Genomic DNA, 70,956 nt, shown 5'->3' on the forward strand with positions numbered 1-70,956 from the left:
CCAGCATCACGTAGGGATACAACATTCGGAGATGATTAGTGGGTTGAGCACTTGTATGTAACTCAGGGATAAGGATAACATAATGTCGTGATCGAAAGTTAAACATCGTTCAAATCCACTGCACATAATCAACTAAATATACAAATACATATATATCACATGTCGGGAAAGAGAACAAGGCTTAACAAGCACTTTAAAACCTTAGCCTGGATTACGTAGCTCAACCATCATAACATAAAAAGACACCCATGAGCTATATAGGCCCATCTCTTCCCTAGCTGGAAGGGCCCTAGTGCGTGTAGCCTTACGAACCATAGGATATACATATGCACCACGGGGGACTCAAACCACCCGACACACTAAGGTGAATTAAGCACCTAATCACATGATACAATATGAGGGACTCGAACCTCTCATTCATATAATAAAGGGGACTCAAAACACCCAGTCATTTAGAACCCCACATCGGCAATCGCAGTTTCTAGTACTGGTCCCTCGGGACCTCCACTTTCATGACTTAGCCAATTCTCTTTTAAGCCCCATTAAAATATTTATCACACATTCCCATTAATTGAACCACATTACACATTAAGGCATACATTGTTGGTATCGTAATACCAACTATACTTGCAAGGCGACAACAACATGCCAAACTAATTATCATCACTTGGGGAAATCATAGCCCCCTTGGTTTAATTATACATTAGCTTAGGAAATTACATCACCTCATAAGGTTCAATTCAAAATCGTTATGCTTCATTAACTTTTCACATTATGCAATAGTTCAAGAGTAGTTCAATGTGCATAACTTTTTATATTCAAAACCAATTTCACAATAGGGGTTGAGGTCATTACCAATTCAATTGTCAAAATTCACAAATTGTGGGAAATCACAATCCCCTAGTTTATTCACCATACCCATGCACCCTACAATTCAAAACCCTTAATAAAGCATGAACAATCATATGTAAATCACGAGAAACATTGTTTAGATACAAATATTCAAAACCCTTCAACCCATATTCCAAAACCAATACAAAACCACATGAATTTTAATTTAAAACCCATGATTTAACAAAATAATAATGGGGGAAGAGTAACATTCCCGAGATGCAAGTTTTATGTAGAGAATTTAAACCTTGAGCCTTTGGATATCCAACTTCTTGGAAACCCTAAGTATCTTGCTTGAGGGTATTTATAGAGAATAAAGAGAGTCTTTGATGTGTTAAAGTATGGAAAGAATTCCCTAAAGGTGTTTTATGGATGTGGGGTCTAAGTGGTTAAAGTGTGAAATGTCCAAAGTGCCCTTAACTTAAAAGCTAAAAAAAGTGTCGCTAGTGACTACGGGTCACACGGCGACTCGTAACAATACCTTACAACTCGTCACCATGTGTCATATCCAAGATAGTGTCAGGTGTAACCTATACTACTGACCCTGCGTCTTAAATCATACGACTCGTATCGTGAGCCCTTACAACTCATAGTAAGCCACTCGTACTCAGAGCAGAAAACTTAGCCATACACACTGGTTAGGCTATGATTTGGGTCCAATGACTCATCATGGGTCTTTACGACTCGTGACCACAAGTCATAATCAGGACAGCAACTCAAGCACCATTCACTGGACACCTTACGACTAGGGTCATGTCATGATCTGAGACTATCCCCTAGTCGTAACATGGTGCTTGGAACCACAAGTGATCCCAAACTAACCAATGAATTGGTGCATTTCTTTAGTAACTGATTTAAATTGTAGATAAAATCTTAATTTGTTGAGCAAAAACATAATCATGAGAAAATCTTGAATAAATATGATACTGTACTTGTTTACAACACGATAAATCTAAAGACAGAACTTGAATTACACATAATAACTCTAACTGACTATATATGAAGACCTCTACTATACTGACTATAGACAGCTGGGACATGCCTCCAACTACCACGATAAATACATATGGATAATAAAATACAATATGTGAACTGCACGGACTGGAGTTCTCAAAATAAAAGAACTCATCACTTGCTGGTTGAATGCTAAGAACTATCTAACCCTGATGTGTGGACTATATTTGGTACCTACATTATGAAAGAATGTAGCCACAAATGCATAGATGTGATCAGTACTTTAGAATGTACTGAGTATATAAGGCATATACTAAATCATGGAAATACTGAATGTATGCTTTAAAAACTGAGGACATGAGTTATTTGCTGAAATTTTCATTTAAATTATGGTTGTACATGAAAACAGTAAGGCATAGTGAAATTTTTATAAATCATGAGCTAAAAATATTTCTGTAAATTAGGAAGAAATATAAATCATGAATGCCTCATGTACATCTCAAGTTAAAACTGAATAGGTTACAAAATCACACTGAGGATCATGTATTAATGCTGATCATGAAAGCATGAACATGTAAAACGAATGCAAGACCAAGTAAAGAATTTACTGAAATAATTTATAAAACTGACTGACTAAATAGGGGATAATCCGAATACTTGGTCATGCACATCTGAACTGATATATCATGAGTACTGAACTGGACTAAAACTGTGGGAGCTATATGTAACCGACATGCCCCAATCTGAATACAATAGTGAAATCATGGTTTGACTGACTTGTAACTTGAAAATAAAGACATGTATAAACAAATAGGTATCGAGTGTTCATAACCTTCTAGCACTGAATAATCACAAAATATGATAACAATGCTTAAAACAGGGGTATAAGATCATAGTTCAAAGACCCAAAACATAAGACATTTCAATAAATGAGTGAGAAATATGAATTTGAACAGGGATGTATTAAACTTGAGAGAACAATATATTCACATGGTTTAATTCATAACTTGATGATTTATCATAAAATCAATTGAATATAACATGGATTATTGAAATTCAAAACATGAAATAACCTAAATCACATGGAAACACATGTTGACATGTCTTGAATTCAAATTACTAAGAAAAGCAAGGATTAAGTTCATAGTTAACATAGATAATTTCATAAAAGAGGAAACTTCATACTTTAATCAAAAGGGGATTTTTGGGCTCAAAGGGTGGAAGAAACCCATTGATAAATACCCTATATACCTAGATGTAGAAGCCTTGGATAAATTTCTTGGGATTGAACTTGAACTTGAAGAACCCTAGTTTGCTTTGGGGAGAAAGGAATCACCTTTTTTTGCCCTATGATAAATGATTTCTGAGTTATGATAGGTTATGGTACTATTTTTATGCTTGATAAATGTTGTTTGGAGGGTGAAACTACGTAGTTTTGAGGTTAAAAGAGTGGAAAAAGACCAAAAAATTCCTAGAAATCGTCTGGAAATGGCTTAGAAGCAATCCCGATGACTTTGGTCATGGCTCATAAGGTCTGGCTAGGAGTCATGACTTGAGTCATAATCATAAACCCATTTTCATCCTTTACTGCCCAGATTACGCCTCATTCCTAACGACCTATAATGAGATATTACGAGTCGTCGTCTGGGCAGCTTTGATAGTGCTTCAGTATTTTGACCATAACTTTTCGCCCCGATATCGGATTAAGGCAAAATTAGTATTGTTGGAAAGATAATTCAATTATATATTTATTGGTGGGTCTTGAGCTCAACAATTCTTGGTATAAAAAAATTTATACTCATTTGAAGTTGACAATAGTTATATACTTCACAACAATTTAATCGCTAAGGGATGTTTTGACTTGTCCAAAAGCTAGAAGCTATTTGAGGACTTAACATATATGTGAGTCACTAATAAAACCACCAAAATTTAAGGCTTGATTATTGGATCCCTTACTGGTCAGGTTATGGGTCCACATAATAATTCATAATGTCAGACTACGAGTCGTGTGCTGGACTCATAACCACTAGAACTGATTCTTAGTTGAGCACTGCTGTGAATATGATTAGTCATAACAACTCATAAGGTCTGATTATGGGTCATCACATAAGTGGTAACTATTGGAAGCTAATTGACACTTAAAGGGAAAATTGCATAACTTCTTGCCATGATATTAGATCGAGGTGAGATTTGCGACATTGGAAAGCTAACTTCATAGGATATCTTTTGCGAGATTTAGAACATGAAATCTTGGGGTATTACATCAACCCAATATCGAATTAAGGAAAAATTAGTATCGTTGAAAAACTAATTTAATTATCTATCTGTTGGTGGGTCTTGAGCTAAAAAATTCTTAGTATACCAAAATTTATGCTTATTTAAAGTTGGCTATAGTTATATACATCAAAATAATTAAATCGCTAAGGGAAGTATTGACTTTTCCAAGAGCTAGGATTTATTTGAGGAATTAATATATATCTAAGTCACTAATAAAAATACCAAAACATGAGGCTTGATTCTTGGATTCGCTACTAGTCAGGCTACGGGTCCACACAAAGATTCGTAATATTTAACTACGAGTAGTGTGTTGGACTCGTAACCAGTGAAATGGATTCTTGGATGAACACTATTGTGACTAAGATTACTCATAATGACTCATAAGGTTTTATTATGGGTCATCACGTGAGTCGTAACCACCACCAGCTGATTGACACTTAAGAAAAAAATTGCATAACTTCTTGCTACGATATCAGATCGAGGCGAGACTTACGGCGTTGGAAAGCTAACTTCATGGGATATCTTTTGAGAGACATAGAACATGAAATCTAGGAGTATTAAAGGTCATATTACCCATCAATACATCCTACAACTCGTAGGGTGAGTCATAGTCAAGACAATGAGGATAAAATTTCAGAAAGTCTCGGAGATCAACACCTGAGGTATTTCAAATTTGGGATTAAGAGATCAACATATAAAGTATAATTCCTTAAAAGGAAAATTTTGTTCATGGGAAAGAATAATGAATCTATGCAAATGGTAATTGATAATAGACAAATGATTTGGAGCTTTGTGAGGAGTTAATATATATTTCTTTTTTCCGTGATTTGCATGATTTATGCCTTCGGTTACATGGTATTATATGTTATTCTAAAATAGACGTGTGATATAGATTCGTTATCAAAAGAATAAAATGATTGATGAAAAAGAAGAATAGTCTGAAGACTTGTATCGAATTCTTGAGGATATTATATTCAAATTCTTGTTATTATATTCATTAAGAGATATGAGAATAGTTTGTTGATAGAAGTATGTGCAGATGTTGAAAAGAGTTTTATGAAGATTGCGCTAATATTATTAAATACATGAATTGGAAAAAAAATATGTAAACAAGGTTGTCTTTGAGAGGATGTGAAAAAAATGGAGATCATTATAGACTTTATGGTTGGTCCACAAATTCATTTTGAAAGTTGTGGTTGTAGCTTGGATGATCTTGATTGCCTTTGTGATTTTGAGCACCTGATTTAAGTTGTGTTGATTTATATTACACTAACCTATGTGGAGATATATTTTAGAGATAGTGCAATGTCACGAGATCATTGTATTATCATGTGTACGAGAGCAAGAGTGCATGAAAAAGTTAAATAGGGATGTAAGAATGTGTTCTAGCTCCGTCATACATGAGAATATTACGCATGAATAATTGAATCTGCTCCAATATCGTTGTACATGAGAGTGTTAAGTAGGGGGTGTTAGGATGTATTATAGTACCATCGTACGTATGATTGGTCTGTAGAGTTATAAAAGTGTATTCCAATTCTATTTTTACGTGAGAGTATTGACGAGTCCAAAGTGCATAAATTTTTTGTTGCTCGTACTCTATCAAATTTTAGTATAGTTTAAGATATCATCCCACAGAGATTGGAACCATTTAGACTACAAATTTGTATTATCTTGATTACTATTTGAGAGAATTAAATCGATGAAAGATGAGTTTTGAATTATAAATTACTTAAAATAAAATAAACCACTTAAAAAATATTGTATATATATATATTTGAAAAAGGTTGGGAATCGATGAATTCACTTGATAATATTATTATAATATAATTTCAGTCTCCACATGGATTTCTCTAAACAATAATTGTTTATTATTAAAAAAATTATATTTTACTCACTAAGAAATAGATATTTAATTAGCATTCCATGAGGTTTTTTCAATTAAATAATTTAAGACTAGTGATAGTTAAATCAAAATATATTTTTGCCTGAATTATGCCAAAAGGTGTAAAGACCCCTTGCGAGTAATCTTTAAATCAATAAACTTATTTGAAACAATCTCTCCGTGAGGATACAAACTAAAAGAAATAAGATAAAAACCCCTCAAATCAATAATCTTATTTGAATCAATCCCTCCGCGAGGATACGAGTTGAAACAAATAAGATAGAGATTATTTAAATCTACAAATTTGCTTTAGTCAATCCCTCTATGAGGATAAGAACCGATAGAAGCAAGATTAAAGATTTGGAATAATAAATAACTAGAAATTATTCTCACTCTACTGTCTCACTCATTAGTTATTATATATTAATTTTGTTCCATAAGGATAACAAAATGAATATAAGAATAACATAGAGATAAAATAGATAGATGTGATAATAATAATTAGATAAAGGTTATTATCCCAGCATAATATGAAGATATAAATTAACTGTGCCAAAGAATGTATTAAACTGAGTTAATATTATAAATATATCAAGTTTCATCAACTATTCCAACAAAAAAAAAATTACCCCATTGTGGAGAAATTAAAAAAGAATAAAAATATTGTTCTACAAAAAGAAAAAGAAAGAAATAAAAAGTAAACAAGACTAATTCTTATATCTTGCTTATGTTCTTGGATGATTAATCATCAAAGAAATGCCTCTATTTATAGAAAATTATAATGTTGCACCCACAAATACATTCTTTGAAATGGTGGTTGTAACCGTTAACTTGTATCTTCTTCTTAATTTTTTCACTTGACGGATGTGTGTTTTGAGGTGATGATCATCCCATGAGCTTTTCAACTTCTTTCAAAAAGTTCCACGGTTGTGAATATGAAATTATGGTTGCACCCGTAAAATTTTTTTATTTCTTTAATAATTTATTTCTTCTCTTGTATTTTACTTCCTGTAGAACTTGTCAGAAAATATACACTAATATGATATATTTATTTATATTTATTTAAAATAATTAATATTTAATATATAAAAAATTATAAATAAATATATCCATCAAGTATTATGTAGGAATACTTGGGTGTAGTCTAATACTACCATATGTTAGTATGGAGAATGTGTTCCACTATAGGATTGTGATTGTAACACTCATATGTGTTAAAGGAGAGAATAAGAGAGTATAAGTATCCAATATCAACACTAGCCAATTGAATATAACATACTAAGAGGTTTGTGGGTAGCTACTTTGACAAGAGTTGTACCTCATATTTGTTAATAACTTGGTATGTAAATTTTGTCTTTGAGGCTTTACACGAATGTTGATTCATTTGTTAGTTGGTGGTTTTAACTTTATGAGTCATAATTATTGGGTCCAGAGTCCCAATAAGATTTGAAAAAAATGAAATGATACTAAAATGACTTCGAACTGCTTAAAATGAATAAAAGTTCTATGATGATAAGGGAGCTAATGATATAGAGATCTTGAAAGGTGAAAATACTTCTTTTGGCCTCGTGAAGGAAGTAATGGAATTAGATATACTATTTATTCTTTTAAAAACAGGATGAACTACATTTAAATATATTGGTCTGGATGAAAATTTCATCGAATCAGTTTGATATCATATAGACTTGCTTTACCTCTGAGATGTTTGATATTCATTTAATTTTCAATTCATGTGTATGATTAGATGATATATTTGTAATAATAACCATAAATTTTATCTTGAGAAACTAGAAATAGATGAAAATTTTAAGCTTACGAGAATGATTCAATATCAGTTGGTAATATACCGGTGTGATTGTAACACCCTCAAATTTTGTGTATTTAATTTTTGGTCTTTCCATGCCTGAAATAAAATATTTTTACTTAAAACATGATCGGGGATGTTAAAAGGGTAACTTGTAAGAATTTCATAATTTTCGGACGAGGTTCGGGGGAGTTTTGGGACATGGAGGCAGTAAGCCTCCATGATAGCCCTGTGTCGCAAAGGTTGGTGTCCGCAATAGCCCCTGCGTCGCGGAGGCTGTATTTTCCTATGTATTTAATTAAATTCCAAGGGGGACTTTTTGGTATTTTGCACTTTAAACCCATTCCCCACGACTTAAAATATCCCCTGATCATTATAATCCCTTTTTACAATCCCTAAGCAATCTTTCCACAACAAGAAAGGAGAAAACTACCTAGGGATGAGAATTTTAGTATTCAAGGGTCAAATTTATCTACATTTTTATCGTTATTGAGATATGTAGGACTATCCTAACTTTCATGGGCATAAAGTTATAGGTTTAATAAAGCATTAATGATATATATAAAGTGGGTTTTGGAAGTTGGTTGTTAAGCATGCATTATGAATCCCCTTTTTATGAAAGTATGCTTTTATTTTGGGATTTTTCTATGAACTTGAATTATCTTCATGTATTTATATATATGAATCCTGAGAAATTGTTATGAGAGCATGATTTACGAAAATTCCCTTTTTATTATATAATCCATTATCTTAACACGTTGGGAGTTGTTTAGATGAATAGTTAAAAGATGAAAATTCAAGTGTTTTTACTAGTTTATAAATACTTTTGGGTTGTAATGAAGAAATTGCATGTGTTTTGTGAAAGAATCGACCACCACATGTTAAAGTATCAAAAAGAGGGTGTTTTGCATAAATTTCATTGGTTATTGAACGAAGAACTCTCATGTGATGTTTAAATCTGTTGGGTGGTCATTTACAAGTTATTAAATGAAAAGACTCTGGCATGATATGACATGATATAATATGGCTTATATGGCTTGCAAGTCTTGGTATGATGATATCAAGTTAGATAAATACCATAGCAGATTCAGAAAAAATAGACTATATACTTTTTAGATTTCAAATCATGATTTCAGAAGATACATTTTTTAAAAGGATAAAAATGGGCTCTAAGGGAGGTAGATGGTTAACCGAAGAAGGCATGAGTTCTGACAACTCATTGCCCAAAATCGTGTTTTGGCGATGCGGGATTGATCGTGTCCAAAAATATAGATGATCATTGTATACTTGTTTTACGCAATTGTATACTCAGACCAGACACTCCTATCCTTGTGGAAAACTCGGATAAGGGGCTTGCCCGACGAGTTAATATAGATCCCCTATAGCCTATGGAATAACAAATTTGTAGGGAGTACCACCTATCTCATAATTAAAACCAAGAGTTGAGTCAATGTTTTACAAAAATGGTTGAAACCTTTCATATTATGCCCATGTGTTTTTGTTTGCTTTATGTTAGCTTGTTTTATGAAATTCTCTCACTTATATTATTCAAATTATATGATATATTTTGGATTGTTCTACATACCAATACTCTCCAAGTATTGACCTCCTATATTTCAGATTCTGAGGCACAGTCCCACGGTCCCGTCAACCAGTAGATTATTTTCAGATATTCAGAGTTGGTGAGCCTCTCTTAGTTCAGAAAGAATCTTTTCCATGTGTTGTTTTCTGTTCAATTTTATGGTCTGGTCGGGGGTCTTGTCCCGATTTTGACACACTAGTACACTCGGTTCAGTAATGGCTTTGTGGACTGTTTTCGATTGGATTTGGGGGTTTCTTATGGCTTAATGTTTTGAAGTTTTAGGTTTGGTTTTGGGACTACCATGTTTTCAATTTATTTCCGCACTTCTATTTCATATGAATTATGCTTATGATTACATGCTCATGGGTCTCTTGAGACTTGTTGGTTCGGGATACCTATCGCGGCCAAGGCCTCTGCTCGGGTTTTGGAAAGCTTGGTATCAGAGTACGGTTTAGGGTCCCAGGGTGTTTACGAAGCCATGTCGAGTAGAGTCCTTTTATGGGTGTGTAGCACTCCACACTTATAAGGAGGAAGCTATGGGGCTTAGGAACGTTTCTCATTTCTTCATGTTCTAGTTCATGCTATAGAGTCTAAATTTTTCCTAATTCATGACTTCCTATATTTCAAATCATGCCTCCCCATAGATCCAATGAGAAGAACACCCCAGCCAGGGCCTTTATCTCTGTTAGGATAAATGCTGATGATGTCTGCCCAACTCATGGGATGTAGACCCGTTATAGAGCCCGTACCCTAGAATTCACTACTCCTTCAGGAGTTCCTCCAGTCCAGACTATCCCACCTCGGTCTTTTCGATCCGGTGTTGACCATACCCAGTCCCTACAAAGAGAGGTCTCAAATGCTGAGCTCCGTTAGTCCATCCATATGATTGCTTAGTTGGTGGCTTCTCAATCCCATAGATATGAAGATGTGATTTCTGTACCCGACTCTTCTAAAATCACTCGAGTTGGCCAGTTTATGAGTTTGAACCTACCCACTTTTATGGGTAACAAGGTTGAAGAGGTCCCCCAAGGGTTCATAGATGAGATAGAGAGAATATTTAGAGTTATTCATGCTAGTGTTACTGAGAGGTAGAGTTTGAATCCTATCAGCTGAAGGATGTAGCTAACCAGTGGTTTGAGGAATGGGAAGAATTGAGGGGAGAGAATGTTACACCTGCTGTATGGTATGAGTTCTCAAAGGCCTTTCTGGATAACTTCTTTCCTTAGGAATTAAGGGAGGCCAAGGCCAAGGAATTTATTAATCTGAAACAATAAAAAATAAGTGTAAAAAAGATGCATTAAAGTTCACCAGTTGTCCCGCTATGCTCCGGAGTTGTATGAAAAAGTTTGCATTCGGTCTCATAAATGATTTGGTATTAGAATGTAAGGGAAAAATACTGAACAAGGACATAGATAAATCCAGGTTAACAGTGTATATGTAGTAGGTAGAAGAGGAGAAGAAGAGTCAGGCTGTGGTAGAAGAAAAAAAAGGTAGGCTAAGAGGGCTAAGTCGGCAGATCATAATGTTCGTCAGCAATAAGGTGGAAAGTGGGGCAGGTAGTGGTCCATGAAGAAATTTTAGAGCAAAGAACATTCTTCAGCTAGTGCACTTACACCCAAACCTTCTGGTAAGCAAAGGTTTCATCCTAGTGGCGAGCCGCGAAATTAAGACAATCAGACTCAGGGAAGCGTGACCCAGCCTCCTAGATTTCTACAATAAATATGGGAAGAATCACCCAGGAAAGTGTCAGTTTGGAACCTTAGTGTGTTATGGTTGTGTCCAGGCTATCCACTTCCTCAAGGAATGCCCCTCTACAAAGGGGACTTTCAAGGGTGCAAAGACTTAAGAAAATTCATTGGCCCATCCGGCGAAGGACACTACTTCTGGTACAAGTGGTGGTCATAACCTTTTATATGCCTTATCTAATCGTCAGGACTCAAAGGCTTCACCAGATGTGGTTACTGGTATATTATAAAATATTTTTCTCATGATGTGTATGTGTTGCTTGATCTGGGGTCTACCTTGTCATAAGTGACCCCTTATATGGAAGTCAGTTTTGGTTTTGAACCCAAAAATATCTCTAAAACCTTCTCTATTTCTACTCTTGTTGGTGACTCTATTATGGCTAGGAGAGTTTATAGGAATTGTGTGGTGTCTGTTCTCCATTGAGATACTATGGCTGGTCTTGTTGAACTTAATATGGTTAATTTTGATGCTATTTTGGGAATGGATTGGCTCCATTCATGTTATGACACGTTAGATTGTAGAACCAAAAAGGTCACCTTCTCTTTTCCTAATGAGCCAGTAATAGAGTCGGAGAGGCATTCTCTTGCACCTAGAGGGAATTTCATATCTTATCTTAGACCCTGTAAACTCATATCCAAAGGTTGTTTGTATCTTCTTGTTCAGGTCAAAGATTCTAGCATTGAAAGTCCTTCCCTCCAGTCGGTTCCTGTAATTAATGAATTCGCAGAAGTCTTTCCTGATGATCTTCCTGGGATACCCCCAGATAGAGAGATAGATTTTGGAATTGACCTGTTGTCGGATACTCGACCTATTTCTATTCTGCCATACAGAAGGGTTCCTGCTGAATTGAAAGAGTTAAAAGAGCAGTTAAAAGACCTTTTTGACAAATACTTTATTCGTCCTAGTGTCTCTCCCTGGGGTGCTCCGGTGCTCCTCGTGTGTACGAAAGACGGCTTCCTCCGTATGCACATAGATTACTATGAGCTGAACAAAGTCACCATTAAAAATAAGTACCATCTACCCAGAATCAATGATCTCTTTGACCAACTCCAGGGTGCTATATGTTTCTCCAAAATAGACCTTCATTTAGGGTATCATCATTTGAATGTTAGGGAGGCTGATATTCCTAAAATAGCTCTCATAACATGATATGGTCATTATAAATTCCTGGTCATGTCCTTTGGACTGACTAATGCCCCCGCAGATTAATGGATCCCATGAATAGGGTGTTTCATTAGTTTCTAGACTTGTTCGTCATAGTTTTCATTAGTGATATCCTGATCTACTCTAAGAGTGAGGAGAAACACGCCAATCACCTCCAAATCATCCACCAGACTCTTAAAGACCATAAGTTATATGCCACATTTTCCAAGTGCGAATTCTAGCTTAGTGCTACAGTTTTTCTAGGGAATATTATTTCTAGTGAGGGAATTAAGGTTGACCCCCAAAAGGCTGAGGCAGTGAGAAAATATCCCAGAACCACGACTCCAACTGACATTCGAAGGTTCTTGGGTTTGGCGGGGTACTACTAGAGATTCGTAGAGAGTTTTTCATCCATAGTTGCTCTACTTACCAGATTGATGCAGAAGAAGGTAAAATTTGTGTGGTCTGACTCTTGTGAGAATAGCTTTGATAGATTGAAATACAACCTGACTACTGCGCCTGTTTTGACTCTTCCTGAGAGCACATAGGGTTTTGTTGTGTACTGTGATACGTCTTGGGTAGGACTTGGATATGTACTTATCCAGCAGGATAAGGTAGTGGCTTATGCATCTAGACAGTTGAAGGTGCATGAGAGAAACTATACCACCCACTATTTAGAATTAACGGTTGTGGTGTTTGCACTTAAAATTTGGCGTCATTATCATTATGGGGTATATGTTGACATCTTTATTGATCATAAAAGTTTGTAGTACGTATTCATGCAGAAAGAACTGAATCTCAGGCAGATGCGATAAATTGGAATTTTTGAAGGATTACAACATGAGCCTACACCATCATCTAGGTAAGGGTAATGTGGTTGCTGATGCCCTTAACAGGTTGTCCATGGGTAGTCTTTCCCATGTGGAGCAAGGAAAGAGGAATTTGGTGAAGGATATTCATCGGCTTGATAATTTAGGAGTTTGACTCCTAGATTTTGAGGATGGAGGGGTGTTTGTACAAGAGGTAACTAAATTATCCCTATGTGCAGAAGTTAAAGAAAAAACATACTAGGGACCCCATTCTAATGCAGATCAAAGAAGATGACGGCCAATAAAAAGTGATGTCCTTTGAAATTAGGGGAGATGATATTTTGAGATACCAAGGGCGGTTGTGTCTGCCAAATATAGATGGACTACGAGAAAGGATACTTGATGAAGCTCACATCTCCAGGTATGTTGTCCACCCTAGCTCCACTAAAATGCATCATGATCTTAAGGAGATAGATTGGTGGAATAACATGAAGAGAAATATTGCTAACTTTGTGGCTAAGTGTTTAAACTGTCAACAAGTTAAGATGGAGCATTTGAGTCCAGGTGGAACTTCTCATGATATAGCTTTGCCTTTTAGGAAATGGGAGATGATCAATATGGACTTTATCACAGGACTTTCAAGATCTCAAAACCAATACGACTCTATTTGGGTAATTGTGGACAGGATGACCAAGTCAGCTCACTTTCTGCCTGTAAGAACTAATTATTCAGGAGACGATTATGCTAAGCTGTACAATCAGGAAATAGTTCATTTGCATGGGGCTCTAGTATCCATCATATCTGACAGAGGTACGGAGTTCTCATCCCAGTTTTCGCGGTCATTTTAGAGAGTCTTAGGTACTCAAGTAAACCTTAGCACCTCTTTCCACACTCAAATAGATAGGCAAGTGGAGTGTACCATTCAGACCTTAGGAGATATGTTAAGGGCTTGCGTAATTGACTTTAAGGATAGTTGGGTGGATCACTTGCCGTTGATAGAATCGCCTATAATAGTAGCTACCACACTAGCATCCTAATTGCTCTTTTTGAGGTTTTTTATGGGAGAATGTGTAGGTCTATGATTAGTTGGTATAAGGTTGGTGAAACCCGTTTGTTTATGCCTGACCTTTTTCTTAAGGTGATGGAGAAATTAAAATTCATTAGAGAGCAACTTAAGATAGCCCAAAGCCGTCAGAAGTCCTACACAAATATTACAAGAAGAGAGTTAGAGTTTGGGGTTGATGACTGCGTATTCCTAAAGGTCTCCCCTGTGAAGGGATCCATGAGATTCAGGAATAAAGGAAAGATCATCCCGCGATACATAGGTCCCTATTGGATTACAAAGAGGATTGGTGGAGTTGCAAATGAATTAGATTTTCCCGTGAGCTTAGCTTCTGTTCATTTGGTATTTTATGTATCAATTCTTAAGAAATTTATTGGATATTATTCGCTTGTGTTGCCTATTGATGAGATTGGTGTGAAGGATTATTTATGATACAAAGAAGAACCCATATCTATACTAGATCAAAAAGTTCAAAAGTTGAGGAGTAAAGAGATAGCTTCAGTTAAAGTATTGTAAAAGAATCATACAGTTGAGAAAGCTACTTGGGAGTGGGAGAATGACATATGTATAAGATATCCAGCCTTTTTTGAACCCACGGATGATGATATGGAAGGTATTGATCTTATCTTACTATTTTCATTCCATGTAACGCATAAAATCATGCTTTACATATTTTGAACCATCATTCAGGGACGAATGAACCCAAGAGGGGATAACATAACGCCCTCAAAATTTGCGCATTTTATTTTTGGTCTTTCTGTTCTTGAAATATAAATTTTTGACTTAAAACATGTTCGGGGATGTTAAAAGGTTAACCCAAAAGAATTTTGGAATTTTGGAATGAGGTTTGGGGGATTTTCGATAGCCCCTGCGCCGCAAAGGCTGTGTTTTCCTGCGTATTTAATTAAAGTACAAGGGGGAATTTTTGGTATTTCCCCTTAAAACCCACTCCCCACAACTTAAAACATCCCCTAATCATTATAATCCCTTTATACAATCCCTAAGCAATCTTTCCACAACAAGAAAGGAGAAAACTATCTAGGGCTGAGAATTTTGGTATTCAAGGGTCAAATTTCTCTACATTTTCATCGTTATTGAGGTATGTGGGACTATCCTAACTTTCATGGTCATAACTTTACAGTTTTAATAAAACTTTAATGATATATATAAAGTGGGTTTTCGAAGTTGGTTATTGAGCATGCATGATGAATCCCCTTTTTTATGAAAGTATGTTTTTTTCTTGGGGGTTTTCCATGAACTTGAATTATCTTCATGTGTTTATATGTATGAATCCTGAGAAATTGTTACGAGAGCACAATTTACGAAAATTCCCTTCTTATTATGTAATCCATTGTTTTAACACGTTGGGAGTTGTTTATATGAATAGTTAAAAGCTGAAAATTCAAGTGTTTTTACTAGTTTATAAATGCGCTTAGGTTGTAATGAAGAAATTGTATGTGTTTTGTGAAAAAATTGACCACCACATGTTAAAGTATCGAAAAGAGGTTGTTTTGCATAAATTTCATCGGTTATTGAACTAAGAACTCTCATGTGATATTTAAATCTATTGGGTGGTCATATACATGTTGTTGAATAAAAAGACTATGGCATGATATGACATGATATAATATGAATTATATGCTTGCAAGTCTTAGTATGATGATACCAAATTAGATAAATGGCATGGCAGATTCAGAACAAATAGACTACAGACTTTTCAGATTTCAAATCATGATTTCAGAAAATGCATATTTTAAAAAACTAAAAATAGGCTCTAAGGGAGGTAGATGGTTACCCGAAGAAGGAACGAGTTCATACAACTCATTGCCTAAACCATGTTTTGCCGATGCTGGATTGATCGTTTCCAAAAATATGGATGATCATTGTATTCTTGTTTTGCGCAATTGTATACTCAGACCAGACACTCCCATCCTTGCGGAAAACTTGGATATGAGGCTTAGCTAGTGAGTTAATACGAATCCCATATAGCCCATGGGATAATAGACTTGTAGAGTCTACCACCTATCTCAGAATTAAAACCAAGAGTTGAGTCAATGTTTTACAAGAATGGTTGACACTTTTCATATTATGCCTATGTGTTTTTGTATGCTTTATGTTAACTTGTTTTATGAAATTCTCTCGCTTATATTACTCAAATATTATGATATACTTTAGCTTGTTCTACATACCAATACTCTCCAAGTATTGACCCCCTATATTTTAGGTTCTGAGGCATAGTTCTATGGTCCCATCAACCAATAGATTATTTCTAGATATTCAGAGTTGGTGAGCCTCCCATACTTCAGAAGGTATCGTTTCCATGTGTTGTTTCCTTTTCAGTTTTATGATCCGGTCGAGGGCCTTGTCCATATTTACTAGTACGCTTAATTCAGTAGAGGATTTGTAAACTGTTTTAGATTGGATTTGGGTTTTCTTTAGCTTGATGTTATGAAGTTTTACATTTGGTTTTGGGACTACCATGTTTTCAGTTTATTTTTGCACTTCCATTTCATATGAATTATGCTTATGATTACATACTCAGGGTCAATTGGGCCTTGATGGTTCGGGATGCCCATTGTCGTCAGGGCCTCGACTCGAGTTGTGATAGTGACAATTGAGTTTAATAATTTATTTTTAAGTTAAAGTATGATTCACAAACCATGTTGATTGAGGCTTTAAGTGATATTTAGGCTATCCACTAGATGAGTACCTTGAACACTAGAAAATAATTAGAACAAAGAATACTTAAATGTAGTTTGAAGGAGTTAATAACTCTTCTCGGATCAGAGAATTTAATGACATAAATAAACGTAGTTGGTTATGTGCTCTTAAAGGTTTCTTCCATCGTTAAAAATATAATAAAACTTGTTAAAATAAGTTCAAAATAAAGTTGGTACATGTTTGGTACGATTTGTTGTTATGTTTAAGAGGTTGCTATAGTTATGGAGGTACACGATTTATCTTGTGACTATGTTTGAAAAATATTCTTAATTCGATGAAGATTATATGTATTAGAACAGTTCATATGAACAAGAATAAGATCCTTGAGAAAGTTCTATACATCAATGATAGAATTTCAAGCTTGTAGCTAAGGTTGAGTGTATATTCTTCAGTTAAAAGTGTTTTAGAGGTATTAGCTATAAAGAGATTGACCAAGCAATCACAACATAAAATATTTATGAAAAGTTTCTACCATCACTCGATTTTTCTAATATAATTTAAGTAGGAGAAAATATAATAACCCAATTTATTTTAATAAAGGGTTAATTGATCATTTTAACCAATTATAATTAATAATTAAGAGAATTAAAAGAGTGGACAATCCTATTGTATGAATTTGATTGGTCACATTTTAATGACAAAGGGATAGAAAATTAGGGCAATTGTTTCTTTTACTATATTTTCTTTCTACTGGAATCAACATTGCTTTGACTTTTGCGAGCAGTCATAGAAAACTAGAAAAGAAACGTGAATTGCTTTATCTCCTTAACACATAGTATGTTAGAATGTAAATTATTTTTAATGAGCTTTATAGATGAGTGATTAACAAATCAAAACTTTCTTTGAATAACTTCTAGTTTAGCTTTTTACTGGTTTAGTTGTTATGTTTGTTTGTTAAAGTAGGAGGAGCAATGATGACTCAATAGTAAGAAGTCGTATGATTTAACAGTTGTAATGATTGGGGTGATTATTATTAAAGCAATGATTAGGGTATTAAATTATTAATTATTAGTACCATGTTAATTGGATGAATAGGCAATTGGGCCTTGATGTTCTTCTTGGAGATCATGGAAACTACTAGTGGACACCATGATAAGTCAATGAAAATTATTTTAGCTAGGCATTATGAACAATTCTTTAATATTTATTCCCACCCTCTATAGTGGTGTAGTTAGAGGAATTCATTGAACAATTCTTTAATATTTATTCCCACCCTCTATAGTGGTGTAGTTAGAGGAATTCATTGAAGTAGTACTTTGATAGTGGTTTCATTAATTGATATTTGATCCCGACTAGCATAATTGATATTTTTTGCATAGATTAAAGCTATCTGAGGTTGTTTGGTTGGTGTTCTACTTGTTGCAAGGTTGGAAAACTTGATATTAGTAAGGTAATGAGGATTTAAGCTTTGATGCTTGCTTTTCAGACCTGCTTTATATAAAATAAATTTTTCTGCCTAGCCTATGTGTTGGGACAAGTATGTTCTTGGTAGAATCGCTGGTCTTTGACTAGCCGTGAATATATATTTTGTAAAGTATACTGAGAATTATTTAATGGTAATATGTGAGGTGACATTGGGGAGTTGAATATCTTTTCTTCACTGTCGTGATATGGTTATTAATTAGGGGCATACATAGTTGTCGTGATATGTTAGGGGCATTGTGTATGCTGCCGTAATATGTTAGGGGCCTTGAACATGCTATCATAGTATACTTTGGGGGCATTGTGTATGCTTCTGTAGCCTTGTCGGGATGCTAGGCCGATCACCTTCATTGTCATTTATGGCAAGCCGTGAGAATGGATTGAGTTGAGATACATAGTGACTTTTTAAACATTTGTTGGACCTTATTGAGCATTATATTATAAGATATATGTTGTGCATATCATTTATTTGTTCTTTGTGATTTGTATTTTCTAGCACTTGTTCCAGGGGTATTAAAGTAGCGAGTCGAAGATCTTACTGGATTATATTTATATATAGCTCACTCCTTACTTACATGTGTATGAAGATAATGTTGTGGAGGCTGAGATTAGAGGCTGACAAGTTCGTTGTGTAGATTCTGTTGCTGAGGTAAGCCTTCACATTATTCGTGGAGGTATTATTTCCACTCTATTTTTATCATTTATTTTTTCTTTGGTTTGCATGTCCGCCAACAAGCAGACATGTAGACGAAGAGTTGTGCGGTTGTTCTCCTCTCTTTCCCTCTTATTAGACAATATTAGTGACATGTCACCCATGGTGAGCACGGACCTAATATTTATATTTTTTGTCTCAATTTATGTGACACAATTTATTTTTAAATTTCTTCAAAAAAGAATGTCATATTTTTAGAAACTATTTGTTTTTATAATTTTTATTTTATTTTTGTAATGAAATATTTTATGACCACGCAAAATCTAAGGTTTATTTATTCCATGAATTTCAAAAGCATTTTTTTTTAACTCAATGCTTAATCAAATGGTGTCACATAAATTTAAAAGAAAAAATACTTTTTAAAAAATTAAAATTTAATTCTCTTGTTTACTTATTTTATGCTTCATTTATTTGTACGTAATAAAAATTGAAATTTTGATCATTCAAATCTTAGCTCGTAACTATGTATTAATTTTTTATTTGAATCATCATTTAGATCTCGGTAAGTATACTACTCTCATACTTTCTTTTTCTCACAGATATTACTATTGCAAAGTACTTCATCCAATCATTTTGTATTTATCATTTTGTATTTATTTTATCCTTGTTATTAAATATTATTTATTTTTCAGTACTTGAATGACTTATAATAACTAACTAGAAGTGATATAATAAAATTACTATAAAAAGTACTTGTGAAAATTTTTTAGTGTGTCTCATATAAATCATCAAGTTAATTTAAAACATCAAGAGTTAACTTTTCATTTTATGTATATTTTACCTCTTTTATGAAATATTATCAATTTTTAATACTTAGATGACTTACAATAATTAATTAGGGGTGATATAACAAAAAATCACGATTGAAGCAGCGAAGCAGACATGTCTTAAATAACTTATAATAACTAAGTAGAAGTGATATAGTAAAATTACTATAAAGATATTTGTGAAATTTATTTAAAGGGTCCTATTTAAGATGTCAAGTTAATTTAAATTTTAAAACATCTAGAGTTAGTTTATCATTTTATGTCTATTTTATTTTTTTTATAAAATATTATTAATTTTTTAATATTTAGATGACTTATATAATTAATTAGGGGTGATATGATAAAATCACAGTTAAAGCAGCTAAATCAAATATGTCATAAATGTCTATTTTACCTTTTTCATTAAATATTATTAATTTTTTTGATATGTAAATGATTGATAATAATTAATTAGGAGTGATATAGTAAAATCATGATTGAAGTAGCTGAAACAGACATATCAGCCATGAGCTGCTGCTTCAGCAGCTTCATCCGCACTTTTATAGAAGTGGTATAGTAAAATTAGTATAAAAAATATTTGTGAATTTTTTTTAAATGGGTCACATATAAGATGTCAAGTTAATTTAGAAACATCAAAAGTAAATTTATCATTTTATCTCTATTTTATAATCTCTATTTTATCTTCTTATTAAATATTATTAATTTTTCAATACTTAGATGACTTATATTAATTAATTAATTAAGGATGATATAGTAAATTACAATTGAATCAGCTGAAATAGACATGTCATAAATATTTATTTTATCTTTTTCATTAAATAATATTAATTTTTTAGTACGTAAATGATAGATAATAATTAGGGGTGATTTAGTAAAATTACGATTGAAGCAGCTGAAGCAGACATGTCGACCATGAGATCCTGCTTCAACAGCTTCATCCACACTTATATATTTTTTTATTAAATATTATTAATTTTTTGATATGTAAATAATTGATAATAATTAGTTAGTAGTGATATAGTAAAATTATGATTAAAACAACTGAAGCGGACATGCCTGTTATTAGCCAACTGCTTCAGCAGCTTCATCCATACTTTTATAGAAGTGATATAGTAAAATTACTATAAAACATATTTGTGAATTTTTTTTACGTGGATCCCATATAAGATGCCAAGTTAATTTAAAACATCAAAGTTAATTTATCATTTTATGTCTATTTTACCTTTATTAAATATTATTAATTTTTTAATACTTAGATAACTTATAATAATTAATTAGAGGTGATATAGTAAAATCACGATTGAAGCAGTTAAAACAGACATGTCATAAATATCTATTTTACCTTTTTAATAGAATAATATTAATTTTTAATACGTAAATTATTGATGATAATTAATTAAGGCTGATAAAGTAAAATCACGATTAAAGTAGCTAAAGCAGACATATCGACCATGAGCTGCCTGCTTCAGCAGCTTCATCCGCACTTATATTTTAGTACTAGATATCGAGGGGCAACAAGCCCAATATATGTTTATTTTTTAGTCTCCATTTATGTGACACAAATAGAATTTATATAATCAATCATATTTTTTTAATATGCTTTTAGATATTTTAAGTTGTTAGCTATTGTAATTTATAATTGTAATACCCCGAAGATCCAAACCAATGTTAGAGCCATGTTTCAAGCTCATGCATAGTACGATATGGTTATATGGTTGTTTATGAGTGAGTTTGATGTATATTAAGGCCTTAAATATCTCCCAGCTATTAGACAAATCAAAATAGCCTATATCGATTGAGTTTTCGGGAAGAATGTTGCAATAGTCAACTTCAAATGAGCATATCTTTTGTTCTGCTCAGAATTTTCCAACTCAAGACCCACCAAATGATAGGAAATTGAATTAGCTTTCCAACGATACCAATTTCACCTAAATTCGATACTCAGTGAGAAGTTATAGCACTTTTAGTGAAAAAAATAGTAGCCCAACGCGATAAGGCCGCGTCATGGAGATGGCCAAAATTAAGCTCGTCCTTTTTTAGTGGGCCACCGCAATAATACCGCATCGCATCAAGAGGCACTTTCACGTTCAGTGAGTCACCGCGATGGCGTCGCGTTGCGCCAAGGTTCCAGTTCGAAATTGTCCTTTTCCAGTGGCTCAATGTGATTTCACCGCATCGCGTCGCTAGGTAAATTTGGGATGGTCCCTTTTCCAGTGGGTCGACGCGATTGCACCGCGTCGCGCTGAAGGTCGAAATCGGGATTTCCAATTTTGCGATTTAAATTCCAAGGATCGTTTGGTCATTTTCCAAAGCCCCAAATCCGACCAAAATATGTAATTAACACCCTAAATAGGCATTATGTGGCCCATTACCCACAAATCTTCTTCACGAAATTTATTATCTTTCAAGAACAAAACCCTAGCCTTCAAGATTCAATATCAAATCTCAAGAAAAAGCCCAAGAACTCTCACGAATTCATCAACCCAGGTATGTTAAGTGTTAATCTACGGGTTCCGTTCACCCATGGAGTCCAAATGTCCAATTCTAAATTCAAAGTTGGGATGTTTACAAGTTTTCATGATTCTAATTGTGATTTTAACCATGAATTCCCATGAATTGTAATTCTACCCCATGTTTACATTCAATTATTGTTGATATCAAACCCCATACGTTTGAACAACGCTATTCACTGATTTAAATCATACTTAGTAATGTCGATGTTGAAATCATGCTATTTCTACAAGCTTTAAACTATTCTCATGCTTAGTTTGAACTATGAATATCAAGTGTTTGATGAAATGCCTACAAGAATGAATTTTTTATAAATGATTTCATATTATGTCCTCCAAGTTTAGTACCATTTTACTACTATTTCTATCGAGTCCTGGGGGTTATGAATACCCTCAAACATAGCTGTTTACATAGTCTCAGTATCTTTAGAATAGTTTCAAAATATGTTATGAGCATTATCAGTTCAGTCAGTCATCATAATCAGTTAAACATAGAATAGTTCAGTATTCTGAGTTAGTTCTATTAAGAGTAGGATTTAGTACCGAGCGAGTGCAGGAATGGCGACTTCCCCGCCAGATAGGCAGAGTCATTAGTAGCAGTCTTTGTACACCGGAACTATGTAGCCAGCGTAGGATATCAGGAGTCACCCATTAGTTTAGGCTTGACTACCTCGCAGGGGTCACCGGTCAGTTTAGGTTTGACACCCTTAGTCCTTCGAGACAGTACATTAGTAGATCCATATAACTAGTTTTAGTACCTGTGGCACGGTACTGACACCCTTCCAACTGGGGTCACAGGTTGGACCCCAAATTTGCTCATTTGGGGCATGTCGGTTAGATAGCTCCCATAGTCTCAGTCCAGTAATTAGTTTCATAATTCAGTTCCAGTTTGCTTGACCATAGTATACAAATATCAAATATTCAATTACCAAATTTCAGTATTTTAATTTACAAATTATATTCAGAACATGGTTTATGCTTGTTCACCCATCCATCAGTATTTATAGATTTCATGCATTCTATTCAGTACCTCATGCTATTCATTCAGTGAGTTATTACTTATGCACATGAAACCATGCATATTAGCCTACCTCATTTAGCATACAAGTACATTTAAAGTACTGATTGCATTCTCTTTTCTTGCGCTATGATGTATATCATATCATAGGTTTGGACACTCAGTTTTCAGATCGCGCATATACCTTTCATATTATCATCCATAGTAGTGGTGAGTCCTCATATTTTGAGGACAGACTATATTTATTTTCATATTTTCAGTTCAATAGTTAGATGGAGTTAGTTGGGGCCTATCCCATCAACTCTTATTCAGTCAGTTTAGAGGCTTTCGGACACTTCAGATAGTCAGTAGGTTTATCTTTATTTTATCAATTTTAGATAAAGGATTTCAGACAGTTATTTTTCCCAGATTTATGATACAAAAATGTTTTAGTATTTAAAACCTTATGTCTTATTAGTTGTTCTTCCTCATATGTTATTGTATTATTCAATGCTCACAGTAGGTTCCAGCTTATAGGTTAGCTTGTGGTCCCTCGGGACTGTAAGCATCATGTGATACCCAGAGTGTACTCTTGGGGCGTTACAATCTTGGTATAAGAGCATAAGATTTTAAAGTGTCTTAGGAAGTCTGAAAGTCACATCAAGTAGAGTCTTGTGCTTGGGTGTGAAATGCCCTACATTTATGGAAAAGAGGCTACGAGGCGTTTAAGAAAAGTTTCCCTTCTTTCAGTGTTCATGTTGTGCGATTGAGAATGAGGTCATGTTAAACTATCTGTCTAATCTACTCTTCCTTCTATTTACAGAACATGCCTCTCAGAAATATAAACAGAAGAAAGAACATAAACCAGCCAGCATCTTCTCCTGTACAGAAAGATCCCCCGAACAAGCATATTTCTCATGCAAAGTTTAGAGCTGTATTCACTACGAACGAGCATATTTCTCATGCAAAGTTTAGAGTTGTATTCACTACTATAGTTCACTCTGTAGCGGCACAGAATGTTCATCCAGTTGCTTTTCCATCCAACCCAGTGGCCAATACTACTGCAGCTAGGATTTGGGACTTTACCTATATGAATTCTCCTCTATTTTCAAAATCCAAATCTGAAGAGAATCCACAGGAATTTTTTAGACATGGTGCAGAAGTTAATACACATTATGGGGTAACTATCAGTGAGAGTGCTGAGTTAGCTGTTTATCAGTTATAAGATGTAGCTCATACTTGGTTTAAGCAGTGGAAGGTAGATGGAGGCGCAGATGCAGGGCCTATAGAATGGGAGAAGTTTGCTACAACCTTCTTAGATAGATTCTTCTTGTTGGAGATGAGGAAAGATAAGGTGTTAAGAGTTTATTAACTTAAGGCAGGGAAACATGAGTGCGAAGGAGTATTCCCTTAAGTTTACTCAGCTAGCTAGGTATGCTCCTCATGTGGTAGCTGATAGCAGGTCTAAGATGAGCAAGTTCGTGTCTGGGTATTTGATAGTGTGGTCAAAGGGTGCAGGACTACAATGTTGATAAAGGATATGGACCTGTCTAGGCTTATGGTCCATGCTCAATAGATTAAGGAGCAGAAGGCTAAGGAGAAAGAGAGAAAGGGCGAATAAGAGAGCTAGAGTAGGTAGCTTTAATTTCACTCAGCCAAAGTCAGCGGGTGGTAATCGTCCTCAATTTTATTAGAAATCTTCAGTCCCAGCTTCATTTTCAGCCAGTGCCCTAGTACCCAAATTTAGAAATGATAATTGGGATAGGGCGCCAGGCTTTAAGTCCCAAGCCAGTGTTAATAGTGGTCGTACAAATCCTCTTTTCCAGAAATATAGTAGAAACCATCAGGGTATGTTTAGAGTTGGCAGTGATGTATGATTTGGGTGTGGCAAGCCAGGTCGTCGAATTCGAAAGTGTCGGGTAGTTGCTAAAAAAGGTAGGGATTTGTGACAACAGGGCCAGTTTCATCAGTCATCAGTTCCAGTCGGCCGTCCGACTTAGCAGGTTGTCACTTCTTGTGCTACCAGTGGTCAGTGTCAAAATAAATTGTATGCCCTTCAATATCGACAAAATTAGGAAAATTCTCCTAATGTGGTCAGTGATACGTTGCAAGTCTTTCATTTATATGTTTATGCTTTATTAGACCCTAGAGCTTTACTTTCTTTTATAACCCCTTATATAGCCATCAACTTCGAAGTCAGTCCTGAAATCTTAGCAGAGCCTTTTTCAGTATCTACCCCAGTGGGTACGTCTATTGTAGCTCGACGGGTATACAGGAACTGCTCGATTATAATGTCTCAAATAGTTATTTCAGTTGATCTCCTAGAGTTAGAGATGACGGATTATAACGTCATTCTTGGCTTGGATTGGCTCCACTTATGCGATGCTTCAGTTGATTGTAGAAATAGAATAGTTCATTTTCAATTTCCAAATGAACCCTCTCTTGAATGGGAAGGTAGTACTATAGCGCTTAGGGGTCAGCTTGTTTCATACCTTAGAGCGAGGAAAATAATATCCAAAGGGTGTATTTATCATCTTGTCTGAGTCAAGGACTCTAATTTTGAGACTCCAAATCTTGAGTCAGTTTCAGTAGTGAGGGAATTTCTAGATGTGTTCATTGAAGATCTTTTTGGAGTTTTTACCGAAAGGGAAATTAACTTTGGAATAGACCTTTTTCCAAATACCCAGCCTATATCTATTCTTCTATATAGAATGGCTCGATCCGAACTCAAAAGTTAAAAGAATAGTTGAAATATCTCCTAGATAAGGGATTCATTAGACCTAGAATTTCCTAGTGGGACGCACCAGTTCTGTTTATGCATAAGAAAGACGGTTCTCTTAGGATGTGTATCAACTATCGTCAGTTGAACAAAGTCACAATCAAGAGCAAATATCCACTCCCCAGAATTGATGACTAGTTCGACCAACTTTAGGGTACCAGTTATTTTTCAAAGATAGACCTCAGATTCGACTATCATCAGCTTAGAGTCAGAGAATGTGGCATTCCAAAAATAACTTTCAGAACTCAGTATGGTCACTTCGAGTTTCTAGTCATGTCCTTTGGTCTCACCAATGCCCCAGCAGCCTTCATGGACTTGATAAATCGAGTGTTCAAGCAGTACTTGGACATGTTCATCATAGTCTTTATTGATGACATTTTTGTCTACTCCTTAATGCAAATGATCATGCAGACCTCCTCAGAATAGTATTACAAACTCTCAAAGCCTATCAGTTGTTCGCCAAATTTAGTAAATGCGAATTTTGGCTAAGATCAGTATATTTTCTTGGCCATATTATTTTCGGTTATAGCACTAGAGTTGATCCTCAAAAGACGAAAGTAGTGTAAAACTAGCCCACATATCTCTCCATTAAATATCAGGAGTTTCTTGGGTTTGGTTGGCTATTACCGACGGTTTGTTAAAGGATTTTCATCTATTGCTCCCCTATGTCCAGATTGACTCAGAAGAAAGTTAAGTTTCAGTGGTCAGATTCTTGTGAGAAGAGTTTTTTGGAGTTGAAGACTCGACTCACTACAGCCTCAGTTTTGACGTTACCAGATGATTCAGATGGGTTTATTGTGTACTGTGATGCTTCCAAAGTTAGTTTGGGATGTGTTTTGATGCAGAAGGGTAAGGTTGTGACCTATGCCTCTAGAAAACTTAAACCCTATAAAAAGAATTACCCTACCCATGATCTTGAGTTAGCAGTTGTTGTGTTTGCCTTAAAGATTTGGAGGCACTATTTATATGGGGTGCATGTTGATATGTTCACAAATCACAAAATCTTACAGTATGTGTTTTCATAGAAGAATTTGAATCTGCGTCAGAGGAGATGGTTAAAATTGTTAAAAATTATGATATGAGTATTCTGTATCACCCGGGTAAGGCCAATGTAGTAGCAGATGCCCTAAGTAGACTGCCTATGATTAGTGCTGCTCATGTTGAGGATGGCAAGAAGAAGTTAGTTAGAGAAGTTCATCATCTTGCCAGGTTAGGTGTTCGTTTGGTTGATTCAGCTGAGGGTAGCATTTAGGTGCAGAATAGTTCGGAGTATTCTTTAGTTGCCAAGGTAAAAGAAAAGCAGGAAAGGGATCCCAGGTTAGTTACATTGAAAGAGTCAGTCAGAGATCAGAAAGTAAAGGTTTTCTCCCAAGGAGGAGATGGCGTGTTACGTTGCTAGGGTAGACTGTGTGTTTCATGTGTCGATAAGTTGAGATAGCAAATTCTTGCTGAAGTGCATGGTGCGTATTACTCGATTTATCCAAGGGGCCACAAAGATGTCTCGCGATCTGCGGGAAATCTATTAGTGGAGTGGGATGAATAGAGATATTGTAGAGTTTGTGGCTAAGTTCTCCACTTGTCAGCAGGTTAAGATTGAACATCAGAATACCAGTGGGTCTATACGGGAGTTCAGTATTACCACTTGGAAATGGCAGGAAGTGAACATGAATTTTGTGACGAGTTTACCTTGTACTCGTCGTCAACATAATTCGATTTGGGTTATTGTAGACAAGATGACTAAATCAACCTATTTCTTGCCATTCTATACATTTTATTAAGCCGAGGACTATGCTAACCTCTATCTCAGAGAGTTGGTTAGGTTGCACAGTGTCCCGTTGTCCATAATTTTAGATAGAGGTACTCAGTTTACCTCTCACTTTTGGAAAGCTTTTCAGAAGGGTCTTGGTACCCAAGTTCACCATAGTACAACCTTTTACCCTCAAACAGATGGCAGGCAGAGAGGACCATTCATACCCTTGAGTACATGTTGAGAGCGTGTGTAGTTGACTTTAAGGGTAGTTGGAATGACCACTTGCCTTTGGTTAAATTCACGTATAACAATAGCTATCATTCCAGTATTTAGATGGCTCCATTTGAGGCTCTTTATGAAAGCAGATGTAGATATCCGATTGGTTGGTTTGAGGTAGGTGAAACAGCTTTGATAGGGACTGACTTGGTGTTTGATGCTTTAGAGAAAGTACAATTGATTAAGGAGAGGCTTAAGACAGCCTAAAGCCGACAAAAATCTTATGCAGATGTGAGGAGAAAGGATATTGAGTTTGAGATTGGTGACTTCGTATATCTAAAGATCTCTCCCATGAAGGAAGTAAAGAGGTTTGGTAAGAAGGGGAAGATTAGTTCCCGGTATGTTGGCCCTTACAGAATTTTGAGTCATTTTGGATAGGTGGCTTATGAGCTTGAGTTGCCTGCAGACTTAGCATAAGTGCACCCAGTATTCCATATCTCTTTACTAAAGAAGTGTATTAGTGATCCAGCTGTAGTTGTTCCCTTAGAAAGTGTAGATGCTCAGAACAACCTTTCTTATGAAGAAATTCCAGTTGAAATCCTTGATCAACAAATTCGTAGACTAAGGAACAAAGAAGTTTCCCTAGTCAAAGTTCTTTGGCGGAATCAGTCCGTTAAAGGAGCCACTTGGGAAGCAGAAGCAGATATTCAAACCAAGTACCCTCATCTTTTCTCCGCAAACTCAGATTCAGCTTAGGGTAACAATCTTCTTAGAATTTCTCTTTTCCATGCACAGTTTCATCTATATATCATTGACATATCAGTCATGCATTCACATAACGAGTTCAGTCATGTGTCATGTTTCAGATTCAGTCATGTAATCATATTGTCCTCACGTATATTCAACATGTAACCTAAATTCCTTAGCACTTTCAGCTTAACCAATCTTATTCGAGGACGAATGTTCCCAAGGGGAAGATATTGTAATACCACAAAAATCCAAACCAATGTTAGAGCTATGTTTTAAGCTCATGCATAGTACAATATGATTCTTTGGTAGTTTATGAGTAAGTTTGATGTATATTAAGGCCTCAAATAAATCCCATCTATTAGACGAATCAAAATATCCCATATCGATTGAGTTTTTGGGAAGAATATTGCTATAATCAACTTCAAATGAGCATATCTTTTGCTCTACTCAAAATTTTCTAGCTCAAGACCCACCAAATGATACGAAATTGAATTAGCTTTCCAACGATACCAATTTATCCTAAATATGATACTTGGGTGAGAAGTTATGACACTTTTAGTGAAAAACAGTAGCCCAACGCGATAGGGCCGCGTGGTGGAGATGGCCAAAATCATGCTTGTCCTTCTCTAGTGGGTCACCGTGATAACGCTCCATCGCGCCAAAGGGCACTTTCACGTTCAGTGAGTCACCACGATGGCATCACATCGCGCTAAGGTTCCAGTTCAAAATTATCCTTTTCCAGTGGCTCAATGTGATTTCATCGCGTCGCGCCGCTTGGTAAATTCGGGATGGTCCTTTTTCCAATGGGCTGATACGATTGCACCGCATCGCGCTGAAAGTCAAAATTGGGATTTCCAATTTTGCGATTTAAATTTCAGGGACCGTTTAGTCATTTCCCAAAGCCCCAAATCCGACCAAAACACGTAATTAACACCCTAAAGAGGCATTATGTTCCCCATTACTCACAAATCCTCTTCAAGAAATTTATTATCTTTAAAGAACAAAACCCTAGCCTTCAAGATTCAAGATCAAATCTCAAGAAAAACCCCAAGAACTTTCACGAATTCATCAACCCATGTATGTTAAGTGTTCATCTATGGGTTCCTTTCACCCATGGAGTCCAAATATCCAATTCTAAATTCAAAGTTGGGATTTTTACAAGTTTTTATGATTTTAATTGTGATTTTAACCATGAATTCCCATGAATTATAATTCTACACCATGTTTACATGCAATTGTTGTTGATATCAAACCCCACACGTTTGAACAATGCTATTCGCTGATTTAAATCATACTTAGTAATGTCGGTGTTGAAATCATGTTGTTTCTACAAGCTTTAAACTATTCACATGCTTAGTTTGAACTATGAATATCAAGTGTTTAATGAAATGCCTATAAGAATGAATTTTTGATAAATGCTTTCATATTATGTCCTCCAAGTTTAGTACTATTTTACTACTATTGCTATCGAGTCCTGAGGGTTATGAATACCCGAAAACATAGCTATTTACACAGTCTCAGTATCTTTGAAATAGTTTCAGAATATGTTATGAGCATTATCAGTTCAGTCAATCATCATAATTAGTTAAACTTAGAACAATTCAGTATTCTGAGTCAGTTCAGTTGGGAGTAGGATTTAGCACCGAGCGAGTGCAGGAATGGCGACTTCCCCGCCAGACAGGCAGAGTTGTTAGTAGCAGTCTCTGCACTTCAGAACTACGTAGCCAGCGTAGGATATGAGGAGTCACCCGTTAGTTTAGGCTTGACTACCTTGTAGGGGTCACCCGTCAGTTTAGGCTTGACACCATTTGCCCTTCGGGATAGTACATCAGTGGATCCACATAGCCAGTGTTAGTATCCATGGCACAGTACTAACACCCTTCCAACTGGGGTCATAGGTTAGACCCCAAATCTGCTAATTTAGGGCATGTCGGTTAGACGATAGCTCCCACAGTCTCAGTCCAGTAATCAGTTCAGTAATTTAGTTTCAGTTTGCTTGACCATAATATACAGATATCAGATATTTAGTTATCAAATTTCAGTATTTCAGTTTACAGATTATATTCAGAATATGGTTTATGCTTGGTTACACATCCATCAGTATTTATCGATTTCATGCATTCTGTTCAGTACCTTATGTTATTCATCCAATCAGTTATTACTTATGCACATGAAACCATGCATATCAGTCTACCTCATTTAGCATACCAGTACATTCAAAGTACTGATCGCATACTCTTTTCTTGCGCTATGATGTATCATATCATAGGTTCGGACGCCCAGTTTTCGAATCGCGTATAAACCTTCCAGATTATCAGCCATAGCAGTGGTGAGTCCTTATATTTTGAGGAAAGACTATGTTTATTTTCATACTTTTAGTTCATAGTTATATGGAGTTAGTTGGGGCCTATCCCATCAACTCTTATTCAGCCAGTTTAGAGGCTTTTGGACACTTCAGATAGTCAGTAGGTTTATCTTTATTTTATCAGTTTCAGACAATGGATTTCAAACAGTTGTTTTTTCCAGATTTATGATGCAGAAATGTTTTAGTATTTTAAACCTTATGGCTTATCAGTTGTTCTTCTGCATATGTTATTGTATTATTCAATGCTCACAGCAGGTACTAGCTGGGTTAGCTTGTGGTTCCTCGGGACTGTAAGCACCGTGTGACGCCCAGGGTGTGCTCTCGGGGCGTTACAATAATACTTTTTGTATATTTTTCAAATATTATATGTTACTCTTCTTATCCAAGCTTTTGTGGCGTTGATAGACAATTATATTTTAAAAATAATTTAAATTTTTATCATAAATGTCACTTTTATTTTTCTTATAAAATATTTACCTCCAACTTTGATTGTGCACAAATAGACACTTAAACTTGTATAAAGTTGAACAAGTAGACGCATATGTTCTATGTGGCATAATACACGTAGGATGTTATATAAGATATATATATCTACTTGTTCAACTTTATACAAGTTTAAATGTCTAATTGTACACACCCAAAGTTGAAAGCTATAGATGTGATCTAAGGCTAAATTAAAGAACATATTTATGTATTGTGCTATTTTTAATATATAAAATCATAAATAACTTATTATATAGTAATTTATTAAGAATGATATACTAAAATAACGATTGAAGCATGTGAAACACATGAAGTGTTGGCCGTTTAATCACAATTCTATTTAGTACCAACAGATAATAGATATCTGACTACACCAACTCATCACCCATGCAAGTTAAGACTAGTATTGTTGTTATTGTATTTTTAGAAACTTTAGAAATTCGTGCTGAGAATACATACAAAAAGTGGTTGGACCCTCTACTCCCAACGTTTTCCCATAAATAGATGGGGACAAAGAGAGCATCTTTTGTTGACACGTGGGGTTCAATGGCCTTTTAATGTGAAAATGTGACTAGGTTCACTTCAACGACCAGATTACTTGCTAACAAGAATCTTACAAATACTATTTGAACACCTTTCTTCTATCTCACTCTCACTTTGCTAGCTTCTCCACTTTTTTTTTTTTTTTTTCATAAGTTAACATATTTCGTGCAACTCGATTAAATCATAGGACCTACCACCTAACATTAGTAACTAGCAACAGTCCCACCTAACACTAGTAACAGATATAAGGTAATTCTGTTCATCGATACTTTGCTTCTCCATAGGTTTAAGGTATGTCCATTTTCTATTTATTTTTTTTTTCCATATGGGAGTTTCTAGGTTTCTTATTTAAACACTTTAAATTGAGCTCAATTTGATGTTGAAGTCATTGAAACTATTTATAGGATTTAGTACTAGTACAAGGAATAAGGGATTACTAATCCTGGAATTAACTTTAGGATGTGTATATGTAATGTTTGGTTGGGATAAAATCACGGTGTAACTTATCACTGGATTTATAGTGTTATTTTTTATCCTACATTGAGGGTAGAATAATAATCTCGGATAACTAATCCCGAGATATCTTGTTCCCCAACCAAACGAGCCCTTGGAGCAAGAAACTTGTGGGGTTGTCTGTTAACTAGTGATGAGGATTCAATTTTGTTTATGCAGAATTTGCTGTTTGTTTTCATGATTTTATGGGCTTGTTAAAGTTTGTCTTTCTTTTGCGATTTTCTAAGAGATATTGCTTGTGCTTGTTGCATTCCACCTGTAAGCTTAAAATTGTATATGTTTGTCACAGATTTATATGTGGTTACAACATTGAATATGGAATATTTATAGGATTTTGTATTGATAAACTTAGTGGAAGTCCTTGCTGGCCCCTTAGCTAATACTTCCTCCGGTTCACTTTTACTTGTCACTTTTCACTTTACGAAGGTTGACTAATTTTTTGAGCAATATTGAGTTAGATTAATTTAATTTTTTGATTTTAAATTTAGATTTTTGAAAACTATTGAAAAATACTAGAAGTTGCAACCTTCCTCATATTAATACGTGAGAAAATACATCTTAAAATGTTGGTCAAGATTCACATAGTTTGAATCTTGATATTAAAATGTGAAAGCGAAACATGACAAGTAAAAGTGAATGAAGGGAGTATATGGAAAAAAGGAACTTGTGGATTGTTAAAGAGTGACAAAGATTCAATTGTAATGCAGAATTTGCCTTCTTGATTTTATGGGGTTGTTAAAGTTGTCGTCTTTTTGCTATTTCTTGAGAGATATCACTTGTGTTTGTTCCAACTTTGATCTTGAAATTGTATATGGTTGTCACAGATATATATGTGGCTGCAACTTTCATTTGGCATCATTGACATTGAGGTTTGGTTTTACCAATTTGGTTGAAATGGATCCAAGGTTTAATGATCATCCGAGTTCTTTGAGTAATTTTCGACTAGGAAACCAATACCTGCCTATTTCTTTAGATCAGAGGATGAGAAATGGACCAAGATGTGGACTTATTTATTCAGATCAGATGCTACTCAATGGTCCTAGGTTGGAAAATAGTTTTGTGCAGCACAATTTGGGTGCTGTTGGATTTATAAGCGGTGACCGTTTACCAACTAATGTGGAGTCAAGAACTAACCTTGGCGCTGAGGACGACTTCAATGAAGATATTGATTTCTCGGATGCAGTGTTGAGCTATATAAATCGGATGCTAATGGAAGAAGACATGGAGGACAAGACAGACATGCTTCAAGAGTCCTTGGAACTTCAAGCCAAAGAGAAGTCATTCTATGAGGCCCTTGGCACGAAGAATCCACCATCACCTCATCAAAATTTGTTTACTGATCGGAACAGTGAGAGTCCTGATGACTATGTTGCTGGAAGTATATACAATTCAACAAGTAATACAATTGACAGTAGTAGTTACCTAGTTGATTCAAGGGCGGTTAACATTTCCAAGGACTACAATTCCTCTTGCTTCAAAGTCCCTTCATTTCATGATACCTCGTATTCTTCAGTATGCTCATCAAATAGTGGTAATATCGTAGATGGATTCTTAGACTCTCCTGTTTGTTCTTTTCATATTCCTGATACATATGATGAGAGTCGATCTATGTGGAACTTTCATAAAGGAGTTGAAGAAGCAAGTAAGTTCCTCCCAACTAGTAATAAGTTGTTGAACAGTGTAGATATAAATAACTTGCCACCTCGGGAGCTCAAAACACAAGCTGCTTATGCAGCTGCTCAGGTGGAAGAAAAGGATGAGGGAGAGGCTTCACCAACTGAGGCAAGAGGGAAGAAAAATCCTCAGAGGGAGGATAATCATATCGAAGAAGAAAGGTGTGGCAAACAGGCAGCGGTCTTTACAGAATCAACTCTACGATCTGAGGAGTTTGATATTGTCTTGCTTCATAGCATGGGGAAGGGAGAGGAAGCTCTGGAAGCTTATCGACAAGACCTGAGGAATGCTAAATGCATTAATACAGTGCAGATATCAAAAGGATCAAAAGGAGGAAAGGGCCGTGGAAAGAAACAGGGTAGAAAGAAGGAAGTCATAGACTTGAGAACTCTCTTGCTAAATTGTGCACAGGCTGTTGCTGCCGACGATTACAGGACAGCAAATGAACTGTTAAAACAGATCAGACAACATTCGACCCCTTTTGGAGACGGAAACCAGAGATTGGCTCATTGCTTTGCAGATGGTCTTGAGGCGCGCCTGGCTGGTACTGGTAGCCAGATTTATAAAGCACTTGTCAATAAACGAACATCTGCAGCAGATCTGTTGAAGGCCTACCATTTGTATCTTGCATCTAGCCCTTTCAGTAAGATCTCAAGTTTTGCTTCAAATAGGTCAATCATGATAAAGGCAGAGAATGCGACAAGGGTTCATGTCATTGACTTTGGCATCCTGTATGGTTTCCAGTGGCCTACATTCATCCAACGTATTGCAGAAAGAGAAGGAGGGCCACCAAAGCTTCGTATTACTGGTATAGAGTTTCCTCAACCAGGCTTCAGGCCAGCAGAACGGATTGAGGAAACAGGTCGCCGTTTGGCTGACTATGCTCAGTCCTTTAATGTTCCATTTGAATATCATGCAATTGCAAAGAAATGGGAGACCATCACAGTCGAGGATCTAAACCTAGGCAAGGATGAATTTCTTGCTGTCAACTGCTTGTATCGCTTTAAGAACCTGCATGATGAGGCTGTCAAAGTTGACAGTTCAAGAACTGTCGTTCTCAACCTCATAAGGGAGATCAATCCAGATATCTTCATCCATGGTGTTGTCAATGGGGCCTATAGTGCCCCTTTTTTTGTCACACGATTTCGTGAGGCCTTATTCCACTTTTCAGCACTTTTTGATATGCTTGAAACTATTGTTCCCCGTGAGATTCCAGAAAGAGGATTAATTGAGAGAGAGATCTTTGGGAGGGAAGCCCTGAATGTCATAGCTTGTGAGGGGTGGGAAAGAGTTGAACGGCCAGAGACTTACAAGCAGTGGCAAGCTCGTATTCTGGGGGCAAGGTTTACACAGATTGCTTTTGACCGGGAGGAGTTCGTGAATAGGGCTGTAGAAAAGGTGAGGTTAGGATACCATAGAGACTTTATAATTGATGAAGATAGCCAGTGGTTGTTGCTGGGGTGGAAAGGAAGAACAGTTTACGCCATATCTTGTTGGATACCTGTTTAAGAAACTTGAAACACATACTTCCTTTTGAATCCCAAGTCCATCCACATTAGTTGCAGACGAAATTCCGTTTTTGTAAGACTCTTGATGTAGCTACATAATTCTTTTTATATCTTGTGCACCTCTCTTAAACTCTAATATTCGACACAATTTGCCAATGTCGTGTCACAGGTAGATGGCTGCTCAATGTGATGCTTGCAGAAGTAACACAAAATCATTTGGTTGCCAAACCCCTCAGTTTCTAGTATGGACAGGACTAAACGTTACTGTTTACCCTTCAATAACGAACTGATAATCATACAAGATGAGGTTCTATACATGTTCCTGGAGATGATCATCAGCATACAAAATGAGGTACTTGATCCTGAAATGGAATGATTGATTGAGACGATATCCCATAGAAGAATGACCGTTACGATACAAATCATAAGTTGAAGAGCTAGCTGACAAGCCGTAGATGCAGAGTGTGCAGCAGATATGTATTCCGAAATTTTGGTGAACTTAGCAATATATATTAGTTTGTTCAATATACTTGGAGCTAGGGTGTTCATGGGTCGGTTTGGGTCGGTTATTGGTCAAAATCATAACCAAATCAACTTAGTCGGTTTTTAAATTTCTAAAACCAAACCAAATTAACACAAAAAAATAACCGTCGGTTTGGTTTTTATCGGTTTAGTTCGGTTCGGTTCGGTTTTTCAGTTTATAACTTTAGTAAATGATAAAAGTTGAAATTTTTCTTAAAAACTTCAATCCAACATATGAGATGTCAACTGCATGTTGTTTCTCAACCTTTAAAATGTCAATTTAGTGTTAAATGATATTATATAACCCCCAAAAGGTAAACACATAATTTTTTTGCTCAATAGGGACCGAAGAGAAAGTTCAAAATTAGTAATTATCTATAGTCTAATAAAACTCACCTTTAAAATCTCATAGACAACAAAATAATTTTCACAATTAGTATCATTTGTCATTCAAAGTGCGAAAATCATATAGAATCTCATAACGTAACATCAACTAGATGGAGACATATGACTAAAAGTGCTATGACTAAAGTTAAATTCATGATTAAAATTTAAAATATAAAAAATATTTATATTTTATTTATGAATAATATATAAATAATTTATATATGCATATGTATGTGTGTGTATACATATATAATTTATATGTATATATATATATATATAATTTATATCGGTTCGATTTGATTATTTTGTCGGTTATTTTAGAGTAAAACCAAAACCAAACCACATAAGTATCGATTTTAAAAATTTAAAACCAAACCTAACCAAATGTCGGTTTTTTTAATCAGTTTGGTTTGGTTCGCAGTTCGGTTTGGTTTTTAACCAAACCGTGAACACCCCTACTTGGAGCTCTTTTTGAAGTTAGAAAAAATGAACCATTTAGCCGGTTTATTCTTAATTAGTGGCAATAATAATTTGAAGAGTTAATACATAAAAATGATCTTAAATTTGACACTAAATTATAACTTTGACCTTAAACTTTGATAGTGCACAAATAGGACCTTTAACTATTCAAAACCTGAACAAATATGACCGTCGATTTTGCAACCCCATGTGTGAGTCTCACTTGCGCCTACGTGGAAAGGTAAGCTAATCACACGGTTCCATGTCGTTAAAAGGGGGTTGACGTAGAGAGAGGTCATATTTGTGCAGTTTTGAATAGTTAAAGGTCATATTTGTGAACAGTCAAAGTTTTATTTTTTGTGTTAAAACGACATCGTTTTTATTATTATTATTATTATTATTATTATTGTTATTATTATTATTATTATTATAATAATAATAATAATTTTTTTTATTTATTTCTATAGTAGCAGCATCTAACTTTTTTTTAATTTTAAAAAATTATTATAATTATTTTATTTATTTATTTATTTCTATAGCAACAACACCTAGCTTTTTTTTAATTTAAAAAAAAAACAGCCACTAGCAGGGACCGAACCCGCACAATAGGCTGAAGGAAGTGCCCAAGAAGAGCAAATAACATCACTGGGCTATCTAAGTGTCTTGTTTCATGTGGTTCAACATTAATATACATACATAAATATATATTTTCTATCTTATATATATACAAATTAATTTTTTTACCGAGAGGATTCGGGTGGACCCCATGGCAACCACGTAGGTCCGCCCCTCATTAATTTAATAATGTTTTAATAACGTTAATTTAATAACATTTTAATTACGTTAATTTGATAACGTTAGTTTAATATACTACTACTTCTATCCTTAATAACATTAATTTAATAACGTTTTATTACAACTATAATTTTTTTTATTATTAGTATAGTTTCATCTTTAATTTAATATTTAAATAAATAATATTTAGATGTATTATATAACTTAAATTCGTCCTCTGCTTTATAATGTATATACATACCAGTTCGATTTTTTTCGTATGAGGCTGACCCACCGAATTAATAAATCTTCAATATTGCTCTTTTTCCGCAATGACAAAAGAAATTAGACGTCATTTTCATCTTTGAGTCGAAAATAATGAAAAATAATAATGAAGAGTCATTTAAAGGTCATATTTGTGCAGTTTTGGATAGTTAAAGGTCATATTTGTGTACTGTCAAAGTTTAAGGTCATATTTATGTATTATGCCCTTAGATTTTAAGCTGGACGTGCCCAGTTTTGCTTGTTGAACACGCGTTTTGCCACGTAGGATCGAAGCTCATATTTGTGTAGTTTTAAATAGTTAAAGGTCATATTTGTGCACTGTCAAAGTTTAAGGTTAAAATTATAATTTGATGTCAAGTTCAATTCATTTTTATGTATTAACTCTAATTTGAACTTTCTGAAATTTGAACCAAAAGTTTATTTTTCCTTCCATGATTGGGATTTGGGAGGATAACATGTTTTATATCTGTTTAATTTCTCCCTTTTACGATGCATTAATCGTTGGAACTGAATGTTCAAGTGTGTTATGGATTTAGAGGAATAGCCAACTCCAACTAGTTTGAAACTTTGGACTAAGACATAGTTGATTGATTTGTTGAGACGCAATTGATTCATTGATCTATAAAGTATTAAACGTTTGTAGCAAGTGTACGCAATGGGCTGGAATTTTCTGCTGTTAGCACGCATAACAGAAAGGATTTTAAGTTATATACAGTGACAATCAAGTTTTTTTTTGCACCATGTTTCTAAAAATATTAAACATTGTAAGCGTACAAAATTAAGATATAATAGAAGTTGGGATTCTCCAAGTGTTTGGTCATGAGTTTTTTTTTTTTTTCAAAAAATTATTTTACTTTAGTAAAAATTGTAGTGTTTGGTCAAAAGAATTTCAAATACAAATTGTATTTGGAAAAATGAAAACAAGTGAAACTTTAGTAGGCGTTTGGCCATAAAAACTAAAAAATTTTGAAGTTAGAGTTGTGTTTGGCCAAGTGTTTTTGAATTTTTTTTTCTTTTTTTTTTTAACTTTTGAAAAGTCTTTTTTAAATATAATTTTATGCCTCACCTTTTAAAAAATATCAAAATTGCCCAAATAACTAATTTACCTACTAACATACAACCAAATGTGATTCTTATAAATTCAACAAAGCCTTTCCAAATAGATATTGTCAAACACAACTCCAACTTCAAAAAATACAAAAAATATGATTTTTTATTTTTATTTTCATGGCCTTTCCTACAATGTTTTTACAAAAAAATAGTTGAAACAATGTTCATGTTTGAATTTACGTAAATAAAATTTCAAAAGTGAAAAATGAATCAAAAACAGGTTGAGATACAATTTTAAGTTGAATATTAAATATTCATTATTAAACACTAATTTTCAAGTACAGTAAAAAATTACTTCATATAAAAGTGAATAATTACAATAAGGTCATCATACATGCATTATTTTTTGGCCATTCCTTCAGGAACGAGTGAGTACCAATCCGACAATATTTTCCTGATTCCCCTCTATAATTGATATTCATTTCACTTGTGAATTACAAATGAAGACACTTTGCACCTTTTCTAAATGATAAAGAACAAACTGATAGTTCTTGGTTATTTCTTGAAAAGTAAAAAAGCAAGACATTTAAACACTGAGGTCACATGAATTTAAATTAATACACTAATATTGTTCTATATTTTTCTATTGTGTAGCTGATTCAATATAAACAAAGGTAAAAAGAGAAAATAAGAAAATTATCAAAATTGATAGATCAAGATTTGCTGACAACATTGTTGGGTTCAAAGTATAGATAAAGTGTGAATGAAAAATGGAGGAAATCAAGTGGAAGGAAAAATAGAGAAGAAAACACTAAAATGGAAAGTGTACTCTAAAATGAAAAGTCTATTATTTCTCTCACATTAGTGGGAGAATGTGACTTTCAAGTGTTTATATTAAGAAACACTCATTCCACTTGGTAAGTGAGGCAAGAGATAAGAGATGCCTCGCACTGTCGTCGTCGTCGTCGCTCGCTCAGCTTCGAATTTGGATTTGACAAATGATCGATCAATGAGATCTATCTTTTTGGACAAAATTTATTTGACAGAAATTTAATCCGAAGGGAAAATATAAACACAGTAAATTTTGATCCTCCAGTTATATGTATACATGCAGTGTTTCGAACTGATGCTTCAAAAGGATGCACTGTTTCGAACTGATGCTTCAGAAGGATGCACTGGTTTGAACTAATGCTTCGAAAGGATGCAATCCTTCAATGAAATAACACACTGATTCATGAAATGGTCTGCCTGTTCGAAAAAGATGCAATCTTTGAACAAACAGACATGATTTTTCAGGAAAGATCACACCTTTTAAGTGAACCATTGCTACTTTTCAAAAGAGGCATATGAAGGCTATATAAATTTGCTTTCATCCACAGGTTTAGACACAAATTTTTTGAATTACAAACACTCTTCTTGTCTTCAAAACATTCTGTGTGATCAATCAAACTGTTGAATGAGTTCGTTGAATCCAACAATTTGAGGTACCACTATTATTCAAACTGAAGACCATTTTATCCTAGGAGGAAGATTCCATAACCTCGGGTACAGTGAGGCAAATTATTCCTTAAGGACACTCCGTGAAGTCGGGAGACTTGGCCTTACAAATTCTATTTCATATATTTTCTGAAAATAAACACACTTCTTAGATAGATTATTCATAATCTAGTATTGAAGGTGTTAAGTAACTTCAAAAGTGTTCTTGTCTTAGACTTGAACTAGAGTTGAAGTTGGTATTGCATGTATACAGATTCTTGATTCTTGTACCTGAACACCATAAAATAACAATCTTAAGGAATAATTTACAGAATCTGTATTGCATATTTTTAGAGATTAAAGCTTTAAGCTTTCTACTCCGTTTGAACTTAACTAGTGATTCAGAGACATAAAATCTTCATCATAAGTTAAAGATCACTCGGTTGACGATTGAAAGTCATAAAAACTTTATCGTTAACTAGAAACAAGAAGAAGAGTTTAACGTTGCTTAACTTTATAAGTAATATTCTGAAAATACTAAATTTTATTGTCTTGTGGTGACAGGAAAAATGACTAACGAAAGTCAAATGCAAGATGCGGCTATGACTGTGGGGACAACTAGTATTACCTAAATAGGTCAATCAAATGCTCCGCAACCAATGGCACCTGCGGAGAAGCCCAGAAAATTTGCGGGCATTGACTTTAAGCGATGACAGTAGAAGATGTTCTTCTACCTCACAACACTATGTCTTCAAAGGTTCACTAGTGAGGATGCTCCTGAGGTGCCTGAGGGAACCTTGGACAAAGAGCGTTTCATAATTGTAGAGGCTTGGAAACACTCGGACTTCCTTTGCAGGAATTATATCTTGAATAGTCTCCAAGACGACTTCTATAATATTTACGATGGAACTAAGACATCGAAGGAATTGTGGGGGGCACTAGAACGAAAATACAAGACAGAGAATGCGAGAATTAAGAAATTCTTTGTTACAAGGTTCCTGGACTTTAAAATGATAGATAGCAAATCGGTTGTCTCTCAAGTGGAGGAATTACAAGTAATTATCCACGATCTCCTAGCGGAAGGTATATCTTTGAAAAATACCTTAGTTGAAAAAATTGAAAATATTCTTCGTACTCACATAAACTGTTTTGTAGGTTTGATTGTGAATGATGCATTTCAAGTAGCAGCGATCATTGAGAAGCTACCATCTATGTGGAAATACTTCAAAAACTACTTGAAGCACAAACGCAAAAAGATGACTATCGAAGATCTTGCTGTCCAACTGCGTATTAAAGAGGATAATAAGGTTATCGAGAGAAGGTCAAAAGGGAATTCTACAATTAATGGAGCACATATTGTAGAAGATGATAAAAAAAATTCTAAGAAAAGGAAGAAATTTGAACAAGAAAGCAATCAACCCAAGAAGAAATTCAAGGGAAAGTACTTCAACTGTGGCAAGATTGGCCATAAGTCCACGGATTGTCATTCCCCTAAGAAAGGCAAGAAAAAGGACCAAGCAAATATGATTGAGTCCAACAAAGAATGTGATGATCTGTGTGCTATGTTTTCAGAATGCAACTTGGTGGGGAATCCTCGCGAGTGGTGGATGAATTCTGGTGCCACCCGCTATGTTTGTGCCAACAAAGAGTTTTTTTCGTCATTCGCTCCGGCTCTAGTAGAAGAAATGATCTACATGGCTAACTCCACTAAGGATAAGGTAGAAGGAACAGGAAAAGTGGGCTTGAACATGACATCAGGAAAGGTCTTGACACTTAACAATGTCTTGTACGTTCCAGAATTACGTAGGAACTTGATTTATGTTTCACTTCTAGACAAGAATGGATTCAAATATGTAACCATTTTTGGAAAAATTATAATTAGCAAAGGAGAAGTGTATGTAGGAAAAAGCTATATCACTGAGGGCCTTTATAAGATGAATGTAATGAATGTTGAAATCAATAAAAGTTTAAATTCTTCTTACTTGCTTGATTCTTATAATTTGTGGCATGAACGTTTAAGCCATGTTAATTACAAAACGTTATGAAAACTGATTAAATTAGAGGTTTTGCCAAATTTTGAGTGCAATAAATCAAAGTGTCAAACGTGTGTGGAATCAAAGTATGCAAAGCATCCTTATAAGTCCGTTGAAAGGAATTTCAATCCCTTAGACTTAATACACACTGACATTTGTGATATGAAGTCAACACCATCACGTGGTGGGAAAAAGTATTTCATAACTTTTATTGACGATTGCACTAGATATTGTTATGTCTACTTATTAAATAGTAAGGATAAAGCAATAGATGCGTTTAGGCAATACACAACTAAAGTAGAAAATCAGTTAGAGAAAAAGATAAAAAAGATAAGAAGTGATAGGGGCGGAGAATATGAATCTCTCTTCACCGAAATATGTGTAGAGAATGGAATCATATATCAAATTATGGCCCCGTATTCACCTCAATCTAACGGAATTACGAAAAGAAAAAACCAAACATTGAAGGAAATGATGAATGCCTTACTTATAAGTTTTGGTTTACCAAAAAACTTGTGGGGGGAGGCTATCCTTACAGCCAACCGTATACTCAATAGAGTTTCCCATAGTAAGACACAATTAATTCCTTATGAAAAATAGAAAAGAAGGAAACCCAACTTAAAATATTTCAAAGTTTGGTGATGTCTAGCAAAGGTTCAAGTTTCTATGCCTAAAGAGGTTAAGATAGGACCTAAGACCGTGGACTAAGTATTCATAGGATATGCTAAAAGCAGTAAAGCATGTCAATTTTTGGTTCATAAATCCAAACATCCAGATATAAATGAAAATACGATAATTGAATCAGATAATGCCAAATTCTTTGAAAATATACCAGTATAAAGTTAGACATGAACAGTCTAGTGGGGGATCTAAACGACCTCAAGATGAACCAAGTGAGAATGTACATAATGAAGAGAATCCAAGACGTAGTACACGTCAAGGAATGTCTACTTCGTTTGGATCATATTTTGTAATATTTCTCTTAGAAAATGAGCCTCAAACATTTAAAGAAGCAATGTTATCGTCAAACTCATCCTTTTGGAAGGAGGCATTCAATAGTGAGATTGATTCAATCTTAAACAACCATACATGGGAATTGGTTGATCTCCCTCCAAAAAATAAACGTTTAGGTTCTAAATGGATCTTCAAAAGAAAAATAAAGGCGGATGGTACTATTGACTAATACAAGGCAAGACTTGTAGTAAAAGGCTTTAAACAAAAAGAAGCCCTTAATTACTTTGATACATACTCGCCAGTAACAAGGATAACATTAATTTGAATGTTAATTGCCTTGGAAGAGGTATATGATCTTGAAATCCATCAAATGGATGTGAAAATTGCATTCCTAAATAACGAATTGGAGGAAGAAATTTACATAGAATAGCCTGAGGGTTTTGTGGTTCCAGGAATGGAGAATAATATGTGTGAACATATTAAGTCATTGTATGACTAAAGCAAACACCTAAATAATGGCATGCAAAGTTTGACCAAACCACGTTGGCAAACGGGTTTAAGATAAATGAATGTGATAAATGTGTTTATATTAAAGACACTCTAAATTACCAAGTTATTTTTTTTTTTATATGTGGATGATATGTTGATCATCAGTAGAGACATTTCTGACATAAATGCAACAAAATGAATGCTCAAGAGTAAGTTCGATATAAAAGACCCTAGAGTTGATATGAAAGACCTTGGAGTTACGGATGTGATCTTAGTAATAATAATCCACAAAACTCCACAAGGGTTGGCATTGTCACAGTCTCATTATATTGAAAATGTACTTACAAAATTCAACTATATGGAATTCGGTATTGCCAAGACTCCATTGGATGTGAGCTTTGCACTTTAAAAGAATGAAGGTGAAAGTGACTCATAATTGGAGTACGCATGAGTATTGGGATGTTTAATGTATATAATAAACTGTACACGACCAGACATAGCATGCGCTATTAGTAAATTGAGTTGGTATACGAGTAATCCCAACAAAACTCATTAGATGGAAATAAAAAGAGTTTTGGGGTATCTTAAATACACTTAAGACTATGCTTTACATTATAATAAATATCCCGCGGTACTCGAAGTATATAGTGATGCAAATTGGATCACCGGATCCAACAAAGTAAAATCCACAAGTGGATATGTATTTACTCTCGGTGGAGGAGCAGTCTCTTAGAAATCATCCAAGCAGACTTGTATTGCTCGCTCTACAATGGAATCTGAATTTATCGCATTAGATAAAGCCAGTGAAGAAGCAGAATGACTTCAGAATTTTTTGGAAGATATTCCTTATTGGTCCAAACCAGTGGCACCAGTATGTATACACTGTGATAGCCAAGCGACAATAGGTAGGGCAGGGAGCATGATGTACAATGATAAATCTCATCACATACGATAAAGATATAATACCGTTAGAGAACTTCTCTCAAGTGGAATTATCACTGTTGACTATGTAAAGTCAAAGGATAATGTGTCGGATCCACTTACAAAAGGTCTATCTAGAGAAAAAGTGGAAAGAATATCCAAGGGAATGGTTTAAGGCCTAGGATAAGTCAGCATGGCGGTAACTCTACCTAGCAGACTGGAGATCCTGAGAGCTAGGTTCAAGGAGATCAAACAAAGTTGTGTCTGACAGGTTCAACATTGTCAATTACCCAACCCATTCTCATGATGCAAACTATGTTTAGTAAACAAGGATAAGACTTAAGGTGAAAAGTCTTTAATGATTATCTAAATTTGACAGATTTGACCAAATAGTTTAATCTATAGGATTGAACAGTTAGAAATCACCTATGTAAGGGCGAAGTGGAAGTCACTTCAAGGAGAATGTTAGTAAAAGCCTATTGTCTAAGCTCTCATGAAGTTGTGACGTGTTTATAGCTGAAAAGAACAAAATTGTGAGAACCATAAACAGTAAAAGGTTGGTTGTGTGACATGTGTTGTCTAGGTGTACATTAAATGTAATACTCCGTACTTTTACCTAGCTTAAATTCGTCCTAAAAATGTCAAAGACTTGTTTCAAAGATGAATCCACCTTTATACATGTGTTATTTTCAAGATTTTCACTTTTTTTTATATGGAAAATTCAATAAGCTTTCCATCGATACCGAATTCACCCAAATTCGACACCCGGACGAAGAGTTAGAGCTTTTTTAGTAAGACAGTATATCACTTGAGCCATCAGCGCATCACAGAGTAGGTCAAAATGGAAATCGTCAAAATCTAGTGAGTCTCCGCGATTATAGCGCGTCGTGCCAGGGTTCAAATTTAGAATCGTCATTTTTTCAGTGTCTCAGCGCGATACCATCGCGTCGTGGTGAACTTCCAGGTCCCATCTAGTATTGCAATGCAATTTCACCCTATTGCACCGTCAGCCCATTTCCCAGTTGGCAATTTCTAGTGACACGGCATGATAGAGCCGCATCGCGCCAGCCTGCCAAATCGAAAAAAATTTTAAGAAATAAAATATGCGTCTAAGGGTTAAAAGGGTCAATTTCTCAACCCTATATAAACCCAATAACACGTGATTCAGTCATATTTTATCCAAAATAAAGGGTTTCTCTCAAGTTTCTCTCAAGAACAAGCTAGGGTTTTCAATTGGGGATTCATATTCAAGACTCAAATTCAAGATTCTCTCCGTCAATCTTCATAGAATCAAGAACTAAGGTATGCACAATGTTCTTTCATGGATTTCTTTCATCCATGAAGCTCAAGAATCAAGTTTTAAATCTTGTATTATGAATATTTTGCTGTGGATTGATTATATTCTTGTGATTATGATTGTATGATTCCCAAGTTAGAATGTTTATGTATTGTTCATGAACCTATGCTCGTATGTGGTCTGAAACATGTGAAATTGAGTTGAAATATGAAGTTTTGTTGTGTTAATTTGATGGTCATGCCTATGCCCTAAGTCATGCATCCTAGGTATTTGATAAAATGCTTAAGAAAATAGAAACTATGCATTATAGCTTAATTGTGACCCAAGTGATAAATATATGTTTTACCCTATGACCAAGAATGAATTCCATGATATTGTGTGCATTATGAATGGTTGAGGGAATGTCCATGAGATTAGGTTGATGGAAATATGACATGCCTATATGCAATTCCATCCACGTATAACATTATGATAACCATGTGCTTCATGAAATCCCTAATTTACTGTATTATAAATTGTTGATATTGGTTATGTGTTCAAGAAGTGTCAAGTCTTATCAGTTTTATGCTATCGAGTCCTGTGGGTACTTGTACCCGATAATTTAGCTGTGTGCCTAGAGCCAGTTTCATGTTTTCATGATACTCAGAGTCAAGCCATGATTAGTAGAATTCAGTCAGTCATGTGACTCAGGAAAACTCAGTAAACTTAGTAGCAGTCCAGTCTCATTCAGTAATCTTAGAAATCTCAGTAATCTTAGTAGTCCAGTAATTTCAGTGATCTCAGTACTCAATAATCTCGGCAACCTCAGTATTCCCAAAAATCTCAGTAACTTCAGTACTCTCCGTCAGTCCTCAGATCTCAGTAGCATTTCGTCAATCAATGGAACTCAGTAAACTTAGTTTATCTCCGCTAATCAATACCATTAGTATCATTTTAGCTCAGTAATCCATGATCAGTAGCTATTCATATGGGAGTAGGAATTAGCACCGAGTGAACCCAAGGATGGGAACACACACTGTCAGATGAGGATGTGATTCTTAGAAGTCATCCTTGCATTCCAGAACTATGTAGCTAGCATAGGTTGAGACATCAACACTGTCAGATGAGGGTTGATGAGGTGGATAAGCACTGTCATATGAGGGCCTCATCATTCTCTTTTGAGGACATTGTCAGATGAGGGGCCCATCGTTCTCTTTTGGGGACACTTTCAGATGAGGTTCGCTCACAGCTAGTCCTTACCAGTGGCGCGATATTGACACCCTTTTAATTAGGGTTACAGATTGGACCCCAACTTAGCTATAATGGCGTATTAGGGGCATATTGGTTAAATAACTACTTCCCACAGACTTAGTTACAGATCCAATCTCAGTAATAGAACTCAGTTCAGTTCTATAAAAATCTAGGACTGTCAGATACAGTCAACTCAGTACAGTGTGGAACTCAGCTAGTTTCATTAGTATCAGGACTGTCAGATTCAATCACTCATGTTATCAGTATTCAGACTCAGTAATCATGTTATCATGAAATCATGTAATAGTATATTAATTATACGAAACTCATATTATCATTATTCAATTTCAAGACTGTCAGATACAGTCAATTAGACTAGTGCTTCATAATCAGAACTGTCAGAAATAGTCATTCCTTTATCTATAATATGACATCAGTTCCTCAGTACTCAATAGACCTAGTATTCAGTATCCTAGCATCAGTAAACTCAGATGTCCATAATCCATATTATCAGTAGACTCAATAGTCAGAACTTAGTATTCAGTCCTATCACGATCTCAGTTACAGTTACATATTTATGTATGTATTTTCACGTTCATATTATTCAGTCAGTTAGTGTTGTCCATGCATATGAACCCTTTTGCATTCAGCCTACCTCATATGCATACCAGTACATTCAAAGTACTGACGTATTTGCGCTATGGTGTCTTATACAATAGGTTTAGAAACACAAGCTCCATAGCATCAATAGCATTTTAGTCTCAGCAGTCAGAGTTAATAGCGAGTCCTCATATCTTGAGGATATGATCATTTATTTATTATCTCATTAAGTAATTTATTAGTTGGAGTTAGTTGGGAACATGTCCCATCAACTCCTCATTCAGACAGTTCAGTCAGTTAGAGGCTTTCTAGACTATCATGTTCAGACTATCATGCTATTTCAATTTTGTTTTGGGTATTTCATACCCCATTCAGATGTTATATCTTTATCAGTTATGTTACAGTCTTGAACCTTATGGCCTTTCAGTTTATGTTTCCATAATCATACAGTATATTATGTAGTATACAGGTACAAATATCAGTCATGGATTAGCTTGTGGTACTTCAGAGTCATGAGCACCGTGTAGCATTTTGGGTACCAGATCCGGGGCATTACATTAAAGCTTGATGGTTCAAAGATATCAAATCTACCGATTGACCGAGTGCATCCAATGCATGTTCACTATGGAAAGTTCAAAGGAAAACCCACTTATCCAGATGCAATCAATCTTTGCTTGATGATTACATACTTATCCATAAAATTTTATGAAAAAATAGTCATTCCTCATTCATGTGGGAAATTGTTGGGTTCAAAGTATAGATAAAGTGTGAATGAAAAATGGAGAAAACCAAGTGAAAGAAAAAATAGAGAAGAAAACATTTAAATGGAAAGTGTACTCTAAAATGAAAAGTCTACTATTTCTCCCACATTGGTGGAAGAATGTGACTTTCAAGTGTTTATATTAAGAAACACTCATTCCACTTGGTAAGTGAGGCAAAAGATAAGAGATGCTTCGGCTTTGGATTTGGATTTGGCAAATGATCGATCGATGAGATCTATCTTTTTGGACAATTTATTTGACAGAAATTTAATCCTAAGGGAAAATATAAACACAATAATTTTTTCTGTGTTTTGATCCTCCAGTTATATGCATGCATGCAGTTTTTCAAACTGATGCTTCAAAAGGATGCACTGTTTTGAATTGATGTTGCAGAAGGATGCACTGTTTAGAATTGATGCTTAGGAAGGATGCAATCCTTCAATGAAATGATTCATGAAATGGTCTGTCTGTTCGAAAAAGATGCAATATTTGGACGAGCAGACATGTTTGTTCAGGAAAAGTCACACCTTTTAAGTGAACCATTGCCATTTTTCAGAAGAGGCATATGAAGGCTATATAAATCTGCTTTCATCCACAAGTTTAGACACGAATTTTCTGAATTACAAACTCTCTTCTTGTCTTCAAAACATTCTATGTGATCAATCAAACTGTTGAGTGAGTTCGTTGAATCCAACAATTTGAGGTACCACTATTGTTCAAATTAAAGGCCATTTTATCCTGGGAGAAAGATTCCATAACCTCGGGTACAGTGAGGAGAATTATTCCTTAAGGACACTCCATGAAGTCGGGGGACTTGGCCTTACAAATTCTATTTCATCTATTTTCTGAAAATAAACACACTTCTTAGATAGATTATTGATGATCTAGTATTGAAGGTGTTAAGTAACTTCAAAAGTATTCTTGTCTTAGACTTGAACTAGAGTTGAAGTTGGTGTTGCATGTATACAGATTCTTGATTTTTGTACCCGAACACTATAAAATAACAAACATAAATAAATATTAACCTCAAATAAATAGTATAGAGAAGGGTATTCCCCTTTTAGCATGAGTCAAAATTGATAATGTGCAACGAGGTCAATATCACAAAAGCTTCAAAGGATGCACAACAACTCCATTTTGATTATCAGTAATATGTCCCCAGCTTCCTAGGTGAGGTTCCTGCGGCAAAAGCATATCAGATCAGACGATGGAATACAGACTATAAACAATTCCTCAGGTGTGAATAAAATGCATCCTTTACTAGAGAATATCAGATGAGATTTGCACAGTATCAGAAAATCATTTATCACAAGGGTGCATTGCAAATAAGGTACTCAGATCAATTGTCACAACCCGAACGAGGACCTGGCCGTGACGAACATTCCGAACCATGAAGGCCCAAAACGCCCTTCTCTATCTGGTAATTATTCATAACATTCATATAATAAAAGAAAATGCGAAAACATAATCTTCTACGAAAACATGGTCAATTCTGAATTCAACACAACTATGGAAACTATAAATCAACTACATCTAAATAACATCTGACTCAGTTTGCGAAATATCTACTACATGAAAATCTGACAACTGTCTGAAACTGGGACAAGGCCCCTAGTAGACCAAAACTGAAATAAGTGACATAATCTGAAAAGACAGGCCTTCTGGAATAGAGAAAGCTCACCACTGCACAATCTGATCAGCTGTCTGAATTATCTACTGCTTATCTGGACCCCTAAACTGAGTCTCAGAACCTAAGAGGTAGGAGGAGGGGGGGTCAATACAGATGTACTGGTACGCAAAGCATATCCAAAATAATCATTTATTATTCCACATATACGAGAGCAATTTAAAACAGTTCATAAGTACATCATATAGTAAGAATTCACATGGGCATTTTAAATACTCTGTAAAAATCATCTCAACTCTGAAAAATCTGTGTTATTTCTGCGCTAGGTGGTATACCCTACAACTCTGAAAAATTTCATGGGTGATATGGAAACTGCCATTAACTCGGCAGCGAAGCCCCTAACCTAAGTGTGTTGCAAGGGTCGGAGTCTCTGAATCTACTACGCCACATGACCGTCGCCAGCGTACAATAATAATCTACCCGTATCGACAAATACGATTTCAAGCTAATAATTTCTTGAACTCGCACCTTCTTCGGGTAACTACCTAACCCTCTTTAAGCCTCTTTTTAAAACTCTATCAAAACATACAGTCTCTGAAAACATATTTTGAAAACATAATCTGTTATGGCATAAATACATATGGTATCGTCATACCATTGACTTGCAAGTCACATCTCTGAGCCATTATTAGTCTATCGTAAATCTCTATTTTCAAAACACAAGTTTTGAGACCACGATTTTAATAATTCAATTCAAAGAATCTCTTTCTCAAACCTCATGTAAACACATGCAAGGAACTCATATTTGTCAAGCATTTCAGTAGTACAGTACAAGGTGGTCATGTCAAAGTTCTCAATTCACATACAATTCTTTCTTTTAAACACAAGAACATATTTATATCAAGAAACACACTCTCAATAATTTCAAATCATACTCAAATGCTATAATATTGCGAAAACATCTTTCAAATCACAAAACCATCATCTTTAATTCAATACACGAGAGGGAGTTCATAATTTATGCTCTCAATGATCTTAAATCTCAAATTCCATACATATACGTATACATGTAAATCAAGTTAGGGGATAGGACCGCAAGGTCAAAACAATAGTAGCATTAAAACATTCGAAGTACGTATTTTAGAACATAGATTCCAAAATCCCTTTGAAATTCATGCATAAAAATCTAAAAATCATGCTCTAATGGTTTTAAGCCCATGTAGTTTTTTTTTAGGATAAACCCCACGCACTTCTATCTAAAAATTTAAAGAATGCTTCTTGATGCCCACGGCTTGAGGGTTCCAAATCTTCAATTTATTTTGAAAACCCACGGTTGAATCTTGATTGATTTGGATTATCATTATGAAACCCTAGAGAGTGTTCTTGAATATTTTTGGTGAATGTATGAGTAATATGCTCAATTGGGGTTGAAATCTCGTTTGTGGACTGATAAGGGTGTGAGAAAATGCCCAATATACCCTTAATGAGACCGGTATTAAAATATAACTGGGAGCCCGATTTCATGGGCCACTGCGACGCGCCACTATCGTGGTGGCTCACTAGAAATTGACGAATGGGAATTTGGCCCACTCTGCGACGCGACACCATTGCGGAGTCCCACTGAAAATTGACCATAGTCATTTACACCCTCTCCACGACGCGCCAAGGACAGGAATGACGGTGCTTTACGATTAGGACTAAAATTAACCATAACTTCTTCACCGAGTGTCCATTTTGGACGCATCTTATGTCGATGGAAAACTTATTCAATCATCTACGAAATGAAAAGTTGAAATCTAAGGGATTCCACCGGGAGGAAAAGTATAAATCATTCTAGAAGCCAATGCTTGATATTTTAGGAACAAAATTTAGCTAAAAAAAACTTCGGGGCGTCACATCAGTAGCCTAAGTCTGGCTCGAAAACATAGTATCTTTTACCTAGACATGTCATAATATCTAGATACATTTAATAAGAAGGGCTTTGTGTAATATTAAAAAAATTGGGGCTATACGTAGTAATAATAAAAATTGAAATTGGAATTGAAAAAAAAGTGAAAACAACAAAAAGTTATTTTAACTTTTCAAAAAACAATTTAGGAATTCTTTTTAGAATTTTTATGGCCAAACACCACAAATCTTATAAAGTGCAAAAAAAAATTAGGAAAAAAAGTGAATAATTTCCATGGCCAAATGGCCTCATATATTTTCACTTTCACTTCTTTCAGAAAAAGTAAAAACAAAATTCAATTTATATTCATGATCAAATATAACTCCAAACTCCAACTTCAACTCTATTTCCAACTCCAAAAATTTGCAACTTATATCCTTGGCTCCAAAATATGAGAAAGAGTATATTTAGCCAATTTTCTAAATTAGAGGGATAAATTTGACTCCAAAGTTTGATAGCGGGGTAAATTTGATCACAAAAACGAAAGATATATTTAGTTAATATTCTAAAGTAGGAGTTAGTTGCAAATGGTGAGGGAATCCTAGAGTTAATAACTCAAATGGTCACTCAACTTTGAACTTTTATCTCAGAAAGTCATTCAACTTTGATCTTTGCTTCAAAAGTCACTCAACTTTCACATTTTTATTCAGAAAGTCACTCGAACTATTTAATCATTTTTTTAAATAACATTTGCTTATATGGAATTATTATTTAAATGCAAAATTCAAAAAAATAAAAAATTATCTCTTAATGACCCTTTTATCCTTATTCCTATAAATTAGTTTTCCTTTCTCATTTTTCTTCTCCTTCTCACATATTGTAATTGATTCAACATTAAATATGCCTAATAAAATATTAAAAGATCAAATTAAATTTAACAATAATTGAAGGATAAAAAAATTATTAATATAAACTATATTAATACGATGCAATATAACTAAATAATACGTAATTTAACTCATTTATTACTAAAAGTCACGTGTACGTAGTTATTACATACATATAGTGAATCCCTATAACGTGTGTATATTACTCATAATATTTAGTTATGGGTATAAAATCCCTAATTCATCATACATATACATATACATATAGTACAGTGTTTTTTTTCCATACATATAGTACATACATTTATAAAAAAAAGGCATCTTTAGAGTGAAAACAGGAACGGGGGGAGGGAAGGGTTGTATCGTTGAGAGCGTCGCATTTATAATAAGCTATATAATGTGCAAATTTAAATTTAATTAGATTTCAATACGAGCATCAATATTAGATGGAAAAAAGAAGTTGAAACAAAGGATTGAAAAGGTAGATCAAAATAATTATAATTTTAATTCTTTGGTTATTGTTAAATTTTAATGTGATCCTTTGATATTTTATTAAATATATTTAATGTTGAATCAATTACAATATGCGAGAAGGAGAAGAAAAATGAGAAAGAGGAGGGGGGATACTAAATTTACGGTAATAAGGATAAAAGGGTCATTAAGAGATAATTTTTTATTTTTTTGAATTTTGCATTTAAATAATAATTTCATATAAGCAAATGTTAGTTAAAAAAATGATTAAATAGTTTGAGTGACTTTCTGAGTAAAAATGTGAAAGTTGAGTGACTTTTGAAGTAAAGATCAAAGTTGAGTAACTTTCTGGGATAAAAGTCCAAAGTTGAGTGGTCATCTGAGTTATTAACGAGGGAATCCTTTATCTTGAAAGTTAGTTGCAAATGGTGAGGAAATCCTTAACAAATTGCATTATAAAATAAGCTGGGCATCTTTTCAGCATCATCTTCATGTTGTCTAAGGGGTAAAATGGAAAGCCTATACTACAATTGTCGAAAGGAGTTTCACATAAGTCAGTGACTTCAGAATGAATTCGATTGCATTTGTAGTCATTTTTGTTTTTACATAATCTATATATCTATAATTTATTAGAAAAATAATTCAAACTTTTTACCTTTCATTAAAAATTTATGCTTTAAACAAAATCATCTTTTGTAATTTTTCTTTAATTATTATATTATTATATTATCATATTTAAAATTAAGGAGTCTATTAGATAAAAAAAAATTCTTTTGAAAACGTTTCCTTATAAAAAACGAAAACCATCAATTGCCCTAAAGTTTAAAAAATGAAAACAACTTAAGTTAAATTTTTAAGGAAAAAAACAGAAAACACGTTTTATTAAATTTTTTAGGAAAAAGAAATCCTTAAGTATCCCTAAAATAAAATCATAACTGTTCTAAAGTTATTATTATTTTTTAAAAAAACGTTTTTTCCTTTTTAAGGAAAAGTTTCCTTATAAACAAAAAAATCATGCTTTTTTATAAAACCTAGTAATTATTAATTTTTAGATTGTTTAGGTTTGAATCACTTTAAAATAAGGATTTCTTTAATTAATTTATTAATGATAGTTGTCTCTCTTTGTTTAAATTATTTTTTAAAATTATTACATTATTGAAATTGATAGCATTTATGATTAAACAGATAAATCTACTTGTGATTTGAGGTAAGTTCTTTTAAAAAATTTAGTATTAGTAAATTATTGAAGCTAACAATAAACAAATTATCATGTATTCTTGATAACAATTGCTAATTGAGAATATTTTTTTTGTGTGTGTGAAATTTGAGATATCTTATGATTGTAGAGAAAAATTTATTTGTGATTTTTAGGTAAGTATTCTAAAGTTTAATTATATACTTAATGTTTACAATCTTGATGTATCTATGATTAAAGAGATGAATTTTTTGTGATTTGAGATAAGTTTTCTAAGATTTTAATACGTCCTTGAAGTTTACAATAATAACTATCATATATTCTTGATGGATAATTGTTAATTAAGAAGTTTTTTATTTTAATATTGAGAATAATCATGATTGAAGAAATAAATTAGCTTGTGATTTGAGGTAAATTTTTTAAGATTTTAGTACTATATTTTTTATGTTTATAAAAATAAATTATCATGCATTTTAATAGACATTTGCTAATTGAGAAGTTTTCTTTTGTAATTTTAATATGTTTTTGAAGTTTAGAATAACAAATTATCATGTATTCTTGATAGAATCGTCATTATTTTTAATATTCTTTTGAGGTACAAGCTATATCATCTAAATAAATATAAATTTGCAGGTAAAAATTTACTATAATGGATGGCTAAATAATTGTTGGAATATATTTTCTTTTATAGTATAAAAATGATTTTATAAAATGGAATTCATTAAAGCGAGGTACACGCGTGGGACACGTATCCTAAACTAGTTTGAATAGAAAAGCATAGATTCACTTAAACCCAAAAAACTCATCACACCTAAATTTGGTATTTGTTTGGTGGGTGGTGTGCATTTGGATATTAAGGTATCGTTTGGTTGGAAACAAGTTATCTCGAAATAATTAATTTTGAGATTAGTTATTCCACCATATATATAAGATAACTTATTTCATCAGTAAGACATAAATGGTGAGATAAATAATTTATTGACTAACTAATTCTTCCAACCAAATATAATATAAAATAATTTTATATTTTATTCTGAAACTATTATAACTTACACATCCCACTAAACTACCCTAAAAGACAAAGAACCAATTTGAACTGCCTAGGTTGGAGTGCTTCAAGTAAATAGTGAAAATAAAAATTTTGTTAAAAGCGTGAATTTTTTTTTTTTTTTTTTTTAATGGATCGATCACCCACCAACTACGCCACTGCCTTATGTACTGGACCACAATGCATCAGATAATATCTGGAGACATTGAACGGACTTAGTGGATATTTGGATGAGCTTATATTTTGATTAAAATAACTTTTAAGTTATTTTTTACTTTTTTAAGTGTTTGATAAGTTTTAAAATTGCTTAAAAAAAAAGCTAAAATATATTTTTTATAAGTCAAAAACTAAAAGCTTCAATTCCTAACTTTTTTTTTGGCTTATAAACCATTGTATTTTGACCAATTAAAAGACATTTTTATCCCTCAAAATTCTCCCTTATTCCAAAATTACCCTTGTGTAGCCCCAAAATAGCTTTTAATGCTTAATGTTTGTATTAATTGAATATTTTCACTTTTCGTAACTATATTAGTACTTCTTTTGTATGAAACTTCTAATTTATGAAATATAAATTTTTATATATTATCTCCTTCTTTAATATATTCTTTTAAATTTGGACAATTATTATTGTACAACATATGAATTTCTCTAATAAAAAAATAACTCATCAACCAAAATATATGAAGAATACTCATTGAAGATATACAACTTCATAGACGATTAGTGAATGATCCATCTATATTTCATAGCAATTTTCATATTCACCAATGTTTTAATAGTGATAGTCATTATTCAATCAACGAGTAATATATTTTCTAAATAAGAGACTTTTAAAAAATAATATCATTTGTGACCAACTATTTATCTATTAATGTAATTATAATAATTAGTAATATATATATTTTGCTTAATGATTTAAACTCTTTTAACAAAAAAAAAGTTTTTTTAACGCACAAATTAATAGTCATTCATGAAAATATTTTTAATATATAAATATATTAAAATATATTTTAATTTTAATTTGAATCATTTTAGAAATAAAAATTAACAATGATCAACTCTATATATTGTTAACAACTTTAAGGGTATTTCAGACATTTTGACCAAAAAAAGAAAGCTTAAAAGCACTTATTTACCAAACAAATCAATAACTTTTTTTCAGTTTCATTACTTTTATCTATACCCGTAACTATTTATTTTTAAAGTAAGTTCAGCACTTTCAAAAACATTTTTAAATCACTTTTAAAAAGCTATATTTTTTTTGGCCTATCCAAACGAACCCTTATTTAAATTACAGCGAAAATCAGCAACGCGGAATTTTTCAATAAATGTTGAGAGGCACAAAAACGGCTGAAACACCATTGATAAAGACATAGTGCTTCCCAATAAATTTACTCAATATAATCAATGGCGGAGTCAGAATTTTCATTAAGCAGGTTCATTAGTGAGCACACGAACTAACCAAAGAAGGTTCAACCTCTATTATATATAAATATAAAATAATAATTTTAATCATATATATATATATATAGTATAATTTTTAGTTAAAGGTGATTTGGATGAATCCCCTATTGCAAAGGTAGCTCAGCCCTTGAATAGAATTAAGAATAATAATGTTTTCTTAGTCCAATGAGAAGTCAAACAATCGAAGTGCTCATCTAGTTCCTAAATAGTTGTCCGGATTTTACTTGCAATTTCTTTAAGAAAAATATTAAATTCTTTAAGAAAAATATTAACAGTATAAAATTAATTAATTATCCTTATTTATTATCGTTCTCTATTTAATATTTTTTTTTTAACACTATATTAATATCCCTCCATATTTATAACTAAGGATAAATAAGAAAAAAATAAGTAATTATGCTTTGATTTGTAAAATAACAAGTATAAAAATATTTATTTTAGTAAGGACGATAACTAATTAAGAACGAAAGGGGTAGAAAATAACACTTCAACACATTACACATGCACTTGCATAAATGAAGGTTGGCCAGAGTTTGGGCAATTCAACCGATCTGCATTAAGCTACACAAAATATCACTTTGGTCTAGAGTTTGGGCAATCCAGTCCAACTGGTAATATCTTTTCATATATGGTTGACTAATAACAGGGAAGGGGTCAGAAATATGGGAAAATTGAAGGAAATGTGTCATTTAAATCTTGAATGAAGAATTGGTGACATTGACCAACATAAAGGTCAAACATAATTAGAAAATTTAATTAAGTTAATTGTGGACTTGATTAATATTTTTAAAATTTTCTAATCTTTTCAAAATATAAATCAACCCACACCCCTTTCCTCTCCAAATCAACCGTCTCTCTCCTCTTTCCCCTTTCTGTATCTCTACTGTTTCTCTCAAGCTTCTCCCAATCAATAGTTCTGCAAATTTCTCCCTTCAATCCCCAGCGACTTCAACCTCCCGGTGATAAATAGTTGGTCTTCGAGTTCCTTTTCGACTTCAACCTTCAATTGACGTGACAACATTGCTCACGTGCGACAACAACTTTGAGCTCTTCATCGTCCCTTTTCTTCTTTCATAGGTAAAGAATTAGGCTTTTTAGTTATTAAGAAATAGAAGAACTTGAGCCAACTTCTCTTCTAGTATTGGTTAAAAATTTTAATATTTGCTGCTTAAATTTGAAATAAGGAGTGAAGAAAAACCTAATTTCTGGTATTTCTTGTTCCCCCATTCTCTTTTCGAAGTGAAAAATGATTTTTGTTGTTACTGTAGTTCTTGTTGTCAAACTGTTGATTCGATTTATCGGTGTCTGTTGAGTTTTTTGAAGTTTGATTTTTGTTATTTGTGTTTGTACAAATAAAACAACAATTTTGGTATTTTTGGTCACTGTTGATGTTCTTGGCATCTGTGTTGTATTGTGTTGGTGTTGTTGGATTAATTTCTTGTTTTATGGTGTATTTAATATTAAATAGTGATATTATTGCTGTTCTATTAAACAAAATCTTGCTACTATTTTTTTCTCTGCAACAGATGAACCACCTGATGCAATAGATGAACCATCTGATGCAATAACTGAATCATCTGATGCAACAGATGAACAATTTATTGTTTGAAATCCTATAAACTATTCTAATAGGATGACACTTTCAATTCATCTGTTGCGACAGATGATGCTTTTGTTGGAAGAAATCTAAATAATATTCACAGTTGATCTGTTGTATCGACCAGTCATCACTTTCAACAGATGAGTGATCTGCTGAAAAAAATTACAATAGTATAGAAACTATTTTTATTGTTTACAATAAATTACTCTTTTGTTGCAATAGGTTAGTTATATATTACAACAACTGAACCATCTAATGCAACAGATGATCAATCTATTTTAAAATCCTATCAAGTATTCCAACAGGACAACATGTCCAAGACTTTAATTTCTCCCAACAAATAATTTATCTGTTCCAATAGATGGCGCTTCTGTTAGAAGAAATTAAAATAATATTAACAGTTAATCTGTTGCACAGTCCAGGAATCTGTTTCAACAGATGAGTGATCTGTTGGAAGAATCACAATAGTGTAGAAACTATTTTTATTATTTACAATAGATTAATCATCTGTTGTAACAAGCTAGTTATAGATTGCAATAAATAACACATCCGTTGCAACATATGTGTGATCTGTTAGAACTATTATTTTATTGTGTTGTTCATGTTAGATTTACTGTTATCCTTTTTTTAACGATGCTTTAATCAATTGTAATATTTTTTATTTTTCTGTTATTTTTAGATGATATGACTCCTAAAAGAAAAGAAACTGAATCAAGTCCAAGTAAAGGAACAAGTGAAGCAGCTAGACTACATCCACCACTCTATGTGCTTGCTTTACAAATATTATCTCAATCAAAAGCAGAAGATAATGAACATGGAGATAAGGAATGTTTCAAAATAGATAATCCAAATGCTAATAGCCCTTCCACTGAAGAGTTGGTCAAAACTTTCAGCATTGATAGTTATCTGTGAGAATACAGTGCGATGGTGCCACAAATTTAACTGGTACCATGGGAAAATGTAAGACCCCACAAAATTTTTTTAGCTTAATTCAGTCCTTTAAGTTTGTTAAGAGGGGGTCCCAAACTTACAAAATTCTAGCTAAGTATTCAGACTTAGTGTTATTTTAGCCTTCGAAAGTTTTCATTCTTATTCCATGACCTTTACATCCTTTAAATGTTGATATTTAAGTTAATTCATAATCAGGAATATCAATAGAGGTTTCGGGACAAGTTTTGGATTTTTTGGGCCTCGTTTAGACTATGTTTGAGTGCCCAAAATAGTGGGTCGACGCGATCTTGATGCGTTGCGTCGACCATCGCATCGATAAGATAGTTTTCCCTAGCTTCAGTGCAAATTCTATTGAACCGATGTAGACTCGACGCGGTACGTTGGCAATCGCGTCAATGCCAACGACGTAACACATCGGCCTGCGCGTCGGTAGCACAGTTTACATGCATTAAAAGGCCGCTTTCTCAGGGCTAATTAGGTCTTTTTCCCACTCCCTTTAGCCCCCAAAACACAAAATTAAACCCTTTGGAGAGCAATTATATTCATTCTTTCACAAATTTCTCAAGAACAAGAACCCTAGGTGTTCAAATTTCAAATCAAGAACTTAAGAACTCACCATTAACTTTTAGAAATTCATCAACTATGGTATGTGGAGTGTTCATCCAAGGGTCCCTTCCACCCTTGGAGTCCAAGAAACTATTTTGTTACTTCTAGTTTATGGATTTCAGGAATTCCATGTTGGGTTTGATTATGTTTATGTTTATAATGATTAATTGAGATTCTAATCCATGTTTTATGATACGTTTCATATGAGGTTAATTGATATGTATGTAATATCATGGGGATCCATTTAAAACCCTTGAAGTTGTCAATGGGGATTTGAATTATGATGTCTACTTGTTGTTTATTGTTATGTGCATATGTATGCTCACCAAGTGCTTGATGAATTATTCATGTTAACTAAGAAGAGAAAGAAATCATGTCATGCTAGTTTATTTGCAAGTTATACCATGTAAGAGTTTGATAAGATATCTCTATAGATGCATTATGATTTCAATGTACATGTTTATGCTAAGCAAGATAATGTGATGCTTTATTTTCATGCTATCGAGTCCTGGGAGTATTTAATACCCAACAATTTAGCTATTTACTTAGAGCCAGAATCAGTTATGAAGTTATCTCAGTAGTGACTCGATTAGTAGAACTCAACCAGTTACAGAAACTAAGGAAATCTCAGTAGTGTTCGTAATTCAGTCACACTACTCAGATTAGACCTCAGAAAACTCAGTCAGTTAACAGAATTCAGTAGTATTCCATTAGTCCATGGAACTCAGTGAACTCAGTTCAGTTCAGTCAAACAGTACGATCAGTAAACAGTTCAGTCCAGCCTAGTACAGTTCAGAATTTAGTCTAGTGTCTGTTAAGTTGGGAGTAGGATTCAGCACAGAGTAAACCCAAGGATGGGGGCTCACCTTCCAGTAGAGGGTGTGGTCCTTAGAAGCAATCCTTGCATTCCAAAACTATGTAGCCAGCATAGGTTGAGATATCTCCCTACGAGACTAGGGTTGATATATTTCATTTTGAGTTTTCCTACCAGCGAGGGTTGATCGAAGAGCTTTCTGTCAGAGAGGGATAACTCACAGCTTGTCTCTACCCGTGGTATAGTATTGACACCCTTCTGATTGGGGTTACAGGTTGGACCCCAATAAATTCAGAGAAGGGCATATCAGTTAGATGATTACCTCCCACAGTCTCAGTTTCAGACTCAGTCTCAATATAGAACTCAGTTCAGTTCTATAATTCAGGACTATCAGATACAGTGACTCATCTCAGTTCAGAACTCAGTACAGTTTCACAGATTTAGGACTTTTAGATACAGTCATTCAGTTACCAGTAATTCAGTATCAGTATCTTAGATATCAGTTAATCAGTATTTAGACTCAGTATTTAGTGTTATCACGATCTCAGTTACAGTTACGTATGCATGTATGTACTCTCATCCAATTATACTCATGTCATTCAATCAGTATTGTTCATGCATATAAACCCATGTATTTTAGCCTACCTCACTTAGCATACCAGTACATTCAAAGTACTGACGCATACTTTTCTTTTGTGCTATGATATCTTAAATCATAGGTTCAGACGCACGGGCTCTCGAGCATTTTTAGAAGTTTAGATTCTCAACATACAGAGTTAGTGGTGAGTCCTTATAGTTTGAGGACGTGATTATTTATTTCATCATTTTAGTTAATTTTTAGTAGTCGAAGTTAATTGGGGACATATCCTATCAACTCCAAAGTTCAGCCAGTTTAGAGGCTTTTCAAACTAGAGTGTTTTCAGATAGTCGTTCAGTTTTCAGTATTAGTGTTCAGTTTGGGTATTGAGATTCCATATTCAGTATTATTTACAGTATTGAACCTTATGGCCAATTTTCCACCTAATTTTCGTATATTTCAGTATTATTGTTATTCAGTTATTACAGCAAGTACCAGTCATGGGTTAGCTTGTGGTCCTTTGAAATTGTGAACACCGTGTACCGTTCGGGGTACAGACTCGAAGTATTACAAAAAATCATTTGAAGCCTTTAGAAAAATACTTTGAGATAAAAAATTGAATGCTTCTTTCAGGGATAGCCGCTTTGGGCAATATCTTGATTTGTCGAAGGAAAACAATGCTCGTTTCAAATAAAAATGGTACATGATCTTCTCAAGCGTAGGTTTATGTATGAAAATAAAGATAAGATGGATGAGGTGTGGATAAATTACTGTGGCATGCCTGTTTGTTTTGGTTGGAAGGACTTTTCCATAGTTACTGAACTAAAATATTACCCTCCTTCTCTTTCTCAAGTAATACCTATTTTAACCCTAAAAATAGCACCCCACAAACCCAAAAAAGGCAGTGGCAAGTCAAGTGATAGTGATGACTTGGTGTCCCTTGTTGGTCCAAGCTTCAAAAATAAAAATCTGATATAAGCATTGTAAGGTAAAATACTTTCAAAGAAGTACAAGTAATCATTGTGCTTGGTTTGTTTTTTACATAATATTCTTAAGGTGAGAGATGTTAACAACAACATACCACTCAATTTAATAAAACTCTTCGAGGATCTCGAGGCATTTAACAACTATCCTTGGGCTTATGAAAGCTTCAAAATAACTGTCAAATATTTGTTGACTCCATTATGCCTTAGATAATCAACTTATATGGCTTTTCATGGGCTTTCATGGTAAATATTTTCTTTATTATAATTCATTTACTTTTTATTGAATAATGCTTTTGATTTATTGGCATTTTATAGGCTTGGGCATTTGAAACCATTCTTTATTTGAGACAACAAGTGAACTACCAGAAAAAAGTTTCATGTCCGAGAATTCTGAGATGGTTGTCGGCTAAAGTGATAAAAATATAAAATTTCTTAATCTCTTTAACCCCCGAAGGAAGTAGTAAGTCTAATTCTAATTTAGTTTTTATTTTAATTAATGATTTTATCATCATTCTAATATATGTACTGATTTATTTTAGATTATGCATCCATGGATTGTTCTGACTAATCGAGAGTTAAAGATATCATATTTTCTTGCTGTACGATCTGTGCAAACTTTATCGGACCCTAAGGTCATCGATAGAATAAAAAAAGATTGTTTAGAGCAACAACCATCACAAGAAAAATAATTTTAGAGGGTGGTCTTGTTGTTGTTGATGGTGTTAGTGGTGATGGAGATGTTGGTGGTGGCAGTGGTTGTGGTAGTAGTGCTGCTATTGGGGCTAATAATGCTCCTATTGCAGTTTTTGAAACAACAAACTATTATGTTTATGATCATATTGGTTTTACAGATTTTTCTCCTCCTAATGAATGTTCTGCATGCAAATGTCAAGGCTACAAGGTGAAACATAATGGAGTGATTAATGCTATTAATGCATTAACTACTTATGTAAAAGAATTGACATCTAAGAGGGGTGTAATTCCATCAAATAGGATTTCATATCCATACACTCCATTAGAGACTAAGGCGGCTAAAAGGAGGAGGAAAGAAATTTCCAAGTCATCACCAAGCATCGAAAAAAGCAAAATCAAAACTCCTCTATCTCTATCTTGCACTTTTGATTAATGTACAAGGGCCATGAGAGAGCAAAATGACCTGAATAAGGTGAATATATATCATCTGTTCTAACAAACAAACATACTAATATATGTTGCAACAGATGACATATCTATTGAAAATTATCAAATAGATATATGCATCTGTTGCAACAATTGACTAACCTATTGCATCAAACGCATTATCTGTTACAACATATGCCTCATCTGGTTTAGCAAATCAAATAGGTCTTTCTATTATTTTAATTTGTACCAACAGATGACCTATCTACTGTAACAGATGGTTCATCTGTTGGGACAAACTTTCTACTATTTTAGTTTGTCCAAATAGATGAGTCATATATCGCAACAGATGGGTTATCTGTTAGAAATTATCATACATGTCTTTCTCCTATTTTGATTTATCCCAATAGATGATCCATTTGTTACAGCATATGACTCATCTATTTGGACAAATTAAAACAGGAGAAAAACCTGTTTGATTTGCTAAATAAGATAAGTTAGTATCTCTGTGATTAGCATTGACAATTTTGGCTTTTCAGGTGATGTCATAGTAGAAGCTACTACTGAACAACATAATATCACAGTTGATAATCCATCAACTACTTTCAAAGATGAATAAAAAGTGAAGCCTGTTAGTCCGGAAGAATGGAAAATTACTCATTTGAAGGGTTCAACATCTCGGATGAGGCTCTAAAAAAACTTACAAAGTTGATAGACTACTATTCAGAATGGATTACCGATGGACTGTTAAAGCTTCATGCCGGCAGGTAAATAAATTATTTTTAAAGATATTGATTTATACAATATTTGTTGTAAAAATATGACATTAACACATATGAATTATGCAGAAAATAAAATGATGAACACTACAAAGTAAATGAATCGGGTCTTGGTTTGGATATGTTTGACTTTGTTGTTGCACATCCCAAAATGAAGAATTGGTTCTATTTGATGTCACAACCCCAAACTTACTAGAATGATGAAGTTTAAATGTCGTACATCTTACTATTAGTACTTTATTTAATTGTGTCTGTGTATTACTTTTATTATCACGTAGTCTAAAATTTTTGATTTGATAATATGTGCAGCACATCGATGTTATTTTTTACTACCTCCAAAGTAAGGCTAAGTTGCAAACATAAGAACAATATAGATACATGGCAGACAATTATTTGTACAAAGCTTACATTAATAATACCTATGGTAGGTGTTGTCAACAACAGTTGGAAGTTTTCCAAAATGAGGAATGCTTAATTAACATCATTAAAGGTTCTAGTATTTCAGCTGGCTTACCTTGGCATTTGGTCGGTGAAGTATACATCCCAATCAATTGCGGTAATGAATTCCATTTGGTGTTGACTGTCGTCATTCTAAAAGAGAGGTGCATTCGAGTTTACAACTCGATATTAGAAAGGAGATGTCCTTGGCTGTCATAAGATACCAAATCTGGCCAAAATATTGCCTACTTACCTTGATGTAAGTGGATTTTGGGCCAAAAGATTCATACTAATTGGTCAATGATTGAAGCATACCGGGATAAAATGGGCAATCCATTTGATATAGAATATGTTGAAGGAAGAACTCAACAACCCATTGGTAGCCTGTAAGTATCAATCAAGTATCAAGATTTAGTTTTATTTCATAAATTTCACAAATCTTACATTAATTGCAAGATATAGATTATCTGATTTCTACAAACACTGAGATTGCGGTCTTTTTGTTGCCGCTTACACCGAGTATTTGAGCAATGGATCACACGTACCAAATGATAGACTTAATGTAGGATTACTCCACAAAAGATATGATACTCTTGTATGGAAATACGAAGAAGCAAAAGGTTAGAAACCATACACAAGAGACATTAAAGATCCACGACAATCAAAGTCGAATTCCATAGCACCGAATGAACAACAACTTGTCCATATTAAGTAGATATGTACAGCGTCTGTCAAAGTAATAACATCTCCTTAGAAATTGTTGGCACAAAACTTAACTTGTTGATTTATTTGTTAAGTAGATCATCTGTACACATAATAATTATTTTATATTTCATTTATTTGTTGATTTATTTCATGTAATTTCTGAATGCTTTGATTTATTTTATTTTATCTATCTTATCCTTAGATTTGAACTTATTAATTGAAATAGAATACAAGATTCAATAATTGCAACAGATAATGAATCTCTTGCAATAGATGACATATCTGTTGAAAATTATCAAATAGATTTAGACATATGTTGCAACATGTAGATCATCTGTTGGAAATTATCAAACAGGTCTTTCTACTATTTTGATTTGTTCCAATGGATGACCTATCTATTTCAGCAAATAGACTTAGATATAAACACCTGCATAATGCAACATATGACCAACCTATTGTAATAGATAAACTATCTGTCATAACAGATAGGCTATCTATTACAATTGATAGAAAATTTGTTGCATTATAAAAAAGTAAGTTTCATCAATAATAAAAAATTCTCATGAAATAAAAATTGTCATGGAGTTTGTGTTTCTACATCTTATTTTTTATACACAGGATCCAAGCATTTAGTTAGTACCCCATAAGCCCAGATCTCTTGCATATTTGCCACAACATTATCGCATAGAAAGGTCATTGGATCAGTCATTTTTGTATTGGTCAGCAATCACTCGATGTGTGTAAGTGCGTACAACCCACATGCAGCACCAATTTTATTTTTTAGAAGGGTTATGTCCTTATTTTGACCTTCAAAATGCCATGTTTGCTTCAACACTTTCGCTGGAAAATGATCCATTGGTTTACTCTGCCTCAATAAATTGGGGAACAACTCCAACAGTGGCTGCATGTGATGAAAAAATGGCCTCGTCGAATATAGGTAAGTTGCAGTCATAAGCCTTTATTATTCCATCCTTGAGTAGTATCTCAAGATCCATGAAATGTTTTACATCTACGTTCATGACTACAAAGATTCTCTTTTCCTTGGTCCAGCTTTGGTCGTATGGATATGGCCTCTTCCCTCTAAAATAATTAATCATGTCTTCATCCTATTGGAACCCAGAAACTAATGAATAGAATTCCAAACCTCTGAGAGTTGACACTATCTTAATGAGCTCGTCGTACCTATCCTTGAAATTATTGTAGAAGTTGAGGTCCGTTATCCTATCGGCACTATTATAAGTATTCGGGTATGCTAATTGCCTGCCCCTCATAAGGCAGAGAATTTCATCAACATACTGTCATATAAAAAGATAATTTTTAAATAGGTTAGTAATTTTAGAAAAGAAAAACAAAGTGAAAAGATGCAACGGATGGTCTATCTGTTGTAGAAGGTTCTCCGAATCTGTTCACAAATTACCTATCTAATGCAACTTATGCAATATATGATTAATCTATTGCAACAGAACCACCACCACTAGAATACCCAGCTGTTGCAATAGATGAAACATTTGTTGTGTAGCTTCTTCTTCATGAAGTAGATTTGTAGGCTAGGTTAGGAAAAGTAAACTTACCTTGTTAACATATCACTGATGCATATCTATCATATTCTTGAAGTGTTGGGGGAAAAAGGTATGCATAGTGAATTTTTTTGCGCGTTACTTGGAATTCATGGTCTTTCGCAGAGCAGCCTTCTGCTTGGCGTCAAGTTCCGCGTATATGTACACCTTCTTCAGTGGCCCTTAAACTTCAATAACTTTTGGAGAGGGAGGATTTGCAATTTTTTTTGGTTTCAGAGTGGAGAGTATATGTCTAATTGCTCTTTTCTTCTTCCTAACCGCCACTGTAGGAGTGTATGGCTCCCTCACCTTCTTGGATGGTATGAAACCCCTATTGGATTTCAATTCCTCAAAAGATTTAGTGATAGCCTCTACTTTTTCAAAGAGTTTATCCTGTCTGTCCATGCACTCTTTGCATTTGCAATGAGAACATGACGGTGAAAAGGGGTGAGACAGGAGTGACTGATGTAAGAGTGAGAGGGACCTGCGTAAGGGGTGTTTTTAAATATATTTATTTTTTCTTAAGCATCAATATGCTCATTATCACGACTAGAAACAACATCAGCATCATCATCAGCATGACTGCCACCAACATCAAAAAATCGCCACCAACAACACCCCAGAAGCAGCACCCGAATTTGTTGCAGCACGTTGGTCATGAAGAGCCTCAACATTAGACTGACCTTGCCTAACTGCTCTTCTTATGGCTGTTGCTTCAGCCAATTCCTTCTTTATTAACTCCACTGTTGAGTATGCTATTGTATCAACAAGACCTAGAATAATAAAAAAAGTCATCCCCAACTCCTGCTCAATAGGCACAGTCCATAGATGCACAACCTATCAAAAAAGTCAGATATATTTAAATCATATAATAATTTGCAGTCAGTTGGGTCGCATGTTAATACAGATAACTTATGCAACAAATGATCTTTCTGTCGTAATAAATGATTCATATGTGGCAACAGATGGTTATCATATTAACCATCCATTGAATCAGATTACCCATCTGTTACATAATTTGCAGTAGATAGGTAATCTATTGAGTTGGGTTCGGAGAACCAAAGCAACAGATGGGTAATTTATTGCGAAATATGAATCGTCTTTCATAACTGATTACCCATCTGTTCCACCAGTTATAGTAGATGTGTAATTTGTTGCAAAAAATAACCCATCTGTCACAACAGATGACCCATCAGTTTCAATATTTTTCTTTGTAGTCAAATTATTTTACTTGAAAGCAGACTTACTGCATCCCCCGAAGGGTTAAAGAGATCAACCTCCTTAATTCTTGAGTTGATCTTTGTAGTCAACCACCTAAGGATCCTTAGATGATAAATCTCATTCGGTTAATCCTTGATCTGCTTTCGGAGGAGAGAAATGACTTCAAATGCCCAGGCTTAAAAAATGTAAATAAGATGGAAGTAAAAAAAGTCATAATAATTATTCAATATAAATTAATGAAAGAGTAAACAAATAGTGATTAAATTTATCATGAAAGACCAAGGAAAGTCATATAATGTGATCGTCTTTGAGGATAGCTTTGTCAATAAATATTTGACAGTCAACTTGTAGCTATCATATCCCAGAGATAATTGTTGAATTTCTCAAAATCCTCAGCAAGCTCCAACAAATCATCTTCTATGACTTTGTGTACGTCTCTTGTTAATATAACAGAATAGGTAAACCAAAATAAGCATAATTTCTCCTTATAATTATTGGGTATGATTTATCCTTAATGTTTTGTATCAATATCGTGGCTCTTTAGCCACGCCCAGCAATGTCCAATAACCAATTTATTTTTTCCTTGCGTTTGTTGGTTTTGGTGGGTGGTCGGGAAATGCCTTTCCTTTATTTGATGGTGATGGTTTGGCTGTCCTGCTTGCCTTAGACTTTTTGCAGGGTGTTTCATTGATGAGAGGTTCTTTTGGATGATCGGCAAACTCTTTCATGCCGAAACAACCCGGCATACCACAGTAGTTGATCTAGATTTCATCTATCTTTTTACCCTTCTTTTTCGAATCATTATCATCCCCCACGTACTTTATCATGCACTTGAGAAGACCATACACCAAGCTCTTTTGGAAACGTGCATTGTTGTCCTCAAGCAACTCAAGAAAGTGTCTAAAGCAGCTCTTCTTTAAAAGTTTGTCTATTTTTTCCTCCTTCATTATTTTCCTAAAATCATCAAAATGTTTCCCTAACTGAGATGTAAGTACAAAATCACCAGTTAAATTCCCAGGGTTATCTATCGACATCTCAACTTGAAACCTGTCAATTCTAATAGTTTTGATAGGATTATGCTGGGATTTCATTCTTAAGTCACGACCCATTGATGATGCATTATCATTATTTTGATCATCATCCTCTTTATCACTTTCTACTTTCTCTTTTTCTTCTTCTTATTACTCCTCACTTTTATTTTTCTTATCACCCTCTACAGATCCTTCTCCACTTCCCTCAATATCGTTTTCATATCTTTCATTAGCTTCACTTTTCCCTGACTGAGATTGTTCAGGAAGCTCCTTCGAATCCATTTGTACTCTAGCCGTTTTTGTTAGAGTTCAGAAGTTGATCCACTTTTACTTTCTTCTCTTTTGGGAGACATGTTTTACCTAAAAACAACAGAAAAACAAAAAATAAATTGCAATTTATGTCTGCATAAATTTTTAAAAAAGGTAAGACAAATTTCAGTAAATTTTCATATGCCATATTACAAAAAAAATATTCCAACAGATAACCCATCATTGGAATAGACGAATCATCTGTTACGACAGATGAACAACCTATTTCAACTGATGAACAATTTGATGGATGAGATCAAAACAGTCTTGCTACTGGTTTGTTTTATGCCAATAGTTGAAACATTTGCTGCCACATATAGGGAATCTGTTTGAAGACCTATTTTAATATTTCCTAATAATTGTTCCACCTGTTGCTACAAATGGACCACCACCAACACTACCAATACCACCACCACCACCAACAACCACTACAAACGCCACCAATACCAACACAACCAGTGCCAACACCACCACCAAAAGCCACCACAAACACCACGAATACCACCACCACCACCACCAATGCCACCGAAACCACCAACACCATCACTAATGCCACCAATACCAATATCAACACCAACACCA

At 34.2% G+C, this 70,956-nt stretch overlaps 1 protein-coding gene across 3 annotated transcripts; it reads left to right on the forward strand.

Annotated features, from left to right (window-relative positions):
- The first annotated feature begins 32,212 nt into the window (after positions 1 to 32,212).
- LOC107842895 (scarecrow-like protein 9) lies at positions 32,213 to 36,393 on the forward strand. 3 transcript variants are annotated; one of them, XM_016686938.2, is made up of 4 exons: positions 32,213 to 32,460; positions 33,507 to 34,324; positions 34,418 to 35,937; positions 36,034 to 36,393. In XM_016686938.2, the coding sequence occupies exons 2-3, from the start codon at positions 33,577 to 33,579 to the stop codon at positions 35,863 to 35,865; spliced, it is 2,196 nt and encodes a 731-aa protein (XP_016542424.1). In that variant the 5' UTR covers positions 32,213 to 32,460; positions 33,507 to 33,576; the 3' UTR covers positions 35,866 to 35,937; positions 36,034 to 36,393. The 3 variants fall into 3 exon arrangements, with proteins under 3 accessions (XP_016542424.1, XP_016542423.1, XP_047252700.1); XM_016686937.2 differs by having other exon boundaries at positions 32,213 to 32,418; positions 33,507 to 35,937; XM_047396744.1 differs by having other exon boundaries at positions 32,214 to 32,460; positions 33,507 to 35,937.
- The last annotated feature ends 34,563 nt before the right edge of the window (positions 36,394 to 70,956 follow it).

Source organism: Capsicum annuum, chromosome 9 (genome assembly GCF_002878395.1).
Source record: "Capsicum annuum cultivar UCD-10X-F1 chromosome 9, UCD10Xv1.1, whole genome shotgun sequence".
NCBI classification, from domain to species: domain Eukaryota; kingdom Viridiplantae; phylum Streptophyta; class Magnoliopsida; order Solanales; family Solanaceae; genus Capsicum; species Capsicum annuum.

Excerpts from the sequence above, each read along its gene's own strand:
- LOC107842895 (XM_016686937.2), top strand. The coding sequence starts at position 33,577 with ATGGATCCAAGGTTTAATGATCATCCGAGTTCTTTGAGTAATTTTCGA.